This window comes from Lygodium microphyllum, chromosome 12, assembly GCF_053477565.2.
Source record: "Lygodium microphyllum isolate KBCC chromosome 12, Lygodium_microphyllum_v1.1.10, whole genome shotgun sequence".
Lineage (NCBI taxonomy): Eukaryota > Viridiplantae > Streptophyta > Polypodiopsida > Schizaeales > Lygodiaceae > Lygodium > Lygodium microphyllum.
This window is the reverse complement of record NC_141146.1, coordinates 141,805,643-141,877,731: the sequence shown is the minus strand read 5'-3', so window position 1 is coordinate 141,877,731 and position 72,089 is coordinate 141,805,643. Positions and strand designations below refer to the sequence as shown.

Genomic DNA, 72,089 nt, shown 5'->3' with positions numbered 1-72,089 from the left:
GCCTTGGATGAGAAATTCTAGAGTGATAGAGGACTAGGGTAATGGCCTAATATTCTTGGGAACTAGATTAGAAGCAGTCCGACTAGCAGTGGACACTTGGAAAACCTCACCAATGGACTTAGATTCCATCTCTACCCTACTAAAGGGTGACTCAAGTCCTAGAAGAGATTATGGTCCTCTAACGAGATACATTTCTTGCCCTAAAGATGAGCATGACTAGATGCATGTATTGGCAACCATTGATCTCCCATTCTCAGAGCATGAGGGTGAATACAATCAAGCTATAAACTCAACTAGCAATCTTGACATTGATGTCGGTTCTAACCTAGCCACATTGCCTTTGTGTATGATGGCCAGGAGTCTCATTAGCTAGCCAATGCCAATCACCTATCACGTCCCAATAAACAAATTGGAACTCCACAAAATCCTTGAATACTTGTCAAGTGAGCTCATGGGTAACCCAGCAACAATTTAAAGCCCCTCAAGGATCTTATGGAAAGAAAAGAGTGGCAATGAACTAAGATGCACAACCTAAACTTGATATAACTAGGCTCTCATGACCAGTGTGGCAAAGCTCAAAATTAGGGACCCGATAAAAGTGACAAATAGTTCCAATATGAGGATTATGACAATGAGTACAAAGATTGTTGTTCCATCAATGAGGAGAGCAAAGAGAAGTAGGGACCATAGAATATGACACATATGGAAGGGTGATTGAGCAAATCAAAGTAGACACTAAACCTTGAGAAGTTGCCAAGATAGATTACAACCGAGCTTGGCTAGAATGCCTCAAGGTGGTAGATTATGAGCGAGCGGGATTAGCTCAGCCTTGCACCACACCATTATTTGGGGTGGAGTCAACTTTAGAGTTGCGAGCACTAGGGGAGATGACCTTTTCTAGTGAGAATGACAAGTACAATTCTGAGTCAGAAGCGAGCTCTAATAGTGACCTCAAAATACATCGACCACCTAGGACCTCACGCACCAAGGGGGACCTTTCAATCCACCTAAGGCACAAGAGGCTAAAGGAGGAGAAAGAGAAATAGTTAAGGTCGTCAGAAGTTGAATGGCAAAAGAAATCCCAAGACCTACCCAAGCGCTTCACGAAGCACAAAAAGGGTGATCAAATAGCGGTGTTAGTAGGGAATGGCAAGCAAGTAAACCTATCGAAGGACCAACCAATCTTAAGGAGGTCAACTTGGTAAGGGAGGATGGTAAGGGAGAAGGACAAGCCTCGACCCATGTACATAGTGGAAAACCTAACCAAGGAGGAAGAGAATGCTCTCATGACTCTCTTAAGGGAGTTTATCGATGTGTTTGCATGGTCCTTAGATAAGCTGAAGGGAATAGATCTGAGCATAGTGACTCACAACATTCGTATGGTTCCCGATGTAGTACTAGTCAAGGAGCGACTATACACGATGAATCCTAAGCATGCTCATGAGTAAAGGAAGAGATTGATAAGCTATTGAGGAAAAGATTCATTTACGAGATAGACCACATGGACTAGGTATCACCCATAGTCATAGTCATGAAAAAGAATGGGAAGATTCAAGTATGCGTAAACTATAAGGTCAATGCAGCCACCAAGAGAGACAACTACCTGTTACCATACATGGAGCACATGCTAGAGAGAGTGGCAAAAAAGGAAGCCTACAGCTTTTTGGATGACTTCTCGAGCTATAACCAAGTGCAAATCCATTCGGATGATAGGCACAAGACAATATTTGCCACCAAATGGAAGGTGTTTACCTACATAGTCGTGCCATTTGGACTGCCAGTTACCTTCCAATGCCTCATGTGTGCCATCTTCAAGGACATGCTTAGGAAATGGTTGGAAGTCTTTTTCGATGATCTGTGCATCCACACCAACTAGGAAGAGCACTTGGAAAAGTTGTGAATAGTCTTTGAACGGTGTCGACAATATGATCTCTCACTGAACCCCTTAAAGTGCTAGTTTTAGGTAAAGCATGATTGTATTTTGGGGCACGTTGTGTCGAGGAATGGAATAGCCATAGACTTCTCTAAAGTCAAGATGATTATAGACCTTCCCCCTCCGACCAACTTCAAGGGAGTTCAATGTTTTTTAGGCCACACCAGATACTACCAAAAGTCAAAAGTTTGTACTAAACTATGTGTTGATTGCTAGACCTTTGTACAAGCTATTGATAGTATTCAAGTAGACCAAAGAGTGTCAACAAGCCTACAAAAGGCTTAAAGTGGCTCTAACTTTGGCTCCTATCTTAAGAGCCCCAAATTGGTCCATTACTTTCCACGTGCACATTGATGCATCAAAATTTGACATGGGGGAAGTGTTGTGCCAACTTGGCGAGTGACATAACCTACACTATCTAGTGAGCTTTACTAGCAGAAAACTCACTGAGACAGAAATGAACTCCTCCACAATATAGAGGGAAGGGTTAGCCATGGTGTTTGTCATAAAGAAGTTTAGATATTATCTTCTAGTAACACCCTTTACCTTCTTTGTGGATCATCAAGCATTGCTTTATCTTGTGAATAAACCCTATGCAACAGGATGCATTGCTTGATGGTTACTTTTGCTCTTGAAATTTGACTTTTATGTGGTCGTATGCAAGGGCAAACAGCATTATATGGTAGATCATGTGTGTCCCGCATAGCCACAGGAGAAGCCACTAGACAGGGAATCGATGATGACCTATCGGATGTGTATCTTTTTAGAATGTCTAGCGAATGAGATTTTTTTAGAGCAAACCTCACACCATATTGGGTGGGCAGATGACATAGTCCATATCCTCAAGAACAGACTGTTGGAAAGACCCATAGTAAAGGCTAGGTAAAAAATACTAATTTTAACCCTATCGCTTGATTGTAGGTCAACTGTATCAGCTAGGACAGGATGGACTCTTAAGGAGATGTGTCTACGAACACAAAATGTATGATGTGCTCAAGGAAGCACATGATAGGATTATTGGCAAACACTTCAGTGGAGATACTACAGCACGCAAGATACTACAGTCTCAATTGTGGTGGTCAACGCTATTCCGCGATGCAGCTAAGTTCGTAAAGCATTGTGATGAGTGCCAACGGACCAAAGTCTCTACTCATAAGGACAAAATGGAAATGATCTTGGTGATCACATGCCAACCATTCAAGAAGTGGAAATCTTGACTTCATTGGTCCAATCAGCTCTGCAGCAAAATACTCCCGAGCCAAGTAGATCATTATTGCCACAAATTACCTCACCAAGTGGGGGAAAGCTCGAGAAACTCGCAAAAATGATGGTAGGATGACAGCCAAGTTTCTATGGGAGTAAATAATTGCACAATTCAGTTGCCCCATAGAGCTAGTTAGTGACCAAGGCACACACTTCATCACAATGAAGTGATTGCTCACTCATTATCCACCTTCTTAATGATCCATGGAAAGTCCCCACTATAGAGTATTAATGGCCATCATTCAAGAAGCTCTGGGGGAGGCAAAAAGAGAAGTAGTGGAGGAGACCCCAAAGCTATTGCCTATCCAAGAGGAGCATCACTCCCCTACCCTAGCAAGCCTAACCATCTCACTTTTAGCAAGAGAACAGGGGGAGGAAAAATTTCACAAGGAACAACATGACAATATGATGAAAAGAGTTACTAATGAAAAGGAGATGCACCGACCCTCTAAACAAAAGGAACCTTGAATGAGAGGACAATCAATGAGCAATAAGGCTCAGAGTTTTCAAGCCAGGGGGGAGAAAAAATATCACTCTCAAAATCCCCATAAGAAGAACTTGGTCCACCTCTAAAGAAAACAAAGAGCTGCAAAGGTGGAGGATGAATAGAAATTTTTTGAAGAAGAATGCCAAAAGAAACAAGGAGGAGGAGGAGGAGGAGATAGCCCTGGCCATTTGGAGATTACTGGAGCAGCCCTCCCGATCTCAAGAATTGGCGATGGTGAGCCCAGCACGAGATGACATACCAAGCACAAGCATAGCAGCAAAAGAGGTAGGACCAAGACTGGTGGTGGAAGGCAAGGGTAAATCCCCTCTACACCCAACCTCACCAGTCATGGCCACCCCTCCAATCACCCCTACACAAGGAACTATTGAAGGGGCAGTCAATGAAAGCAACGTCATGGCTTGGGTGCAGTACTTAGTAAGAAAAGTGCAAGAAATTGCACTTGCACCTAGCTAAGGAGCCCCCCTTGCATCAATAAATAAGCAACCGATGCATAATCACGCCAAGGCCAAAGGTACCTCATTTAAAAGTATCAACTACTTCAGTGCCTTTAGCCATGCACAATACTAAAGATCATGATGAATTGGTAAAAGATCTTCAAAGCCAACTCGCCAAGATAATAGAGGAGAAAAAGGCCATCTTTTGTAGAGCTAGAAGAGGAGAAGATCACATTTGCAACCTACAGGGTGGAAAAAATGAGGGTGATGACCATCATCAATAGGAAAATGATTGCATTGAAAGAGGCCTTAAAGGCAAGAGAAAAAGAAGAGAGCCTAAAGGGATTGTATGATGATGAAAGAGAGAACGGCATTTCCCAAGAGAACATGTGCATCTTTAATTCCAAGGAAAACAGGTATCTAGAGCTAGAAATAAAGGAGTTGAAGAGGCAAAGATAGAGTTGCAGGCAAGGACCCAAAGAGATGAAGAGACCATGAAGAAGCTAGCAGCACTGCACGACCAATTTCAATTAGCTCTCCATGAGCAAGCCATACCGAGGAAACAAGTGGAACACAAAAATCAGGAGCAACAACAAATGCACACTTTGTGGTAGGAATAGGAGTAGGTGATTGCCACCCTAGCCTAGTACTAAAATCAAGGGCTAGAGCATATGAAAGAGAAAACAGAGGAGTGGGCAGCTAAGAACGAATACTGAGTCAAAGACTTAGCTTACAAGCTAGCCCATTCCAAAAGTGAATGCCTCCTATAGCGAAAAGCAAGGCTGCGACTATCAAGACAAGAATATTGGAACATAGTGTTGAAACTCACAGAATTAGGTGGAGAAGAGATACTAGAGGAAGTAAAAAGCAAGGCACCCAAGCCTAGCACCAACTTGGGATTAGAGGAGCAACTAGCCCATCTAATCTCAACTGGCTTAACCTCACAGGAACTCGCCTTGCTATTGCTTAGGGAGCCAGAGCAACAAGTGTAGCCACCTCAACAAGAGCCAACGAACCCGATTCAAGAAGAAGGGCCCGATCTTAAACAAGACCAATAAGAGGGAGAACAAGTGCAGAAACTAATCCCCCCTCTACAAGTACAGCTAGAAGAGCAAGGGAAGGAAGCTGTGCCACTTGAATGGATGGTGGAAATGAGGCACAAATGCAGAAACTAAGCCCCCCTCTACAACCACAAGTACAGCTAGAAGAGCAAGGGAAGGAAGCTGTGCCACTTGAATGGATGGTGGAAATGAGGCACAAATGCAGAGAACAAGTGAAACTCACCCGCAAGAAACTCCAAGCTAAGACACTGCAAGTTCCACAGATGGCAATCCCTCAAAGCGAGAAGTGTGACCCTGTCAACTAGGGCTAGGAACTTGCAATGTGGGAGTAATGGAAAAACCATGGCCATCCCTTTGAGTTCTCCTTCATCTTCCCTCATGCATTGGATAGAGAGCTATCTCCTAGGGTGGTGGAGGATGTCATTAAGATTTTAGCAAGGGTAGGAAGGAGATGGCTAAAGGAACGGATGAGACACCCCACGAGGTGGTAAGCAAGAACCTCTAAATTACTGAGAAGATAAGGCACTGGAGGTACCCTAGAGAATGGAGGGATATGAGGCTCAACCTAGGTGGTGCAAAAACATCTGGGACTCTAACTTAGAGGATTGGATGGCTTTCTGCAACACCCTACTATATGAATGGGATGATCCTACCTACATGCCCTACTCAAGAAGGATTGGAGTTGACTTCAACCGAGAGGTGCATGGTAGATACAACTTCTCTCTAATCTACAATGTAAATCCCATGACCCCTAAAGAAATCCTGATCTTCACCGAAAGGGACCTCTACTCATCCATAGCAGGTTTCCTCAAAGACCTCTCCTCATGCTCCAATCTCACCTTCATCACCACATGTATCTATCTCTATCTATTGTGAATATTATTAAAACAAAAACCTACTACAAAGAAGAGTAGTTGCCGCCCCTCTTTTTTTATATCGATGATGGGATAGATAGCTGTGCAATGGTGTGCCTCATGATGAGAGCCACCCTCTTACCAGCATTTTGTATGAGCCTCTTAGAAGACATGAGTGATAGTAGATTCACTAGATGTAACCACCCATTTTTGTCATATACTCCACTCAATGTAAGAGCTAACTTAAAGGGGTATCTACAGAGCATGGCCTTCCAAAGCAAAGCCCTCAAGTCGCCATGCAGCAGCCTAGCCCGTACTCATGAATGGGATGCTTCTTAGTGTGCTCCTTTATAATTTTAAAAAAATAGAAAAAAAGAAAAGGATAAGAAAAGAAAAGGAAAGGAAAAGGATAAGATGCAAAAGTTGGAAAGAAAAAAAAACACAACAATAAAATCAACCCATTTGTACTTGACGAGAGTCACAAGCATTGCACCTAGGGACCACTGTAGCCCCTCCCCTACATCACAACTTAGGGCACATTAAGGGCAGGACATGATTGATAGACCTATCTCCCTAAGTCACGCACAATACCTCCATTTACACAAACTAGTTCCTTAAGCGTGGGACAACACCTTAGGCTCGCCTCCCATCTCCCAGTTCCACCATCACTTGCACTTACAGTAAAGTAGACACAACCCCTTAGGAAGTGTACTCTTTTTCTTTTCAGAAACATTGTATGGCAATGCTACAAACCAATACCTACGAAGGCCTTCACTGACCAATCATCTATCTTCCCCATTGGCAACCTCCCAAACTCATTTCACAGAGCATGCCCAATGTGGCCCACCTCCTCGACAATCCATGCAGCATTCCTCGTCAACCATTTGCAAGTCAGCCCCCATACCATCAAGTACCATGGGAGTAGCGCCCAACTAGGAGGAGGCAATATTACACCCTCAGAAGTCCAAGATGGAAAAGCCAAAAAATCAAAAATGAAGAAAAGTGTTGGGCGCATTGTAATTCATTTTATTAAAGAGTGTCGGGCTCTCTCTCATGCAAATTGTAAAGAATGAGAGATGCAAGTTGAGGCCTACACTAATAGGAAGGAGAAGAAAAGAGCGTAGAGGAAGGGACAAAGGTCGGACCAAAAAGTGGAAGGCCACCTAAGGAAGGGATAAGGCCATGTGTGTGAGGGAGCTAGGGGCTGTGAAGAAGCTCTTCTTCTCCTCTCTTCATCTTCTTCTACTTATCTTTCCCTCTCCTTGCATGCATAGCTATGGAGGTTGAAGCTCGGAGCTTGGAGATGGAGTTTGCTTGAGCTTGCATCTTGAATCATGGAGCCATCAGCAAATTTGTGGGAGGAGGTACTCAATCAGATTCAAAGGTAAGCTCACTACATTAGTGTGTGGAAGAGTGTGCATGGCTATGTGAGAGGTGGCCATATCTCTCGGCTTGAAATGCTTGAAGTAATAAGTGGTCTGCGGGTCTTGAAGATTTGCATGCGGTGAGGGCAACAACATCTACTCTCCACATATGGCAATTGCATAGCTAACCTCCATGCTATCACCCATTTCCTTTAACATCTTCCTCTCAACTTCACCACCTCCATCTCTCCACTGTCCATAATAAAGACTTAAAATGGTGCTTAGCAGTGTGCATGCATGTAGGCAACAAGTTGCCACCTTGTGGTCGCCTGTGATTGCCTAATAAATGCAAGTAGTGACTAATAAAGAGCGAATAAACACCATGTTAGATCCACTCCTCCACTCTCCTCCATTCTTCTCTTCGTTGATAGCCAATCCCCTTCTAGGCACAAATTTCAAATTACAACATGTTGGTTCACCGAAAATTGCATCACATCTTTTGATAAATACAAAATATTGGGCTTAGCCAATATTTTTTGTTGGCCATCTTAACACTTTTTTGTCTCTTTTAAAAGATAGGACTTATAAACAAGCCAAATTCACTATTAGTAATAAATATTAGTTTTTGAACACTTAAATTGCAATATTTGTTTAGCTATAAAGTAAATATTAATAGTTTGAAATATTTTTGTCTTTTATATGACTTTTTGCTTGAGTTCTCAAATCTCTTACTTTAATATTTAATAGAATGGTAATGAATGCACTCATATGCAATACCTTATTATGGAATGCTCTCATAAGTAGAGGTCTTAAATTTTCTTATTATTTTCCTCTTTTCCATTCAATGTTTTTAAAACTAGTAATCTTCATTTGCTTATGGGTTTTTAGGTTATCTTATGGATATTTAATAGAACGATAATCAACCCTCTTCCACCTAAATCTTATAATTGAATGCTCTCACATATAGGGTAACAATTTGTCTTCCTTTTCTCCTTTTTCATTCGATAATTTTTACTTATATTTCTCATTTTCATGTTAATACAACTCACTTTTTATTTCTTGCTTTTTAAAGGTAATAATGTTTATTCTCATAATCTTCCTTGCCCTTTATTTATATGATAGGACCATTGTCAATCCTTCTTTTATATCCATCAACTTATTCCTAGTTAAGCAAGCTTGTTATTTACTCAACCATACAAAACTATCACTATGTTAAATTGTACTCTTGCAAATAAACTCATCAAAATAAACAAACAATAGCATATGTATATGTTTTGGTTAGTTTTAAAAGGAAAATATATGTGAAAATTGGTGTACATTGGTGTGCTTATCCTACTACACATGATACCCAAGAACATTGTTTAAACCGATATTCAATGAATCAAAGTATGGCAAGTTGAGAGCCTATAATGAAAAAAACATGAGTAGTGGCTAGAGTTTTCAATGAAAACAACATCAGCATAAATTTCTCACCATATTTTTGTTATGATGTCCTATGAGAGTGCCATATAAATGTATGATGGAGATGTCCCACACTCTCTAATTAGGAAAAAGAAAAAGGGGACAATGTCATTCCTATTTTACCAATGTGCTTGTTGATTCTAACATGAACCCACAATATTAAACAAACTTCACATATTATTGAAGGCATTGATATGTTGATCACTATTAAAAAAGAACAATGGTTATCATGGCAAATGCCTTCATTCTAGAATTTCAATCCTTCTTTACATTATTTTCTTAAAAATTCTACGAGTGCCTTGTGGATGTTTAACACATCTTCACATATCCCAACAACCTAGATAGTGTATTATTGAAGATCACATTTGTTGTGCTACTTGGCAAGACCCTTGGAGAGGTTGCATTGCAAAGGAGAAGACAAGGTGGCATAGCCCACTAGTGTAGGTGATGGGCAAGTTATCATCTTATCTTTGCACTCACAAACCTTCAAACAAAAAACCCTTCAAGTGGGCACTCCACCATCAATGGGTTCTTGGAAACCTATTACTCGATCAATTTTCTAAGTCATTACCTCTACTTAGGCACACTGATTAATTACACCCACACCCCAACCATGATTGTACGAACATAGCCATGAGAGTTCACAAATTTGCACTACACAAGTACATGTAGTAAGTGCTCCTCTTAGACATATGTACTCTACATGCATGCCATTGTGCAAGCATAGGTGACACACATGCATTTGGATTTAAGGCATAGTCATCTACATCTTTAGTGGTGTTCATAGATCACATTCAAAGGATAGGGTCCTATCCACAACCATAACTAGACACCCCTCTCATCTAGGACACCAAGTCTTGGTCCTTAGGTGTTCCCACTTCTAGACCTATCCAAGGCATTGTTAGAATCTCGATTCCCATGATGTGACCATGAGCCACATAAGAGGTAGAACTTCTTGAGAAATAGTTAGCTGCCAAGATGGCATGCGAGATGTACATTGGTGTGTGTATCCTAGTACACACACAATACCCAGAGAATGTTATTTAAACCAATATTCAATGAGGTCAAAGTATGGCAAGTTGGGAGCCTATAGTGAAAACATGAGTAGTGGTTACAACTTTCAATGAAAACAACATCAACAACTGCTTAGCATATTTCTGTTATGATGTCCTATAAGAGTGCCATACAAATGTACGGTGGAGATGTTTCGCTCTCTCTAATTGGGAAAAAGAAAAAGGTGACCATGTCATCCCTATTTGGCCAATGTTCTTGTTGATTCTAATGAGGATACATGAGTCCATAATAATATTAGATAAACTTTATATATTATTGAAGGCATTGATATGTTTATCAATATTTGAAAAGAATAATGACTTTCGTGCCAAATGCCTTTCTCCTAGAGCTTCAATCCTTCTTGACATTACTTTCTTATAGGTCTATGAGTGCCTCATGGATGGCTAGCACATCCTCCTATATCCCAAAAACCTAGATAATGCATTATTGAAGATCACCTTTGTTGTGCTACTTGGCAAGACCCTTGGAGAGGCTGCATTGCAAAGGAGAAGGCAAGGTGTGGCCACATGTGGTGAGGCTTCTAAAAGGCCTACCATAGCAAGCATACAAACAACATTAAGAGACAATGTCAATAAGATTAAAATTTTGTGTCGAAAGGAAAAAAGTCACGTGATAATTGTGGTATTATAGAGAGAAAACCTTGCAACAAGAACATCTATGCTATAGTCAATGACAATTCTTGAGCAATTTTCCTATAGACTGAGATTTAGCATGAAGATTCAATGAGCAAGCTACACTCCATCCCATATAACATGTGGCCTTTACCAATGGTGGCAACTATAGGTTGGCAATATGGACCCATATCTATTACCTTTTGACAAAGATAGCTCTCTCTCTCTCTCTCTCTCTCTCTCTCTCTCTCTCTCTCTCTCTCTCTCTCTCTCTCTCTCTCTCTCTCTCTCTCTCTCTCTCTCTCTCTCTCTCTCTCTCTCTCTCCATTGGGACCAGAACTTCAATCTCCAGGCTCCAAGGCTCGACTATTGTCCATTGATGAGTTGTGACTCATCCGATTGCATTGAGTACCCATTATGCTTAGTAATGTTAACTCTACCCATAGCCTTGAAGATTATCTCTTAACTACAAGCATACATGTATTCATAATAGCATGCCAAACTATTGCTTTAGTCAAGTTAACCATTACACATTATTGAACGGACTACCCCATGGCAATGATGTAGGAACTTTAAATCTCTCGTCCAAGACTCTAGACTCCAAAGGCCAACATCCACTCCACATGGGCTTAAGCCTTAGTATTTTGATGTGACATAATAGTGCCAAGAGGAACAAGTATTAATAACTCCACATAATGTGTTAAACTCCACAATGCACATAAGTCAAAACTCATGAATCCACTTGAAAGGAATCCTAAAGGTTAGACCTTTAATTTTTTTTGCTACTTGTAAATCTTTAATTGACTAGTTACAATAGTAAGTCATATTCTGTACATATAATTATTTACTACTTATAGTAATAAGCATTGTGATGTTTTACAATAAGGTCGTTATTGTTAAACTATAATATTAAAGCATTATATACAAAAGCATTACTATAAATAATACTACACTATTTTTATTCCAAATTTTTATGTTTACAAAACTAAGAATTTTTTTTGCCATTCTTTGTGAAGGGAAAATGTTAGAGTTCACCTTTCTACAACAATGTTGATTTTTTCTCCCTCTTTTGAAATAATAGGTTGAAAAACTAGGCAATTGCAAATATAAAGCAACTCTAGATTGAATGTTGACAATGAAAATTAGACAAACTAGTATGTTATGTGCTTTATCCAGATGGCAATTTAAATGATCTCTCATGATGTTATTTGGGATTAGAAGAAAGATGATAACTAGGTTGATGCATGCAACTAGCTTTAGGTAACAGGATTTTCTATTTTTTTCCACAATGACTTATTTTTTAATAGGTCAGAAGATTGTTGCTTGAAAATCACACTTCAACATAAAATACATTTTCTAAAAGTAAAATTTTTAACGTCTTGTTGAGCATCTATGCAAGTTGTTGTAGTTTTTAACAATTGAATTCTTTTTCAAGATCATGTCTTACTAAAAGCTCCTAGCCTTGTCTATATGATCAAATATTGCCTCTATTTTGGCCTCAAAATTATCCTCGAATAGTTTGTAGGTTTGGATCTCTTTCTTTTATTTTTGATTTTTTTTTTGTGTTACTGGACTCTTTTTTCTAAGTTCATTGTGTGGCCTACATATAACTTGCCACTTTGTTTGTGTTTTATACTATAGATCAAGTGCTTGGTCTTGTTCGCCTGCATTGTCACTTTTGCACTAGCTTGTGGGTGTTGCTTAGAACTAGCTTTGGATAATGTGGTTGCGCTTCAACTAGTGGCATCAATTGTAATGGTTGAGGTTGATACTTTGGCACCAATGGAAAATTGATTTATTGTTGATTTGCTCATCTTTGCACTTCTACAAGGAATGTTGCTCTTGTTAGAGGGTGTGCCTTTTTTGGTGGGGGCAGGGGCGGGGGGTGTCAAACATATTGAAGGTTAACAAAAAGGCATGTTTGAGCACTTGCCTATTACATATATCATGGCATTGAATGTACTAGTTTGACCACTATGAACTTGGTTGTAGACCTCTTTGTTAGGTAAGTATGTGACCTTTTTGATGGTGGTCATGGTAGGATTACCATGACCATGAGTGTAGTGGTTTGCTTTTGTGTATTTTCATAATGTAGTTTCAACTTTCCTATTGTTACTCCCATTAAGGCCTCGGGTGAGATGCTTAATCTTAATGTGGAATCTCAATTGTGTACATGGAGGTGCCATTTGTTTTGGTATCTAATAGCACTTGGGTAGTAATTGTAAGCGGATTAGCTCAAGCGTGTCTTTGTATTTGAGTTTGAGTCTATCGAGTACCTCTTTTAGGAGTCCTGCATATAAAATGAGTTTGTGATAATCATGTTGGATTATAAGTGAAGCAAGTGTTTGAAGGTTGTAGATAGGTTTGTACCATTTGCGATTTTGTTATGTTCTCTAAGTATATTCTTGTTGAGTATAGGCTTTGATGGATCCAATAAATATAGGCTTTCAATATATTCTTGTTGAGTATAGGCTTTGATGGAGATCATTATAGTTTGTAAAATCATCGATATAGATCAATAGTCCTTGAGTAGAAATGTTTGCCATTCTCATTTGGTTTCTTGTTAACTATCTGCAATGTTATGGGTTGTTGACAGGACATTGCTCGATCTAGTGATGGGTATTCTTATGGTTCAAATGTATATCTTGAACACCTATATGCATAGTTCAATGTGGTTACATGAATGCACATTGTTGCATATTTATAAAGATTAGGTATTGTTTATGTTGTAATAACCTTTTTTGGAGTCATATTTGCCTTTGAGAGTGTTGTTTATGTGTAAAAAGGAGGAAAAAGATCACATTAGTATGTTAATAAGAATTTTAATACAAGTGATAATCTTTAAAAGAGGAAGATGAAAACCCCCCCTCCCTTGGGGTTAGAAGGAGTGTAGATCCTTATGTGATGCACCATGCTACAGTTGGTTTGTGTTCCATCATGATGTAATGTGTTGTTTGTGTGTGTGAGTCATGGTGATTGAAGCAAAGATGGATGGCTCTAGAAGCCTGACTATACATAAGTTTCTTCTTTTGCTCACAAGAAAGAGCATCACATACATAAGGGTGGATGTGCTTCAAATGTGTAAAAGTGCTTTTTGGGAAATTGTAACTCCTTGAGCTTTGTGATTGATATTTCTATGTGCAAGTGTTAGTGAGAATGTGGATTTATGGTATCATTCGCTATTAAATACCTTGTGTTGGTGCTTGATGCATCACAATGTAAGTTACTAGTCAATAGATTGGATCATGGCTTGGATTCTAGAGATCATTTTGTCATTTGTTCTCTTGATACGGTCAATTTTACATATTGCGCCATTCATAGCACCTATGGTGAGATTGATACTCCTTATTATCATTGCAGTTGCTCCAATTGCTATTTCTTCTATCTCATGGAAGTTCTTGTCATATTGTGTGATGTTGGATCGTCGATTTCATTTGTTTGAAGTCCAATAGTGTGGATATATTTGGATATATTGTGTAGAAGGTGCTTGTTGTACTTGTGAATGTCCTCCTTGTGTGTGTGTATTCAAATATATAGTATTTGTGCAGAAGGTGCTTGTTGCACTTGTGAATGTCTTCCTTGTGTGTATATATTATTGTTATTTTCTAGTCTACAAAATCTAGAATATCGTTCTTGTCAATGATGTACTCATGTATATATGTGTTAGAGTGAAGTGTGGAGGGTGTGTGTTATCCATGTTTCCAATATGTTGACAATGTGATGTGATACTATTGGCACAACTTGGTTTAATGGTTGCAAAACAATAGAATTTGAACAAGGTTTCCAAAAAACATCACAAGCTTTTTGTTGAATGGATTGAGTAGAGAGCCTCAGTAGACGATGACTATTTGATGTACTATTATATGGAATGTTGTCCATGTCAACATGGATATCAATAATGATTGCATCTACTTCTCTTATTGGGATGAAGTGCTCATCTATCCCTTGTAATGGCATTGTATATTGTTGTGCTCACATTAGTATCTCGAACTAGTAGTGGACCATGATGGAGAGGCCACATAGTCTAGCTACAACCATTCATGTGCTTGTGTTGTCAGTAACACATTCTTATTCTTAGAAATGAAGTTGTAACTGTAGTAGCATATGCAAAATCTTTTTTCACTACTTGGTGTGCCACTAAAAATGTGCAATGGGATGTTGCATTGATGAGTTGGTTGTAGACCACTTATTGCTTTGTTTGTTAGAGCACTACTAGGTGCTCTGTATTATTCTAAACTCTTTTGTGAGTTGCAACATCTTGATTTGTATTTACACAAAAAAAATTTGTATTGTTCTAAACTCTTTTGTGAATGTTTGGATTGTCTTTAATGAATGGAACTTCTGTGGATCATTATATTCATCAACTAGTGGGTCCAGTTTGAGGCCAAAAAAAATTATTTGTGCATAGTTGATGATGTACATTTTTAGGTCTTCGTGATTCACCCTGAGACCACACAGTTGACACTCGACATAATGTAATTGTGAGTGGTTTCATTACTTTTTAGTTCATTCTCAGATTTGAATGTTACTTGTTGTAGTAACATGCTAAAGAAGCAACCTTTAATTTGGCAATCCAAATGGAAATTGTTGAACTATATTAATAGTTTGTATTGCTAGATTATGTTTTCATAAGCATATTGTAGAGTGGCTTTAACATTAGATCCAAACTTGGCTTTGGTGATGATGTAGTTTTTGGGGTAGCCATAGAATGTTGGTGGTTTAAGCTTGATTGAATAGTATAGATCCACAAGGTACATAATAATATTATCTATTCTTATGAGCTTTTGTTGTTATATGCCTATAAAAGAGATGTTTATGTATTCGATAGCCTTGCTTATTGTTGGTACTGGAATTTTGTATCAATTCAACGTCAGTTCCATGGGTGATATTGGCTTTTACAGTATTGTGGTGGAGATTAGTTTCTACTTGTTCAAGTTCAAGTCTTGAAAACCAAGTCTCTTAGAATCTTTTGTCTGATGATCTAATCTACCCATCATCTTGACCTTCATTTCGTGATAAGTAGAACGAGATGGATGAGTTCATTACTCATTGAATGTTTATGAGAGCTCCCATAAGAGTAGTAATATTGGGTGATATATCACAACATTGTAATGGTCATCTTCAAGATGGTAGTATTGTTGGGTTTTAGGTTCTATTGTTGGTTATGGATTGTTGCATGTGGTAAATGGAAACCTATACTTGCATTTTCCATGGTTGCTAGTATTGGTTATATAGCATGCACAATGACACCTGTGAAGTTGTTTTACCAAGATGAAGGCTCATACTTTCTATGTTCAGGTACATTGATCATCATTTGATCGAGCATGTGTAGAGATCTCTCTTGTTGTATTTTTAATGTATGCCTCATGCAACCATAGGATGGCATGTGCATGCAATGAGCCCCTATGTTGAATCACTTGATCACATGATATTGGATGCATCCCACACAAGTAGCTTTCCCAAGGGTGTATTGATTGAAGAAGAGGTGGAACTTGGTGTGAAAGAGAGTAGTGTACTCAACAATCTTTCCATGAGAATTCCAGATTGAACTCCTTTACAATGGCCTCCAATGTGTTTATCTCAGCCCACTGTGTACTAGCCACCTCATTTGTAGTGAATGTAAGGAAGAAGTGAGGTATGCCCTACATGCCCACCATTGTGATAAGGTCCTTTAAGCTATACTGGTGCCAAGATGGTGAGTCTGATATTGATACAAGTATGTTGTAGTAGAGTATGTGCCTAACCACCTCCTCATTGGAATTGTTCTTGTTTGGCCACTTGTAGGTATTGATGTCTCTTTGTAAGTAGAGTTGTGCTCATGTTGTTCATGATAAAAAAAACAACTTGTTTTAGTTAGTATAGAATTAGGCTGTAAGTCTTGTACATGGTGTAGATAGAGAATAAGGTTGATATGTGTATCTTGAAATATTCAGTGCAATACATGTTGCCATCATATGCATCGTGACCAAGTGAAAAGGGAAATGATAATAGTATATTCTCTAACGTGAAATCCATTTAGGATTAGCCTATTTTGTAGGCAAGCCATCTGTTGTAAATGTTTGTTGGCATGAAAAGACGAGGATTGTAATTGATAGAACTGTCAAAACTTGCATGTGTTCTATGCATTGATCACTTGTTTGTGAGATGGAAGTCTGATATTGCATCATGGTTACTCCACAAGATGTGCATATTTTTACTGTGCCAATTATGCATGCAAATTCGATTGCCTAAGATGATTTGAATTTGAATATATCATACCAAATCATGGCACATGGTTTTAGTGATGTTTTTTGAAAGTCCTTTTTCTAGAAGACCTTAATGAGGCCTTGTGATTTAGCATTTGCATGGAGTACATTACTATTGTGTATTCTATTACCATACAAATGCATAAATTTTCATGATAACAATATCATTCAATGATTAAATATGGTTTTACATCTTAATCTTTATGTTTGGAAAAACTACATGTGTTTTTAACCATATCTAAGGAAATGAAATCTCTTTTGAACTATGTATTAGATGAATAAGACTTCGAGTTTTTAGAGCTAATCGGATTTGGCTAGAAACTTGTCATATGGCTTAAGATGTTGTGTTGATGAAAAGCACCTTGCAAAACATAAAACCAAAAGCCAAAAAGCATAATCAAAGTCTAAAATGTGGTACCATGCTTTCACACGTTTTCGTGCCACTACGTTGACACATTGTGAAAAACCCTAGAGTGCATCATCATCCGACTTTCTTATTAATCTAGAGAGTCAATGTCATATTAGTCATTAGTGTTAGTACCCACAGTATGGATGGTTCCAAAATACAAGATTTTTGGATAAATTTAGCCTATTTTTTATATTTTGGATATTATTTCTTGTAAATATCCTAAAAAGCTATAGAAAACTTCTAGAATAGGGTGACATGCAAAAAGCAAGTTGCTTTTCAGCCAGTTTTGGGAGATCTCATGCAAAAAGAAGAGTTTTCGAAATTGTGCAATGTGCGATCGCAGTAGTTTATAGGCTTTATAGGCAACAAACAACACTCTGAACATGGAGAAGAAGAAGGAGTGATATAGAAGAATTCTAAGCATGTGCCTTGCGATTTTATCCCCCTTTCGGAGCCAAGGAACCATCAAATTTGCGGTTTGAGCAACAGAGAAGAAGTTAGAGTTTGATGCATGTTTTTGGTCTACAAGGGAGCTCCAGGAGATCTAATGCTTGGAGATTGCTTCTGAGTAGTGCCAAACAAGGAATTTGTTTATCTTCTCAGGTTCTATCAATACATAGTGCTTTGATTCATTATGCTTTGTCTTTATCTTGTGTACCTCTTATCTATTCTTTTTCTTCTCTTCTATCTCATATCTGCTTCCTTCTATCTCTAATCCCCGATGGATATGACCTTTCGACTAAAACCCCTCCGAAAGTGTTGCTTATTTTTTTGTTTAAGACTTAACTTTTAAGTTTGTAAAAGCATAGAAACAACACAAAGAAAATACATAAATATGCTATACAAGTAGCATAGGTCTCTTCCTTGTTTTATAAATGTAGGGGAAGATGATGCTCCCTCATCTTTCGAAATATACACACTTTTATTTGGATTTCTTTACTTTTCTCTATTGATCGTTATGATAAAATATTAAAAAATAGGTCTAATCTTGTCAAATATTATATGTATGAAGGTTATAGTTGCCTTTACTACAGTGAAGCCTGCAAATTGGACCAGAACCAAATGAGTAAACTACATTAATTATAAGTACAACAATTATTTATTTCATATTAAAAAATAACAACAACCAATAATGAATTATGTAATGATAAATAACTAAGTAATTCTCTCTTGCTCTCTCTCTCTCTCTCTCTCTCTCTCTCTCTCTCTCTCTCTCTCTCTCTCTCTCTCTCTCTCTCTCTCTCTCTCGTTTAGAATATGATAACTAATTAGTTAATTAATGAATTAACTTATTAGTTATCCACTATACATTAACAACATGCACTACACTATGCACTAACCACTATTCAATAATAACACATCCTACACTATATACTAACTATACACATTACACTATACACTAACTATCGACATTGTTTCTAAGTCATTAGTTAACTACAACAATGAATGTCACTAACTATTTAACTAAAACATCTATTGAATATTGTTGTATATGATTGATAACTATATATATATATATTCTAAGTATTGAAATCATTAGTTTCATGTTCAAATTAGTTTTTTGTTTTAGTTTTAAAGTAATTACCCATTCTAGTCCCGTATGCCTTAGCTCTCCTTGCTCTGGATGCATTACAAAACTAATTTTAGTGTTTAACGAATTCTTCTTCTTCTATAATACTAAGAGCTTCTTAATATTTAGTGCAAAAATGAAAGGTCAGTGTATAAGGTTGTAGAGCAAAGCCTACTTCAACAAATCTCTCTCTCTCTCTCTCTCTCTCTCTCTCTCTCTCTCTCTCTCTCTCTCTCTCTCTCTCTCTCTCTCTCTGTGTGTGTGTGTGTGTGTGTGTGTGTGTGCGTGTGCGTGCGTGCATGCGCGTGCACGTGTGCGCGTGCGTGTGCGAGTGCGCGTGCACGCGCGCTCGCACACACATTTATAATAAGACATGCATTATTGCATGTTTCTCTAAGAAAACATTGTTACTATTAGCAAGCCATGGCCTACAAGTTCACATCTTAACACGGTTATGTTGACCAAGTCAATTTGTCTATTTTTCTACAAATTTTTTACATATCTTAAGCTCGTAGTTTATTGTCTATTCTTAAGAAGTAGAAATAATACTAAACTAGTACAATGTATGTGAAGACAACAATCAACCACACCTTTGTTTTGGCCTCCATGGCCACTCATTAGACTCAAAAATGGATATGAAAAAAATTGTACATTAAAAATTTAAAATACAATTGAACTAAATTATGAATGATAATTGATGCATGTACTCACTTTACAAGCTAAAGTTGGAGCAAAAGTTAGCATTGACAATCGAAAGGAACTCTCAGGAAAAATTATGACTTGAAAGGAACTCTCAAGAGGATTTGAGAACTCTCAATTGTGTTGTCTTATCTCAAGAATTATGTTGATGGCCATTGCATTTGTTGATTATATTGATTATTTTAAAAAATCATATGCACTCTCAACAAATAAATTGTGTTTGTGTTTGTGTTCATGACTGAAAACATTGGTTGCTTTATTGAAATGTTTGTGGAAATTGTATTTACATTTGGGTTGACTATTTTGGCTTATTGATTTAAACGTTTACAGACAAAACAAAAAAGCATTACTGTACTGATGACTTGCTTTTCTTAAAATTACACTTGTTTGTGGAAAAACAAAAAACCAAAAATAAGATAAATCAAAACCCATGATTAGCTTCATGATTAAAAACTCACCATTATCATGTTTATCTTGATTGAGCAAGTCTTCTCTATGTGGCTTGTATGTATATTATATTGATAACTCATTATGTCTTTTGAGATTAGAAGAAAGATAAAAGGTAATCTTACCATTTTTCAAAATTTTGTATGGTGATTGCTTACAATATTGCTTCTATAGTGGCATTAGCACCATGATCTTCCCCAAACATCTTGCATAGCAAAAAATACATGAAAGTTAAATATTGAAGAGTACAATGACAAGACGATATCCCTGTAAGTAAGTTACACATGGGATTATGACATACATGAGCATTTGATATACACAAAACATATTAACCATTCTACTTGCATAGTTACATGGCATGGTAGAGAGTCAACACAAGTGCTCTCCAAGATTTCATAATCAATGGGGACAGTGTCATTTCCACATTATTGTACTTTATTGTATTGTGCTGTACTTTAAGATAAGTGAAGTCAAAACATGTTAGACTTACCCACTGCATAAGTTGCGTGCATTTGCTCCTTTCATTGAAAACTTGTCTGCAATAGAAAATGGTAATATAACAGTATGTATAAAACCATAATAAAACACTTAATACTCTATATTGTTCATCTAGAAACAATATGTATATCTCAAGTAAATACTTTAACATATTCATCTTAGTATAAGAAATCATACATTGGATATAATTGTATTATGGGTGAGTGCTCACCTTTGCATAGACTTAGAGACTCAAGATTAAACATGAGAGGTGAAAAGTACGTTTGCAAAAGCTACCTTTGTTGTGATGAGGTGGAGAGGGGATGATGTATACTAGATGCGAGACCTTGGAGGCCCTATTTTGGGAGAATGAGAGGAATAATTTGTTGCCATTGTGTAGAGGGGATGATGCATAACAAAGTCAAGATTCTATTTTGAGAGAGTGAGAGGAATAACATGCGACAACTAGAGCTACACCAAAGGAGCTACCTTACCATTGCCATTTTAAATGTCTGCCTTCAAAAGGCTATGCACATAATATAGCTCGGGTCATGTATATACGTTGAGGTAGTTTAGGACATGGATAACAAACTTGAGGTAACTTAGCTTAGGATAACACACAAGATGTAGATTGAGGTGGCTTGGGTCATGGATAATGGGCTAGAGCAAGTGTGCTTCAAAGTTGGCAACATTGTAAAGAATACATGAATCTTATACTCTAGCATGGGACAAGTGGTATTGCAGGATATGTCGTTGGCACATTGCACAAGCAAACATATTGGAATTTGGTATGGGCAAGTGTTGGCATTGGTGTCCGACCATGTTTGTGGTAGGTGCCATTATAAATCAAATTTGAGAGGAACATGTAACATGAACTGTCAGAAAAAGAAAGCTTTTAGTTTTCCACTTAGGAAAGGTTTTCTAAGCTTATGCTTCACATATTTTCAAATCATACCAAAAAAATAATTTTAAGTCATATCTATTGAAAAAATCACAAAACTTCTAGCAAAAAAGTGGTCTTAAGCTACATGCATAACATGTGATAAGCAAAAGACAATCATAAGCCCTGTCCATTCTCTAGAATATTCAAATAATAACGTAATGGTAAAGAAATGCAATTATCAATAAAAACATTTTGAAAATTTTTAATAGATGTGTAATAAATATAAATACATTTATTACTATGAGCTTGTTTGCAAAAACAAGACAAACCTTGCTAATGGGGTTGTGGTCTAGTGGTTTGGATGTGGGTTGAGTGATAAGGGGCATGAGTTCAAACCTTGTGCATTGGATCCCCAAAAGGCATAGTAAAATATCTATTCACTTCTAAATTTGAAGGAGATAAAAACAATGGCCAAATATTTTGCTTTCAACATGGGAGATTCTCAAATCAACTAATTAGACAACTAATCAAAATTCTCCCATTTCTTACATAATCTTCTTTGTGAAAGTTCTTTAACCTATAGTAATCAAATGGTGTAGCTTTCTCTTGGAGGGGAACAGGGCCGAGGTCCCCCCCCCCCCCCATTACAGACGTTCATGGACTTCAAGTCATAACTTGTCATGAGGCACAAAATGGCATAGCAGAAAGGCACACAAGATATATAAATAAGGAATCCTTTGTATTCATGATATAGAAAGATACAACATTGAGGCACATCTCAGGACTACACCCTCATGACACCACGCATGTGAGGGCTCACCAACTTTATGTGGCTTGGCACTTATGGCTTTATATGCCTTGCTTTGTAGGCGTGATCCCAAGCTGTCGTGCTGTTGGGATCAAGGTGTGGTGGCACAGTTGTAGCCATGTTGAGTCAAGAACTTGGGTCTCTTAATTCGTTTGCCAAGACCCAAGTTTAGCTTGACAAACTTGGGCTATTTTCCAAGTCAAACTTGGGCTATTTTCCTTGGCCTCTTTGTCGAGTTTTTCTTGTTTGCCTTAAACTTAGAAAAACTGGTTGGTTTAGCTTGTCGTTTCACATGAAATGTGTGGACTTAGTGCATGGCACATATTTGGCTCTTCTTAGCCTCGTTTGGAGGAATGGACTAAGTTGTCACACTTAGATTGGAATTTGGGTTGCAAAAGTAGAGGTATCATTGTAGTTCTTGGGTGACACCCATATTTGAAGTGTTTGGTGTGTTGCAGACCCATAGGATCAGAATGACAACTCCTTGCAATGCTCGTAGCATGAATGCCAAGATCTCAATCTTTACCAACACTGAGTACGGTTCCATAGTCCAAAGGCATTCACCTTAATACACTTTGCGCTCATCTCCAAGTCAAGAACTTGGGTTATTTTCCTTGGCCTCTTTGCCAGGTCTTTCTTGCTTGCCTTGAACTTAGAAAAACTGGCTGGTTCAGCTTGCCATTTCGCATGGAAGGTGCGATCTTAGTGCATGACACCTCTTTGGCTCTTCTTAGCCTCATTTGGAGTTGAAGTTATTAGGGGGGAATGGCAAGTTGCCACACTTAGATCGAAATTTGGGTTGCGGAAGTAGAGGCATCATTGAAGTTCTTGGGTGACGCCCATATTTGGAGTCCTTGGTGTGTCACAGATCCATAGGATCGGAATGAAACTCCTTGTACTGCTTGTAGCCTGAATGTCGAGATCTCAATCTTTACCAATATTGAGTATAGTCCCAATAGGTTCAATAGTCCAAAGGCATTCACCTTAAGAGTGAGTTGAAGAGTTCTCCAAGACTCAACTGGCAAGGTTCCCTTCCATTGCATTAAGTTACCTTGATCATTCCATATTGTGAGCATTCCCTCATGCTCTCCCTTCTTTGAGGCTTTATCCTTTGACTCATTCTATCCAAGCTCATAAGGGTTTGCCTTTTCAAGCTTAAAGGCATAGCCAATGATTCCATTGTTGAAGTGAACTTGGTTCCTACTTTCAAGTTGGCTGGGATGAGATGTGGCCTTCGATTGAAAACTTGATTTGCTTCATCCTTAGCCATGAGTTTAGCTTTGGGGACTTTGGAGGCATCATCAATCTCATCTCTCATCTTGGCTCTAGTAGCCTACCTCCATTTCTTAGCATTGGGTTTTGCCTTCTTCTTCTTCTTGTCATTCTCATTCTCCTCTTTCTCTATCTTTCCTTCCTCTTTTTGGCCTTCTTCACCTAGGTCTATCTTTTTCTCCTCTTCTTCCTTTTTATTCTTGCCTATATCTAAGTCCACTTCCATCTCTTCTTCATTGACCTTTATGCCTTGATCTATATTTTCTTGCTCTTCTTGTTCTAGCATATCTTCTTCCTTTGGCTTCCTAGTTTTCCACACTCGTTCTTCTAACTTGGCTCCTGTGCCTCTTTCTACTTGCTCAATCTTTTTCCAAACTTTCTTCCTCTTGTTCTCTTCTACTTGTTTCCACACATCTTGCTCTAGCTTCTTTTTCTCTTCTAACTTCTTCCTACCTAACTCTAGTTGCACTTTGATATCTTTTCTTGTCTCATCTTTTCCTTGATCTTCTCTATGTCTCCATCTAATAAATCTTTTTCTTCTTCTTTCCTATCATCATCTTCTATCTCATCCCATATTTGCATGATTGTTTCCTTCAACTCTCCTCCTAGCCTATCATCATTGAACGTTGTGGGTTTGGTTGGTGATTGGGGTTGTCGAGGTTGAGGTCGAGGTGTTCCAAGATTTAGGTTGAGCTTATCCTTGCCCTTCTCTTCTTCTTTGACTTGTTGGGGTAGAGGTGTTCCAAGATCTGGGTTGAGCTCATCCTCTCCCTTCTCTTCTTCTTTAGCTTCCAACTTTTCATTTTTCTCTTCTCCTTTATCTATCTCATCCTCTAAAGTAGAAGTGTTGGCTCCATGTAGTAGATAACATGCCCAAGGTGCTTCGCCCTTCCATTCTCATCTTCTAAGTCTATCTCCTCATCTACTTCTTTATCATCCTTTTCATCAAAGGCATCCCATGCCTCATAAGAGGGCACCAATCTGGCCTTGCTCTCACTCTCAATGGTTGGGTGGAGGTGTTTCAAGATTAGAATTGAGCTCATCCTCCCCCTTCTCATACTCCATTTCTTCTAACACTAGTTCTTTTTTCAATTGGGCTACAATTAGTGGGTGCAAGGGTTCATCCTTATGATGTGTCTATCTATCTTCATATTCTTTCTTGTGTCCTAACTCCATCATAATATTTTCTACCTTTGACTACACATCCATTCTCCATCATTCTTCCTTCACATAATACTCTATCATTTCTTCCTCTTCTTGACTTTCTTAGGGTTGGCATTCTTCAGGATAGGGGTAGTCAGTGTAGAGGTATTCTCATTTTGGGTGGTAGTTGATGGGAAAATATTCAGGGTAGTAGTATCCATCTCCTTTAGAGGAGGATATTCATATTGGTCTTCACGGTAGCCTATTTGGTAGTAGTCTTTAGGATAGCTATCGGGGTAGTAGCAATCGGCTCCGTCTTGTTGGGGATGAGGTGTTTCAAGATCTGGGTTGAGCTTATCCTCTCCCTTGTCTTTATCTTCATCTTCATCTGACCATAACTCTTCTTCTTCTTTCACTTGTTTCTTATTTTCTTGGCTCCTTGGTTATTCTTTGGTTGGATTCACTCCATTCTTTAGCTCTTGGATTCTTTCGGTTCTCATCTATTTTGAGTATGGTTCAGCTCACTCTTTGGCTTCTTCAAATCCAGAGACACTTTCCTAGTTCTAGCTTAGCATGATTTCTTTTTATAACTCCTTGTTGAGGTCTCGAGCCATCTTCACTTGCCACACCCTAGCTCTTTCTCACACGATGATCAACTAGTAGTAGTCAACCTTCTCCATGTCTTTATCTAGCTCTTTAGCCTTCTCTTCAAAATTATGTAGTACATATGTTCCTTTGTGGGTTTTCTCTAGTGCTTTGATGGTCATCTTTGTTTGCTCGACTAGTTTGAGCTGCAGCTCTTTCTTGTATGTGATTTTGAGTTAGTGACATAGCTCATCCTCCTCTTCAAAGAAAGCATCATTTCATAGCTTTAGCTCTCTCAAATGCATCTTTGATGCCATGCGTCCCTATCATGCCACGACTCTCTCTCAACTTTGTTTGCATGGCAGGTTCTCTCCCAATCGTCAACAGGTAACACGCATGGGGGGCGTCACGATGTGGGATATTGTGCTATGTCATGTCGCGTTGTGTTGTGTCAGGATCATCCCATCATGTTACACAACATGTTATGGTAGGATCTCCTCCGTGTTTGTGAGCCTGCTCTCTTCTCGAGCTAGTATGCTTCACACTAGAGTTGCTATGATACTAAGTGTTATGGACCTTCATGAGACTTCAAGTCATAACTTGTCATGAGGCACAAAATGGCATAGTGAAAAGACACACAAGATATATCAATGAGGAATCCTTTGTATTTACGATATATAAAGTTATAACATTGAGGCATGTCTTAGGACTACACCCTCGTGACATCGCACATGTGAGGGTTTACCATTGAGTAAAGGGAATCACATGTAGAGTGGAAATCAAGCAAGGCTCAGAGTCAGTACTACTCCCCATATAGGTGTTTCTAGGTCCAATGCCATGGTATATAGGTGACTCTGAGCTCTGCTAGATTTTCACTCTATATGTGATTCTCTAGTGTAAGGGTATATAGGTGACTTTGAGCCCTACTTGGTTTCCACTTTACACGTGATTCCCTAGTGTAAGGGTATGGGCTTTGTAGCTATACCATAGCGTTGGAGCAAAAAATACCTATAATAAGGAGTAGTAGTGACTCTGAGCCTTACTTGATTTTCACTCTACATGTGATTTCCCATACTCAATGGTGAACCCTCATATGTGCAACATTACGAGAATGTAGTCTTGAGATGTACCATATCATGAATACAAAAGATTCCTTATTAATATATATTATGTGTATTTTCACTATGCTATTTTGTACCTTATGATAAGTTATGACTTGAAATCCAGTGAAAATCCATAAGATCCCACCTTCCCTCCATCCTCCCCCTTTCCCCTTGGGCCCTCCCGTTCCCTAAAATAAGAAAAACCGCCGGAAAGGGAATGTGAAAGAGCCTTCGCCTGCAAGGCAACGTTACACCAATAGAATTGCAAGCCACGAAGGAAGGGAAAGAAGCATGCAAAATCAAAAGACGATTTGCGAGACCGAGAGTCTCTCATCTATCATCCAATAATAATGAGTTTCCTCGCGGGCCGCCTCGCAGCGACCGAGGGCGCCTTCTTCTCGCAGACCTCGAAGCAGGCCTTGGCTCGTCTCAGAGACAAGCTCAACAGCAGCAACAATCCCTCCGCTTCTTCTCGCGACTCTGCGCCTGCCCTTGCTCCTTCCCTTTCTCGCGATGAAGCGACTGCAGACGTGCTTCCTGAGATCCTTCAGCACTCCCCCGTCCTTTGCCGCGGCGCATCATCACCACCACCATCATCATCATCATCGCTGCCCTCCCCTTACTCCCCTCCTCCCTCCTCCCTGGCCGCATCTCTCATCTCCGCCGAATCTCAATCGTCCACGGCGCGGCCTAGGCCTCGTGTAGATTATGGCGGTCCTCTTACCTTTTTCGCAGGCGTGCCGCAAACATCATTCGGCCCCAGAAGGTATTCTTGTTTGACTCACACTCCAAGCACATTGAGAGAGAGAGAGAGAGAGAGAGAGAGAGAGAGAGAGAGCATCCTTGAATTCTGGACATGCTTTCAATGTGGTCGATCCTATTAAAAATTTACACCTGTAATTAGTCTTGTGCTGACTCAAGGCGCATTATCAATCTTCTGGCCTCTCAAAGACAAGCCTTTCTTTTTTCACGTAATGCAATCGATCCTACTAAACGTAGAATCTGGTAACTCTACAATCCGTACAGTTGCAGGACTCGAGATTGGGAGCCTTTGAAAAGAAGTCACTAGTCTTGGCCGATACAGTAGGCACACTGCAACCTTGTTCCTCTTCTTCCGAATAAGAAAAGTGCCTCCCGAAAGGGGGGGGGAGTGCCCATCCTAGTGTCTTGGTGTAAAACTTAGAGTCCTAAGGCGCAACTCAAATAGAAGATAAGAGAACTCAAGAAAGGTTGAGAAGAGATTCTCTAATCTTTACTACAGCAGCAAAATAGAGATTTGTACAAATATCTCCTCCGAGCACCAAAGCTTTCACCAGCACTTCCAAATCCATGAAGTCACCCAACTATCCTATCTAGGGAAACCCTTCACTCCATCTTGATCCGGCTTGGTAATTTTGAGTTTTGGGCTGTAATTAAGATGTAATTAAGGGGTAATTAAGTTTATAATGCATTCTTAGTTCAATGCCCCCTCATTGGCCCAAAATTGGAGCTAAGAAGGGACAGGTAAGATAACTTAGGTGCCAGGAGTAGACAGGAGCTCGAATTGAGATATCCTCCATAGACGGGGTGTAGACAACAAAGATGAGCGCCAACAATATGCAAAACAAGAGCGAGGCCGAGTGGTGAGACACGTTTGCACTCTTAAAAACATGGGTGGTAGTGGTGTTTTGGATGTGGAGACTCACATGGTTGCTTTTTGTTGGTCATTGTTTCAAGCCATGTGTGCTGGTCATCAACATTGGGTTTGTATTGCTTGCTATTTTCTCAAAAACCAGGTCTTCCTAGCACAAGTTTATCTCTTGTCCATTCGTGAGGAAGATCTAGTCTTTCTTGTCCAAGATTTGGAAACCTCTTATGTGTCCCTTTGATTGGGTGTTTTGCAAGGTGAAATTTTCTAGTCCTATGAATCCACACATGAAGATAATGTTCCATTTTCTTAGACTTTAGGGTTGTTGGCATACTTTATTTTTGATTTGAGTTATGGTGTTTAATGTCTTGTCCCCAGATTGAAAGGTCTTCTCCATTGGCAGTTGGATCTTACTTGGCATACAAGCCTTCTCCCTTGAGAGGATTTAGTCCCTTGGCATATGGAAGTTGTCTTAGCTATTTTGCCATCTCTTTAGTTTTTTGTGCCTCTTGTACTCCCGTATTGTCATCTATAAAATCGCTCTACGAGAGAGTCACACACACACACACACACACACACAGAGCAAATGGATGTAGCTCAGTTGGCTAAGTTGAATACATGGTGATCGGAAAGTCTTGGGTTCAACTCCTATATTCTGCACGGTCATTTAGTATAGGCATAGAAAATGGGGGATTTGAACCTGGGTTAGTGGGTAAATAAAATTAGTGGCTTACCACTAGAGTAGCCTCTTGATTATGAGAGAGAGAGAGAGAGAGAGAGAGAGAGAGAGAGAGAGAGAGAGGTTGAACATTGAATAAGGAACTAAATGTTGAACATAAGACTATATTGGTATAGAGAGTTGGAAGACCTCACTCTTTGCACACACAACAATAATCAAGAGAGGCAACTTGCGAGATGAGCCTAAACAAGTTGGGAAAAAGGGGCAAAAGCGTGTATTTATTTGCCCGGAAGTGACCTATTGGGGTAGGTCGACAGTGGTTGTGATGATGACACATTTTTAATGCTTCGCTTTGGCATTAAGTTGTGTACATGTGAGCTACACGTGAAATGGGAGTTTGTTAATTGGCAGTGAGACCTTAGTAACCAGGTTGATCAATGGGTGACATTGGTAAAAGTTGTAATAAGTTATGCTTGATAGGTATAGGTGGTACTAGGTGTCAAAACTTGGCCTAGAATAATTAATTAGCCATTAGTGTCAGTGATGACACTAGGGAATCGATATTAGTTAATTAATTAATGCTAGTTCCAACTTAATGAGTATTGAGCATCACTTGGGTGATAAATTGGCATAGCCAATTAAATTGTTGGTTAGTTAGATTATTTTTCTAAGCCATAAATATTTATGAAATTAATTAAAGTTGGATAATATTGGAAATTATTTTGGGTGCTACTAGAATGGTTGATAGCAGCTTGAGGGCTATTTCAGCCAAGCAACATCATATTTGGGGTGTCTATCAGTGGAGACAGCTTTCATGGCTATCTAGACAAGGTAATAGCTGATTTGGGTGTTAAGGAGCCAAATCAAATATCCAAATTCCAATCAGTTGTTGATAGTGGAAAGTGTCAAAAGCCGGTGAATTTGCATACACTGAAGCCTTTCAATTTGGTCCATAGGAGTAGAAATCGGTCAACAAGTGGACATCTCAAAGGTATGGTTAGAAGCTCCTCGACATATTGCTATTGGGAGGGAAATCCCTCTCTTTGTTTGTCGTATCTCATGATCCAAAAAGAAATGTAAAAGGCCTATGTTTTTTCCTTTTAGACTTCTCATGAAGGCCATCTTTGGTTTGTGGATTATCTAGGCATGGTCACTTGTCAATATGAGGTCATCCAGAGAGTGCGAACACCATGCACCCTTCACGTGAAGTGTGGACATTGGACATATAGATTGCAATCAGAGGCAACCATTTGATGTTGAGACTGTGTAGCAGTTGGAGTGAGCAGGTGAGTGTCACAGAGAGAGAGAGAGAGAGAGAGAGAGAGAGAGAGAGAGAGTACGATATGATTTGGGTGTACCAACAATGTGTTGGTATACAAATAATAAAATGTATTTATACTTAGGGTACGTAAGGGTGCATTCACATGTACAACTAAATAATACACGACGGAAGTGAATAAAAGGGCCTTTACACCCCAACAACCTCCCACTTAAAGGACCGAAGTGAACCTCTAACCAACTCCCACTAGTCGTATGCAATGTTTATGCTGAGCCTTGCTTAGACTTTTAGTGAGAACATCTGCAAGGTTGTCTTGTGTTTTGATCTTGATCAATGTGATTAGACCATCTTCCAGAACCTGTCGGATAAAGTGCCAACATCTATATGTTGTGTGCATGAATGATACATGGCATTCTTAGCCAGATACACAGCGCTTTGGCTATCACATCCCAACATTGGAGTACTGAAACCAGCCTTTCTTCTCGGATAGGGTGGTAAATCCCTGATTACAACTTAATTACAACAGCAAACAATAAATGCAAATCTGAAAATACAAATTTATCTACTGATCTTGGACAATGCACACCCGATTGGCCCCAAAATTGGTGCCCCTTTTGGTATTTCTTTAGCTTTATTGAAGAAAAAGTTGACTTACAATGAGATTCTCCCAATCCCTTTTGGTATTTTAGCTCCCCTTGCTGTCCAGAGTGACCAGCAAGTCTTCAATCTATTTTGCCCCTTGATTCAGGCAATCAATTGGCCTTCACCCGCTTTGATGGAAATGGAAAATGCCCCAAATTCAATTATTTACAAGTCCCTCCACTTGAATAGGCTAAAAACAGCTTCAGCCCTGGTCAATCCAAGTCTTGGAGCTTCCAATTTCTAGCACGATTCTCGAGGCTGCTGCTAAACTCTAATTTCCGCTGTATATTAGGGTTTACAGCAGAGAAATCTGAAATTTCTCAGCCTCCAAGTGTCCAAATGCTGAGATCTTTGGAGCAAGGCTGTGAAATGGTTGGGGGATGAGAGGGAAAGCTGTAGAGAGAGAAAATACCGAGTTTTGTCGCGAAGAATGACTGAAAATCAGTCAAATGCAGTTGCTGCCCTGCCACAATAGCTTATAGATGTAATGAACTGAAAAAAATCAGTCATTTACAGTTGCCGCCTTGTCTCAATAGCCTGTAGATGTGACCTCTTGCTGTTGATTGGTCTTTTCCTGCCCTTGGCAGCCTCAAAAGGTCCTCCAATGGTTGCAAATCAGACCAGCAAACTCTCCTCTCTCTCTCTTGCAAGCTGAATTTATAAAAATGCTTCTCTCTAGCCTCTAAAGACTTTTTTCAGTCTTGCATGGGCATTTTTTACAAGTGACAGCCTTCCCAAATGGTTTTTTCAGCATTTTTCATAATTAAAGATTAATTTTCAGTCTTTAAATACTGAAAATTAATCTAATGATTATTTTGGTGCCTTGAAAAATAATTTGATTGGCCAATAATTAAATTGGCTAGGCAACTTCCATTCCCGAGTGTCTTTGCGCCATCTTTGACCATCAGATTGGTGTTAGGTATCATTAAATGTCACTTCTCTAGTGTCACCAACTGACACTTATGGCCAAATGGATGACCTAGGCCAACAACTTGCACTATATACCACCAAGTACCTGTGCGACACAACTTATAGCAGCTTTTGCCTTTGACATCCCGTGATTTCTTCGGGTCCCGGGCTCATAAATTTACTTTAACCCCAATTGCACCTCACATGTGCAATATTTACTTAATCATGTGATTAGAAATTAATCCACATGTTAAGTGAGGTTTCAAAAATACATGTCCTCATGACAAGTCCTCATAGACATGCCGAGATTCTCTGCAAGTCTTTTAAACCATATAGCTTTCTTAGAAGCTTCAATAGCTGATATGTATTCAGCTTCAGTAGTACTTAGTGCTACGATGTTTTGCAACGTGGAGCACCAAGAAATGGTCCCACCAGCAACTGTGAAGACATACCCACTAGTGGACCTGCGAGTGTCCATGTCACCTGCCATATTTGCATCACAATAACCCTGCAAACTAAGTGCACCCTGCCCATAGCAAATACACTTTCTTTGTGTACCCTTTAGGTGTCGAAGAATACACTTGACAGTCTCCCAATGTGTTTTGCCAGGATTTGACATAAATCTGTTGACAACCCCCTCTGCATGAGCAATGTTTGGACAAGTAGCAACCATAGCATATATAAGAGAGCCACATGCTGATGCATAAGGGACTCCCTTCATAGCATTGGCTTCCATGTCATCTTTCGGGTTGTTGGCTTTAATAAGCTTAAGATATGGAGGTAAGGGCATCCCAAAAGGCTTAGCTTCAGCCATGTTAAATCTGTCCAGCACCTTTTCAATGTACTTTTCTTGAGATAAGAACAACAATTTTTGTGTTCTATCCGTGCGAATCCTTATGCCTAATATATGCTATGCATTTTCCAAATCTTTCATGGAGAAAGCTAATTTCAGCTGATCTTTGAGAGCATCCAAGCTAGTCTCTTTTCCTAGCTAGCAATATATCATCCACATACAAAACAAGTATGATGGGGCTGCCATCTGTATCCTTTTTCATGTACAAACAATGATTTGCATGGCTGCGTGTAAACCCATGAGAGAGTATAAAAGTGCCAAACTTTTTGTACCACTGCTGTGGTGCTTGCTTCAGCCCATACAAGCTTCTTTTAATTTACACACCAACTGCTCTTTTCCAGGAACTACAAAGCCCTCGGGCTGTTTCATGTAGATTTCCTCATCAATGTCACCATGCAGAAAAGTTGTTTTCACATCCATTTGGTACAGCTCTAAGTCCAATACAGCAGTAAGCAAAAAGCACATGTAGAGTGGTCATCTTCACAATAGGTGAGAAGACCTCTTGGAAGTCAATCCCTTTCTTCTGTGCATACCCTTTGGCAACCAGTCTTGCCTTGTACTTGGGTTTCCCATCAGTTGTCTTTACTTTGTAAACCCATTTGTTTGGAAGAGGCTTCCTTCCTTCGGGCAATGACACAAGATTCCAAGTATCATTAGCATACAGAGATTTAATCTCGTCCTGCATAGCTAGCTCCCACTTACTACTGAATTTGCATGACTTGGCCTCTTTATATGTAAGAGGCTCACCCTCATCTGTAAGCATCACATAATGCAAGGAGGGGTCATACCTATGTGGTTGCCTTCTTAAGCATGTAGACCCGTGTACCCAATGATCTACATTCTCAGGAATTGGGTCTACATTTGGAGGTATGTTATTTTCAGTATTTATTGGCTGGTGTAAGCCATTTTCAGCATGCTGTTCATGCGGTACAGCACCTTCATCTTCATTGCCAGCACCTGCATATTCATAATCAATAGGTCTAACTTATTGTCCATGACCTCCTTGTGCTTCTATTTGTTGTCCATCATCATCAAGCTCAAAAATAGCCGGCTGAGCTGATCATCAGTTTCAGCCTATGGTACAATATCATGAGGCTCATCATTTGAAGTAAGAGGTGGCTACAAATTCTGAAATTTGACCTTTTTCATGTCTTCATTAGAGACTAAGGTACTTTTCAGCAACTTTCCTCATTAAACACAACATTACGGTTGCGAATAATTTTCTTGGATTGTGGTAACCACACTCTATAGCCAAATTCACCCTCATCACCATAGCCCATGAAAATGCCTTTGGTGGATTTCGGGTCAAGTTTGTTTCTTAGCTCATCTCTAACATGCACAAAAGCATCACAACGAAATATCCGTAAATGGTCATATGAGGCCGATTTGCCACACCAAACCTCCTCAGGGATGCCATTATTTAAGGACCTGTTTGGATAGCGGTTGTAAATGTGAACCATGGTTTTAAGTGCCTCTCCCCAAAATTCATGAGGGAGATTAGCTGTGGACAACATGCACTGCACTTTTTTCCATCAACTTCTTCAAAGAGTTATGGACATCAGGTCCTTTCTGGCTCATATAGCCTAATCTCTTATGCCACAACTCCAAATGACATCCAATTTCAGCAACTGCAAGAAACTTGCCATTCAAAGCTTTATAGTGCAAACAATACAAAGTGCCCTTCTTGGTTGCTTTTGCAATCAGCATGGACCCCTTTTTCAATTTCCACAAACCACCACCAAACAATGTAGTGTAACCATGCAAGTCAAGCTGTCCAACAGATAGTAAACTCTTCTTGATGCTAGGCACATATCTGACATCTTTCAACACAAGCTCTTGTCCATTATCCAAAGACAAGTGTACAATGCCTATCCCATCAATGGTGCAAGCATGGTTATTTCCAAGATATACTTTTCCATAACTGTCTGCATTGAACATAGCAAAACACTCCAAGCAAGGAGTTATATGGAAAGAGGCACCAAAGTCTACAATCCAAGTCTAAGTGATACCATCATCAACTGACAAAAGTGCATCAATCACATTAGCCTTGGTAATTTGTATATCTTGCATGTGACATACAAGGGCATCATAATCTACTGCACATAATACATCAGCCTTTGCATCCGAGAGCTCCTCTATGACTACACTTGAGGCCACATTGGCCTTTTCCTTGCCTTTGGCTACCTCAAATGCATCTGTCTTATCCTCTTTCTTCTTTTTGTCTCCTGTATTCTTCTTTCTTTCTTATTCCTTCTTGTAGTACCTGCAATCAGCCTTCTTGTGGCCCTTCCGACCACATTGATAGCAAGTAATATCGCTCTTTTCCTTTCCTTTGCTCTTGCTTCTGCTTCTTTGTCCAACATTTGCATTTTTCTTTTCAGCCTTGCCTCTTAACATTATAAGCTGAGTTGCTGTCTTCTCCATTAGACTTATGTCTAATTTCTTCATTCAAGATTGAACCCCTTATACCATCATATGAGAGGTTGGGGTTATTATTGAGAGAAACCACCAAGGTCTCCCAAGAATCAGGTAGTGTCATGATCAGAAAGATCGCCCTCAACTTATCATCAAAATCCAAATTAGCATCCTTGAGCTGATTTAAAACGCTAGTAAATGTACTAGTGCTCAGCTGTAGGCTTGGACTCATCCAGTCGCATATTCACCAACTTGTGCATTAAATGCACATGATTAACAAGTGTGGTGATCTCATAGGTAGTTTTCAACTTCTCCCATATTGTGTAACCAATATCTAAGCCCTTAATGTCTGTCAAAATGTCATCAGTGACACCCATCTTTATATAAGCCACAGCCTTTTTGTTGACTTTGGCGCAATCTGCATCAAACATTTGTGCGGGTTTATCTTCCTGCAAAGCATCCTCACAATTCTTTAAGAACAGTATGCCTTGCATACATTCTTTTAAAAGGTCAAAGCCTTGACCATCAAAACGCTTGATTTCCATCAAACTCTTAATGTCAGAACTAGAAGAAGTTACAGCCATTTTTCATCACGAACACGAGTAAATGCACTGAATTGCAAGAGCACAAGTTGAACCAACAAGCAAATACACTGCTGTTCTTGCTCAAACAGAAATAAATTTCTACTGTTTTTCATAAACCAGCCACCGCACGGGAAATAGTGCAGAAATTTACCAAAATCAGCACAAAATCCCAAAATTCCAGGTCCAACAATGCATAAATGTCAGCCCATCTGACCTAGCTGAGCAAAATTTCATCAATACAGGAAAAGCCCCAATTTTTTCGGGTCCAATGTCAGGAAATTTCACTCGAATGAACAAAATTCCAACAAATTTGGCAAAATCCCCAATTTAATTGAGGTCAACACACACAATGTCTGCAATTTTTGACACAAATGTCACTACCAAGCACGAACAACTTCAAATTTGGAAAAAGCCCCAAATTTTTGGGCCAGACTTGCACAGATCTGTAACCCGTGCTTCCATGTGTGAACCCCCATTAAAGAAAAAAGGGGATGAGAGAAATTAAATAAATTTCTGTTTTAAAAAAAATGACCGCGGGGGGGGGGGGGGGGGTGGGGTTTTCCGTTGACCTTGCCCCGTTGCGTGACTGATGCTACTGATGCGATGCCTGTCATACCTGGTTGTCACCTGCTTGTCTCCAGCTTGCGAACACGTGCTGCCTGGTCCACGTTTGCTGGTTGCCCCGGCTCCTTGCAGGCGTCTAGTCCCCTATCGCCTATGTGTGCTTGCTAGGACTTGATGACGGTCGTCAGCTATGTACTGGTCATCTGCCACTCATGGTTTTCAACGTCTGTTCGTCGTCTGTTTGTGAGCTGCCTGCACGACCTGTCAGCTGCGCCTATCGCCTGTCAATCTTGCAACAGGCGACTGATGCCTGTGGTCTCGAGAAGCGCGCACTTGTGCTCTGATACTACTTGTTGAGAGTGTGCAGCAAAGAGAGAGAGAGAGAGAGAGAGAGAGAGAGAGAGAGAGGGAGGGGGGCTCCCTGTCCCCAAGTGCCCGAGTTGAGAGAGAGTGTGAGAGAGAGGCGACCAGTCATCCTGGTCTGAGAATCGACATGCGATAGAGAGAGAGAGACGCTTGACGACTGCCTGTCGCCTGACGCCTGATGCTTGCTGACGCCTGACGCCGCCTGCTGACGCCTGACGCCTGACCGCCGCCTGACTGACTCCTGTCTGTGCACCTGACGACTGCCTGCGCGGCTGAAGACCCACTCGCCTGACGACCGCCTGATGACTGCCTGCTCCTGCTTGCATCTTCGTGCGTTTTTAGGGTTTCGACTAGAGTTGCCTTTTGTCAAACGTGATGCTGTCCATGGCGCACTGTATACCTGCGGGCCTGTGAGGCGCCTTTCACATACAGCATAGAGAGGAGCTGCGCTCTGTCCTACCGCGAGCCTTGGAAGGAGACGGCGTAGTGCTGAGAGCACTGCGCCTTGCTGCTGTCCGTGGGTATCTGCCTCTGCAGTTTGTTGCGCCGAGTCAGAGTAAGAGAGCCATCACCTGGCAGCACGTGACTGAAACCCCGCACAGATCTGAGAGCTGATCTGTGCCTGTACACAGAGAGAGAGAGAAAGAGAGAGGGAGAGAGGGGGAGCGGCCTGCGTGTCTCTGCCTCCCGTGAGATCTTCACTTGGCCTCTGTTCGGTATACGCAGTGATACAATATGGCTGGTCTGGATCTGGATTTTATAGACCAAACGGTGGCAGCGCTTGGTTCGGACTCTGATACCGAGGAACCTGAGGATATGGTTCCGTGCACCAAAGAGATGCCCCCTGGTCCTGACATCCAGCCTGCAGGTAAACGCACCAAGCATACTTCGGAAGAGACAATGGATCATCCGGATCGTTCCTATGCTCAGGTTGCTTCGGATTCTGTGGACTCTCAGGATGTTGACTGGGAGCATTTGCTGGAATTTGCCAACACCCTGCTTGGCGATTATGTTCAACATAATCAGGAAGTCTTTTCTGACTCTGCACCTGACGATGTTCTGGAAGCCACTGTGGACCCGAAAACTGTCTTGTGCTCCTTTTCGGTGTTTTATGATCGCGCTGTGATACTCTTCTTCACTGGTAGAATCCCACTGCTTTCCCGTATTCGCCAGTGGCTGCACAGTCTGCTACAAGGGGAATGTGTTGAAGAGATTTTTGTTGGGCCGCGAGGTTTTTTTAAGGTGCTGTTGAAATCTGAGACGCACCGTGCTGCTCTCCTGTCTAAACTGCCTTTGTTTTTTGATCGCCGGTTGGTCCATGTTGTACCACGGCACCCAATGGCAGATTTTCAGCGTCTGCTGCAACGTGAATGCCCTGTGTGGGTTGAAGTGGAAAATTGTCCGGCTGTCTACTGGACATTGTTGAAGGACGCTATGGCCGCTGTGGGCACTGTTCTGGTCCCTCCAAGTCTAAGGGCTGTGAATCGTAACCGGTTATGTATGTTATGGGACACTGCAAGGAAAAGGCCTGCTTGGTTACGTCTCAATTGCTCTGGCATGCATCCGTTACACTTTCGTTTGAAATGGGGCAATTTTGCAGGACATTGCTTTTCTTGTTGACAATTGGGGCATTTTATGGCCGAATGCCTGGAGCAGCAACACACTTCAGATGCTGGCCATGTTGCGCTGCCCATGGAAGATATGGTGTGTGATGCTCCGTCGCTGGATGCTATCCACCCACCTAAAGCTCTGGACAAAGGTAAACAACAGGTTTCGGGTTTGGATTCCCGTGCCACTGACTGGGTTGAAGTACGCGCAAAAAAAGGCAACAGGGCTGTTGCTGGCATGGAGAATACTGTGCCTACTACCTCACAAGATTCCATGCGTACCTATATGCGCAGGAAAGAAATGTTGTCTTCAGAGCGCTCTGCTCCTGCTATGGTTTCCTCTGCCCCCCGTCCTCAGCCCACCAGAAGAATGTATTCGGATCATCCAAAGGGTCCACTTGCTAAGTTGGCTTTTGATACCAGAGGCAACGTCATTACCCCGTGGGATCGTCGTTATCCCCGTTCCATCCCCAAGCCAACAGATACGCCGTCTACCTCCAAATCTGGTCCTCAGAACTCTTTTGCTGTGTTGGCGGATTTCTTGGATGAGGGAGTCCTGGACATTCTCGCAGAAAAAGTCAAATCGAGGGAAGCTGTGCCTTGTACTTGATTTTGTTTTGAATACACATGAAAATAGCCACGTGGAATGTGCGAGGAATTTGTTCTCGCCACAAGCAACATGCCATGTGGACTGTATTGCATGAGAATCAGTGGGATGTTCTGTGTGCTGTTGAGCACAAGAGTTACGGAGAAGCCAGAAAAGTTGTGGATTGCCATGGCTTTCGTTTGTTCTATGCAGGGACCCAGGCCATGCATTATTCGGGTGTGCTCATGATTGTACATGAAAAATATCAGCCTGTTCTTATTAAAAATGATGTACATGGCCGCTTTCTGGTGATTGAAATTTTATTCGAAGGGGAGATCTTATGGTTACTTGGCCTCTATGCTCCGAATGATCCTTTACCTCGCCGGGAGCTTTGGCAGACTTTGCAGACTTCCTTGTCACTTGGCAGACGGGGCTTCTTGATGGGGGATTTCAATATGTGTGTTGATTCTTCCCAGTCCACATCGGAGCATTCGGTAATGGACGCGCTGGAAAGTCGTATGTGGCATGAGTTGGCTCTTGTTGTTCTTAAGCAAGATCTCTGGTCCTGGCTATACCCGTCTTCTACAGGGTTTACTTTCCATTCTGCCCAGTATGCAACCACATGGTCTCGATTGGACCGCATATACATCATGCAGAATGATGATTTTCTTCCTGAGATGCTCGAAATGAAAGTGTTGCAGCAATATGCCTTGCCGGACCATTTCCCTTTGCAGCTTGAGCTGCTTGCACAACCCATTGCACCTTTCAAGCAATTTCTGGAGAGACTCCCTTTGCGTTTCAACTCGTCTTACTTGAAGCATGCAATCTTTCAGGGCTATATGCAGCAATTGATTGATAGATTCCTATTGGACTTCTCCTCTCAGGGCACTGCTTCATTTGAAAGATTGCTCTCTAATGTGCAGCGGGTTGCTCGGCAGTATGGAATCCATCATGTCTCTCTTTGTCGGCGGTGTCGACAAGCAGGGGAGGACCTGCTGGCTTTGGTTCGTTCTCTGCTGGTGGACACTCCGGATGATGCATTTTTGCTAGCGCTGGCAATGCGGGTGGCTGATCTTATTAAAGAGTTTCAGTTGAAATCGTATCAGCAGGCCAAATTGCAACATCTGACGGAGACTTTGCAAGATAGTGCGTGTCAGACTCATAAGTTCTTTCGAGCTCTCCATGCCTCTCCTGCTCGAGAGAATATGACCAGACTCGAGGATGCAAAAGGCCACCTGGTCCTTGATCCGCAGACTATTGTGCATATGTGTAGGAATTATTTCCGCGACCTTCTTGGTTCCACTTCTCCACCTTCAGCCCAAACTACTCAGGCTCGTTCGGTTTTTTATGGCCTGGTCTGCAATCAGGTTCCGCAGGACATGCAAGCTACTATGGAGTCAGATATTTGTGAGGCAGAGGTTATGGACGTTTTGTTACACTTGCCCAAGGATAAAAGTCCGGGTTGGGATGGTCTCACCAATGAGTTCTTTGAGGCTTTTGCTTCCCAACTGGCGAAACCATTGAAGGCTTTGTTTCAGCAGGTGTGGGAAACGGGGATCATGCTCGCCTCATGGAAAGAAGGACTTATTAAATTGCTTCCTAAGGTTCCTTCGCCGTCCACGTTGAAACATTGGCGCCCAATTTCTTTGATGGGTTCTATGTATAAAATCTTTTCCAAAGTAATGGCGAATCAGCTCCATAAGCATCTCCCTGCCATTGTGCACCCTCTCCAATATGGTTTCATTAAGGGCCGAAACATTCTGCACAATGTATTAAATGCGCAACTGGCGATTGATTATGCAAGGCATTCTAATCAGGAGGTTGTACTGATTCAATTGGACCTGGAAAAGGCTTTTGACTATCTGGACTGGTCTTTCGTTTGCTGAACTTATGTCTGCTATGGGCTTTGGTGCTCGGATGTCTCGTCTAATCTACACCATCAGTGTTGCGGCGTCTTCGCGAGTCATGCTGAATGGAGGCATTACTGAGCCATTTGTCCTTGCCCGCTCTGTCAGACAGGGGTGCCCTTTGAGCCCTCTCTTCTTTGCCCTTGCGACTCATCCAATTCTTTCGATGTTATCTCATATGGCAGCTTCTACTCAGTTGTTTGGATTGTCGCTCCCTTCTGGTCAGCACTTCATTAGTCAATCCTTGGCGGATGACAGCTTTATGATTTTGCGTGCGGACAAGGATAACCTTCGAAAAGCATTGGATGTTTGGGCTCTCTTTGGTCAAGCGTCCAGCCTTCGCATCAATACGCTCAAATAAGCCATTCTCAGCTGCACGGAGTCGGATTTGTAGTCCTTGGACTGGCAGGGTATGGTTGTTCCGCGTGGCTCCATTGTCAGGCATCTTGGGTACCCTTTGGGTGTTGATGTTCCCCCAAAGCAGCTTCTGCAGTGGATTTCTCAGAAAATGGCGGCTAAGTTTTTGTATTGGAAGTCTCAGGCCTGGCCCTTCCATGTTCGCCTCAAAGTAGCCCAGACAATTATGTTGCCAATGCTCACATATTTCTTGCCATTGCTGCCCTGGACTACTACGACTCTGAATGCTCTTACTCAGTCTATTCGTTTCATGCTATGGAAGAAGGATTCCTTGCATGCAGGTATTTCCTGGATTTCTTGGTCGCATGCATGCAACCCCAAACGCATGGGTGGAGGGGCTATTTTAGATGCCCAAACTCATATGCTGGCACTCTGTTGGTCTCTTTTCCGCGCCATGTGCTCGGATCATCATCCGTGGGTCGTTATAGCCCGTTATTTCCTTGAGGACCATGGGCTTCTGCATGGCAATACCCAAATCCGGGGTTCTTGGTGGCATGTTCTTAATACTGATTCGCGGTTTTCCAGTTCTTCTTCATCGCTGCTTACTCATTTGGTATGTTCATGGAAACTGGTCCTCCAGAAGGCTCAGTGGCATCCAACGGAGGATCGCTTAGCTACTAATTCTTTTCAATTGGAATTGCTGGCAGTCTCGCGGTTACTTTCATGGGAAGGTAAACACGAGCTTAGACCACAATTCAACCAGATGGCACGTTTGGGCTTATCTTCAGTCGCGGATGCCACCCTTGCCAGTCGCAATGTGCTAATATCGTTTCGTACAACTAGGAGGCTTTTCCGGATCCCTCGTGGATATAGGCATTTATGGGAACAGCTTTTGATGGTGCTCCAGAGCAGACAACCCTTTCCTGCCCTTGCTTCGGATCATCCCTGGCAGGATTGGGACTTCGAAGGCCGGCTGAATTTAAGCAAAGCTTTTGCTAACCAGGTGTATCATCTTCTGATTAAAGATCATCAATGGCTGGTTACTAAAGCAAATACTCTATGGGGATTGCGTAAATCCCGGTCATGGTGGAGGGCAACTGTGATGGCGGGCTGGTTGAACAAGACACCCTTCAAATATAAGGTCTTTCTTTGGAAAGTGATGATTGGTGGTCTTCCGCTTGCTTCAGCTCTTTCCAAGCGACGAATCTCCAACGGCAATTGTTTCTTTTGCACCACAACTGTGGAATCCGCCCGGCACCGATTTATTTCTTGCCCCATCGCTAAGAAAGTCTGGTTATTCTTGTCAGCCGTTTGGCGAGCGGTGGTTGGTTTCTCACTACGCCCCTTTGATTGGGTTTTTAGGCAGCCCAAATACCCCACTCCGGCACAGCCACATATGAAGCTCGTGTATCACTTTTTTCGATATTGGGGTTGTTGGCATAACTGGACCATTCGGAATGCTTTTCTTTTTGATTCCGCATATAATGTTCAGCGGCATATTGCTAGGCTTAAGGGCCTCTTGTATTGGCAACTAGATCTTCTCCAGCATTCTGACATGCTCTCTAGGGAGGACTTACGTCCCTGGCATATGGCAATTTCCTCCGCGTCTTTGCCATGACTTTGTATCTAGTAATACTGGAACCTCTTCACATGATGGCTTAGTGTCATCATGTATCTTGTAATCAAGTAATCTTGTATTTTTTTTTTCGTAATTAATACAATTACCTTTTACGAGAGAGAGAGAGAGAGAGAGAGAGAGAGAGAGAGAGAGAGAGGATTTGGGTGTACCAACAATGTGTTGGTACAGAACGAATAAAATGTATTTATACTTAGGGCACGTAAGGGTGCATTCACATGTACAACTAAATAATACACGACGGAGGTGAATAAAAGGGCCTTTACACCCTAACATTCGATACCCGAACTTCTCCTTTAGGGAAGTATCAATCTTTTCATTCCACACATGAGAATCTTGTTTAAGGCCATAGAGAGCCATCTTCAACTTGTATACCTTACCATGTGGAGATGAGAACCTAGGAGGCTGTTCAACATAGATCTCCTTCTTTAAATATCCATTCAAAAAGGCCAATTTAACATCCAATTGGTAGACTGGCCATAAAAAATGGGTGGCAATGGCGAGTACAGTGTGAATGGTGGCCATTTGCTCAATAGGAGCAAAAGTGTCATCAAAATGTACACTTGGTCTTTGAGCAAAACCTTTGAGGTTTCTAATTCCAGTTCCATGGCCTTCTGCTAATGACCATGCCTTAACACCTTGCCAATTGATGTAGGTTTCTGATCCTACATGGCATGGGTCATCAGCTCGTAATTGGTGTGTAACGGCTCTCTTGTTAAAGCTTGGTTCCAATGAGACCACCATCGTCCATCCTACAGCTCCCGCTCCTCAGGAAGACCATCAATCGCAGCATCACAAAGTGTCTCTTGAACCTAGTGGGGAGGAGATCGATACTCCCCCACCTCTACCTTTGGTGAAGTCTTGGGAACATCCATTGGATGAGGATTCGGGAGTGAGACTATCTCCTCCTATCTTCAGAAGAGATCACCTTTCCAACATTCAAAATCTCCATTTGCAATTGCCAGAGTTGATTGATGCGATCTCGCATAGATGCAGCTTGTTTGGGTCCAAAGTTTGCATTTGCACTTCCAAGGAGACCCTCTTCATAGGCATCATCCATTTATATAGTTGATCAAGATGCAACCATATTTGTCTCGTGCCAGTCATATGCTTGATGTGCACAATGATGTGGTAGGTATACACGAGGAAGAGAGACAAAAAAATGTGAGCATTCAACTTGTCCTAGTGTATGTGTGCCTTCTTCATTCTTGATTGAGAAAGGGTTGAAGACTCCTTGACCACCGGATGGTCATTGGCTTCAGTCACAAGCTCCACCAGATCATAAGACTCCAAGATAGCTTCCACCATTGTCGCACACGATGCTGAAAATGCTTCCTTCATGTTGTGTGCTGAATCATCCTCTTCAAGTCTGTCCACACTTGATCAGCCCCTAACCTGCTTTGATACCATGCTAAGAGTGCTACTGCATAATGGAAGCATGTGCTTGGACTGAACGAATGTGCTGAACACGCGAGAGAGAGAGAGAGAGAGAGAGAGAGAGAGAGAGAGAGAGAGAGTGTGTGTGTGTGCGCGCTGCATTGTGGAAGCATGTGCTTGGACTGAATGAATGTGCTGAACATGAGAGAGAGAGAGAGAGAGAGAGAGAGAGAGAGAGAGAATACCACACTCTCTGCACACACAACAATGACCAGGAGGCAGCCTGCAATGGGCCTGAATAGGCCGGGGAAAAGGGGGCAGAAGCGTGCAACTGTCCAGTCCAGAAATGAGTGATTGGAACAGGTCGACAGTGGCAGGCCTGGCCAGCTGCCATGTGGCAGCCCTGTGACCTGTCTGACAGGCCAGCTTGACCTGATCTAGCCCATTCCGCTCTGCACGAAGGGCCCTGCCGGCTGCCCTGCCCAGCTCCAGCCCATGAGTCGTCTGCTGCCTGTGACTGCTCAGCTGCCTGCTCATGCTGGTGTCCTGCCTGTCTGTACCTGTCTGCCTAGCCCTCCTGCCCAGTCTAGGAGGTGCCCACGTCAACAGCAGCCACCTCCACAGAATTACTCTGGAAGTTTTGCCATTTGAATCAGGCTTCTTGGGGCGATTCTTGGCAAGATGCCCGTGTGCTTGCACATGAAACACTTGTTTTCTTCCTTTAGCTTCTTTTGCTCCTCCCTCCCAAGCAGTTGCCTTCTTGGAAGTATCTCCTCCACTAGTCATGGGCTTGCCCTTCGCTGTGGCTCTCTCTTTTGAGTCGAACTCTTTAAATCTGTACCTTATTTTAAAAAGTACATGTTAATAAGTCATTTTCAGTTCATATATTTTGGTACATGATTGACAATCATTGTCAAGCTGGTAGTAAAGGTTTGTAATGGCTCTATCTCTCTCTCTTTACACTTAGAACTTTATTGTGAACAGAGATACATGAAATGCATACAAAACTTGCCAAATGCCTATTTTACTTTTTTAGCAGGCCATTTTGAACTTTGAACTTGCTTTCACATCACAGTGAAATTGCAGGTGGAAGCCAGAATCAGAAGAACTCAAGGTTATGGCCTCTACTGCAAATGAGGCTAGAATGGAAGACGGTCCACAAATGGATGCTGCCAGAGCACAGGCTCTTATACAGGGATACTCTGTTGGTAAAAGTTCTAGCCTGCACCTTTGAACGATTCAAAAAATATACTCTGCTATTTTCTGCCTCATGTTTCCCAACATTGCCCTTATTAAGTGATTGCTGGTCATTCTAGTTTTCAAGGCCTTTCTTGTTGCAACAACTATTGTTGTGGGAGGTGCAGCTGGATTTGTAGCTTACACATTTTCCAGGCTGCAGATTCATTCTGTAAGTTTCATTGGCTTATTGTTTCAGAAACAAGGAACATAGTTTCATTTTCCAACTTAGGTTTTCAGTGTTAATGCTACTCTCTCATGAAGATGACGCAGTTTTAAAATTGGTTGTTTCACAGTTTGATGACATACGTGTCAAGGGTCACAGCCACATGCAATCTCAAGCTGAAGCCATTCAGCAGCGAGTTGAGCCATGGAAGCAATGGGTATGTAAACTTCCATTACATATGTTTATTAAAATGTAGATTCATAACTACTAGGTGTGGTTGGAAGAAACAAGATACAGTGTGAATTCAGTACAATCACACGGCCATAAGTAACAAGTCATTGGGGGGTAGTAGTCTATTTGCAAAGGAGTATGAGTTCACACAGCTATTAATAACAAGTTGGGGGTGGTAGTATTACATGCAAAGAAGCTACACTTGAAATGCTATGAGAATGTTAAAATTGTGGCACCAGGGAACACCAAACATAAAACTCATGATGCACAATATATTGAATGCAATGTTTCTAGAGGAGTATTTTCAAGAGCATTTTCAAACCTAGTGTTGCTGTTTTTAAATTTTGTGCACAGTGCAACTTGGTAGAGGTTGCACAACAAATAGACCTGGGGAAGGCATGTTATTCTCAATACTCTTCGTAAAAGGTTTTGGGAAGTTACTTGCTATAATTCTGAACTGTACAAGTGAAATCACTTGCTGGAAAAGAACCTCCTCCAAGTGAGTTCTACTTAAAAATACTTACCCTCAACCAAGCCATCTCCCATAGTAGGCAACCCAGATCTCAAAAACGTTGCTGCATCCAAGGAAACAATATATCAGTAAAAATGACACTCTAACTGCTCTATTTTGAGGAGTGTGGGAAGGTAAATGTAGACTGCAGAGAGTGAAAACTGAAAATGGGAGTGGAAGTGCTGATGTCTGGAAACTCTGACAAACTCTGACTATGTCTGGGACTGAAACATGCCCGAGTGTATGCTGCCTTGCAATGCTTACATTGCACAAATACTTGGGGATTGAAGTAATGCTTCATATTAATGTGAAATGAGTGTCTCTTTTATAGGCTTACAAGGGATAGTAGACTAATAGCTAGATGACACCATTGATGAGCATAGGAGAGGATAAGATATGGATAAGATGAGATTTCACCCTCCCATCCACTACGAGGGGTTCACACATTACAAGCCAAGGTAGTGGTGTGAAGAAATACCCTAATGTAGAAACATAAATGAAAGCTCAAACAAAGCATAAAGTCTAACAGAACACAGTTAGGATTAGGGTAACTTAGAGACCATGAACCTGGTGGAAATCTAAATAAATGACTAAATACTAAGTATACAATTCTCGTGCAACTAATAAACCGTGCAGGGAATGAAAATTGTGCCCCGAACTTTTGTCTCTAGAACTGAGGTAGAGGTGATGACCGGGAGTGTGTGTCATACTCTTGATGGATCCTGGAATGCAGCAAGGCGGCTTCTGAGTGTTGGACAGCAGCAGGCGCAGCAAATAGTGATACTATTGGATTAGTGTCAAGCAGGCAAAAGAGAGAGAAAACTGCAAACACATATTCAGTTGATGATGTGGCAGCAGTCTGCACAGTAAACACAGGCAGTGGATGATGTGGCAGCAGCCTACATAGTAAACGTAGGGAGTAGACTGATGGGGACAGGGAGGATGAGGTTGCTGATGGCTGGGCAGCAGCTGGGGCCTGCAAATGCACCAGTTTACTGATGTGAACAGGTTGTACGACGGTAGTGCAGCAATAAGTAGCAGTTGCTTGGCTAGAAATAGTGCGAATTGGCAAGGAGGTTGGAAATAGGTGCTAGATTGATGTAGACAGCAATGGACAGCTTTGGTTGAGATTAAATCGTATCCCAATTTTGAGTACCTTTGTGTAATGCAAACAAATACTGATAGGGGCTCCAAATGTTCTCACTCATCAAATTGCACTAAGCCTATTAAGTAACTTATTCAATGAATAAGTCCTTGCCCCCCCACACACTAGAAAATGTTGCACGCTAATTTTCATAATCTCCTCATTAAGTACGTTAGTAAGTCCCTGGGCTGTCCACACATTACATGATTCGTCACATAAGCCAGGATGGAAGGTGCAGCAGCCAATCTTGTGGTCTCATTTTTAAAATAAATGTGACAGCATCGTGAATTCTTCAAAAAAGTTCAATTGCCTCATGGTGAACTTGCATTATGTAGTTAGAAACTTGGTTGTCAGCTAATTAGTGGATGTATGGGTAAAGACAGAGAAAGACAATAGAAGTACCAATGTTGTGTTGGTTAATAGGTTCTACTTAAGGGACTCTGTTCAGTCATGAACTTATTGGATATTTCTTTCATTATTGCTGGTCTGGTTTGTCAAGTACCAATTTCAACTAACTGTTTAAAAAATTGTCAAGTTTATCGTCCTGCTGAGCAGGTAGAATTTCCATGTAGTTGTTTATTTTCTGATTTTTATACTGGTGATGTAGCAAATGAAGTTTTGTGGTTACTCTGACTGCATGAGACACTTTGTGCACCACTAATACTAATACAAACCGAGTTAAACTTGTGAACCACACAAATCATAGTTTTTGCATCTTTTTTGCCTTACAATAAAATTTGACTTGACAGTGTGTTCCACATTTTTCCTTGAAATTGTAGGAGCAAGGAACTTAAATATGTTGAACTTAGGTGCGTTTAAATTTTACAGGTGGAACAACTGAGGCAAAAATGGAAGATTGATGATGATAATCGATACAGAACTCTTGGTGGGGTACTTGCTAAGTCACTTGGGGTAAAAAAACACTCTGAGCAGCCAAAACTAGAGGTAGGTATGGCCTTTGGATTGGAAAAGCAAACCAGTAGTGTGAACTTGGTTGATAAGGTTGGCTTGCATCATCAAGGTTAACCATGCAGCATCCTGAAGAGTGCGTTGGGTAAACTCACCTTCATTAGTGAGGAGCTGTCTGATTTTGTGGCTATTCTTTGTACAGGTGGATGGAGGGAGATAGCACATATTTACCATGTGGTCTCTACCTCTTCACATTTGGCATGTAGGGTACTTTGAAAGCCTCTCTCTCTCTCTTCTTCATTGTATAGTTGGAAAACATATGGCTGTGCTAGAGGTACTTTGAAAACATTGCCTCCCTTGCAATGCCCACCTTGTGGCTACTGGCATAGCACCTGCTGCAAAGTGGAGAGTGTTCCTTGCAGTTGTATGCTTTTTTTTTTGCAGTATGAAAATTACAATCCCACTTTATGACAAGCTTGTTAGTTTTCTGCAATCCAATGTACTCAAGAAAACACTAGTAATAATATTAATTAAATTACCCATATTTTTAAACACATTGTTATTACTTTTGATAGTGCTTGTAATGTTAGCCCTTGCAACATGTATCACTCTTTTATAAGACAAACTAGTGCTCTGCACTAGGACCGGCACTTGTGGGTCATTAGGGCATGTGCAAAGTGATGGTGTTTAAACCCCCCTCTCTCCAAACACATTTCCTACTAACTTAGGCATGGGTGTCAGGCAAAATCCCCCCTCTTTAAACACATTTCCTATTGACTTTGTCTTACAGACTTGCGACTTGGTCCTCTTAATTTTCTCTCTCTCTCTCTCTCTCTCTCTCTCTCTCTCTCTCTCTCTCTCTCTCTCTCTCTCAACTTTGACTGTGCTCACGTGCTTGTGCGATAAACATTCACATAATCCTCTTAATATTAATTCCCTTACATATAAATTCATGCTTCATCTCAACTTTTTCGTAAGGTACCCTCAAAATTCATATATAAAATAAGCATGAAACGATTGATCCCAAATTTACTTCTTTGGTGGGCATACTAATGAGTTAGACGTAATTGAAGTAGTCCAACATCCCTTAGGGATGCTTGATTAGAAGAAAGGAGCCTTTACACTTGTTGTAGCCTCAAAAGGTGATGAGAAAAAGTGTGTGCATGGTGGCGAGCTTCAAAAGAGGGAAAGAATTTGGAGTAAGGGGGGAGAAGAGATGGTATGTGCAAAGGTTTCTATTTTGCGAAGTATATATCAATGATTGACAAAATGAGCAACAATACCCACCAAACAATTAGATGAATTTTTTTAAGAGTTATCATTTTAGATTTGTTGCACTTTTGTTGATCCAACTTTAGCAAGAGTTGGAGGCATTCTTACTAGCTCTTGGCTAGAGGTTCTTTAGAGCATATTTCCTTCACCACTTTAGAAGATATAATTTTGTTAGATTCCTTCTCATCCCACATGGCTCCAACAATGTCTCCTTTGCTTGGTGATGTAAGCAACCTTGAGAAAAATAATCATAGTGAATGGAAGTTCAACTGTGAACTCTAGTGGTCATTGGTCTACAAATGGAATATTATTTTCCTATGCCTAATGTCTTAGTCTAAAGGAATACTTTTACATTGCAACTTTGTGTCTTAGAACTTCCTCTAAAGCAATATGTTTTGACCATGTTCTAAGTTGATTAACTAGCCTTGATTTTACTAAGATGTTTTTTTTTGCTAATCTTCATTGCTATGAGATTGAGAATGAAGATCTCAGGAGGGGGAGGGTTTGAGAAGCCTCTAGGGATGTCACAACCTTGAGTGAAGGCATGTTTTTGTTGTAGAAGGATAATTTATATAAATTAGTTGTGGCAATCCCAAGGTGTAATAATTAATGTCAAAGTAGTAAAGTAAAATTAAGGTGCATATTAGCATAGAAGATTGTATATATAAATAAGGAAATGTGTTTAGAGTATAAAGCAATTGCTGCTCCACTTTACTCTCCAAAGTTACAAGTTAGAGAGTAGAATGGTAATTTATATTCCCATTATGATTGGAATAATGATCAAGAAAAAAGTGTAATCTACTCAACCCCCCTCTTCCAAGTGCATAACATCATACAATGAAGGCATCCATATTGTAGCCTTAATGGGCATCCCACCAAGATTATTGAATCCACAATGGAAACATTGAACTCTAGCTAGAAGATGAGAAGAGTAGATCTAAGACCAAAATGGATGGATGAATGTAGCAAAAGAGAGTTACATTCTACTTATTGTTAATGGCATGAAGGCACAAAGAAAAAGAAAGACATGAAAGGCCCACAATTTTTTGGAAATTACTATGTTCTAGAAAAAGAATTTATGTTATTGAATGTTGTGATGGGATCGAAGCTCTCTCCCATGAAAATTATATTGGCAATAAGTAGTACTTAGTATTAAATATATTTAGATCAATGGTTTTAGGTGCATGCAAGGAGGAAAGATTGGTCTTTGGCTCAAAAAGTGGGCTAGATGCCCCAAGGGGGATGGGAAAACCCTAACCCTAAAATTTTGTATAAAAAGGATGAAAAATAATGGAAAAGGCTATTCATGTGTGTGCAAACTTTGTGTGCCCACTTTACACACACACACACACACACACACACACACACACACACAAAGTGTGTGCGTGTGTGGAAAAGGATGAGTGATTTTTGAGAGCAAGAGAGTGAGGGTGAGGGACCAATAGGGTGAAGCTCTTCGTGTTCTTCTCTCCAAGCACTCTCTCTTGCCATATCCATACTCATTCCTTGCATGTGGAAGATGTAGAGGGTTGAGAGATGAAGGGCACTCACTTCGAACGTGGAGTTTTGCCATGCGCATCCATCATGCTTGGTGGAAAGCCTAGTAAGCTCACTATAAGTGAATGTCGTGTTTATCTTTCGTACGAGTGACTAGGTAAGAGTTAGCCGAAAGTACATTGTGATTCAAACCTCTTGAATGAATAAGAGGGTGTCCAACATCCCATAACGTTGAGCATATATCACCTAACATTTTGGTTTCGTTTGCTAAGGCCAAGGACACTTTGACTGTGAAGTTGCTTGCATGGTTCATTGTTGTGGAATAGGAAAGGACACTCTTGTTAACTCTGAAACACTTTCAATTAGCTAATTTTGTATTCTTGTGCTTGAATATGTATTTAGCTTTCACATTGAGATTTTTGTTTCATATGTTTATGATTTGGATTAATGGTAGGATTGTCAAGATGGTAGGTTAATAAAGTTTCTACCTCAAAATCGCAAGGGATCATTATAGATAATAAATGATCGCCTTGAAGTTGAGATGAATGTAGACATGCACCTCATGTGTGGAATATGACTTAGAAACCTTAGGTTTATGTTTTGAAATTTTTGTGAGAAATTTTATTAGTTTGAAAAAGAGAAAAAGAAAAAGGAAAAAACTCACCCTCACCCTTACCCTCACTCTCTTGCTCTCAATCTCTCAGTCTCTTTCACAATGGAAGCAAGCAAGTAGGCACACAAAGTTTGCACATGGATGAAAAGCCTTTTCCATTATCTTTCATCCTTTTTATACAAAATTTTAGGGTTAGGGTTTCCCCATCCATCTTGGGTGTCTAGCCCACTTTTTGGGCCAAAGATGGTCTTCGCTCCTTGCATGCACCTAGATCTATTGATTTGCATATTTCTAATCCTAAGTGCTACTTTTTCTAATGCAATTTGCATGGGAGGGATCTCCTCTCGTTACAAAATTTAATAAAACAATTTTTCCTTCTAAAACATAGAATTTTCCAAAAAATTGTGAGCCTTTCATGTCCTTTTTCTTCATGTCTTCATGCCATTAACACATACATGATTGCTAGGAGAGGAGCTCATGGTATTGCATTCCTACTTCTTAGATGGTTGCACCGTTGGTGTGCTTACCCTACATATTTTTCCTCTACTAGAACATGTGCTACTTGCAATGTAATCAAGGGAACTTTTATTTAATGTTGTGCCAAGTTGAATTCTCAATTTTCTCATCTTCTACTTCTTTTTAACTTCAATGATTAGGCAAGAATAATGCTTTCTTTCATGGAATTCAAGTACATTGTAGCACTTATGTGGATATGCATTGTGATTGTGGCTAATCTCCCAAGGTTCCTCCTCCATCGATGAAGTGATGGTTGCGGGCATCCTCCCCTCGCTGTAGGTCTCACATGCATCCTCCCCTCCCCTCCCCTCGTGGGCATCGATGAAGTGATGGTCTCATGAGGCAATGTTGCCCATCATGCATGGCCTCTAGCTTTTACGAGGTTGAAGGAGTGGAATGTTTCCATGTTCAAAGCCATAGGAGATTGGTCCTGGCTAGGCTTGGACTGGCTACTATATCAGAATGAAGTAGTAGCGACAGCTCAAGGAACAAGCTGAGTTAGAGGAGGGAATCGAAGAGAGGACTCATAGTAGCAAGTGTGGTCTTTGTTTTAGTAGGATCCCATGAGCTCACTCACGACACTAGCTGTGTTAGTCCGTGTGTTAGACTTGCACTTTGGTTGTTTCTTCTGGTTTATCTCTTGCACCATCTTTCTCTTTTGTTCCAAGTTTGCAAGATGTTAAGATCACGTTGCTTCCTTCGAGGCATGGCATGGGTATATAGTGCTAACTTGATTCTTTGTAGTCAGATTGCTTAAGGAAGACATAACCAAGGACATCCACAAATGAGATGTTAAAACCCCAAAATTTTTTCATTGTGGGATGCTCAATCAAGCATTCAACTACATAATATGGACATTTTTTATGAATCCATTATCTAAGAGTACATAATGAAAGCCAATACAACTCTTTTGATTAATCTGCCCATCTTTGGGTGGTTTCACCATAGGATATAGGAACTATGAGAAATCTAGGTTTGTTCACTCCATGCCCACACACAATGTTATAGATTATTTGTATTATATTTTTGCCACATAGCTTAAACTAATTGACCTTGGTCAGTCAGAACAATATCCTCCTTTTCTCATATATGGTGTGAGTTCAAGGCTTGCCATTGCACCTTTAAATTTGTTCACCAGTTGTTCGATGTGAGATTAATGAACATTTGATTTCCCTTCACTTTTTTCATGGCCATTTCCAACTAACATTTTTGTTAGTTGTGCTTGCTCAAAGTGGGACTTTGGTCATGTTTGGCTTCACACACACACACACACACACACACACACACACACACACACACACACACACACACACACACACACACACACACACACACACACACACACACACACACACACACACACACACACACACACACACACACACACACACACACACACACACACACACACACACACACACACACACACACACACACACACACACACACACACACACACACACACACACACACACACACACACACAGAGAGAGAGAGAGAGAGAGAGAGAGAGAGAGAGAGAGAGAGAGAGAGAGAGAGAGAGAGAGAGAGAGAGAGAGAGAATGTGTGTGTGTGTGTGTGTGTGTGTGTGTGTGTGTGTGTGTGTGTGTGTGTGTGTGTGTGTGTGTGTGTGTGTGTGTGAGTTTTGAACTAGTGTACTCAATGTAAAGAATTGCCATATGTTTTGGTTCCCACACACCACCGCTACTTGGTTCCATCTCTATTCTCTTATGCAAAGGGCATGAGTTTAAATTTAACTCTCATCCACATGATTGCCCCTTGCACAAGTTCTATGGTAGCTTGCAATGTGGTAGGTTTGCAATTTCTTATCAACGATAACATCAAGAGATGAGAGTAGTGTTGACCATAAGATGTGGAAAATGGGGGTGTTTTCATGACAATGGTGTGTGGACCAATGTGATGACATGCTCAACAATGACCTATTGAGAAAGATACTAAAAGAGAAACTTTAGACTTGATAATATGGTTATGAATGCCATTGGTCTACTTGCTATTGGATCATTGGTTAATTTGAACTATGTGCATTATGATGGCATGCACACACACAAGCATGATACATTACAAATACACAACATACTAAAATTCCTCACCACATACATGTGTAAATGTGCATGCACATGCACACATATGCACACATACACATGTATGCATGCGCTTACGTGCACACACATACATGCATGAGAGAGAGAGAGAGAGAGAGAGAGAGAGAGAGAGAGAGAGAGAGAGAGAGAGAGAGAGAGAGAGAGAGAGAGAGAGAGAGAGAGAGAGAGAGAGAGAGAGAGAGAGAGAGAGAGAGAGAGAGAGAGAGAGAGAGAGAGAGAGGCACACAAAAAGGCAAACTTCATCACACACTTTATACCCATCCATTTAGATATACTAAACAAGAGCACACTCTCATGCACCTACACACCCCTTGATACATATGGACCATAACAACTATACACCTATGTATAAAGTAGCTAGCACAAGGAAAGGAAAGTTGTGACACTAACACCCCATGATGCATATGAACAAACACCAATGCATGGAAAGTTTACTCCCCTTGCAATGCCTGTTTGTGGGAACTTTGCATGATAATGCGAAGCTACTCAAAGTGGCCTAGCGTTTCTTATGTGTGAAGCATGGAAGGAATGCTAGTACCATGAATGGCATGGTATTTCTCCAAAATTGATGGACTTCCAAAGATATACACATGAAGCATATCCTTTAACACTCAATTCACATTATATTTGCCCAAAAAACTATGATGATTAGAGGAACTTATGTTTAAAGTAGTTTCTAATCACTTGTTGGGAATTTCTTGCAAAAGAATGAGATGTGAACCTAGTTTTGGAAACAAAATCTTGCATAAATTCATTCCATCTTGGCTTTCTACCTCATAAGTTCTATCGATCATAAATGTATACCAAAGACTAGTGGCCTATAAAGACCAAAAAGAAAAATGCATATAGGGAGTGTCTCCAAGTTTTCAATCCATGAGTAATTTCAAACAACTCCTTTTTTGAAAGTAGTATCTAGTATGTCCATAATTAAGTTTTTAACCTCAACATTGCATGCCTACCCTCGTGTGACAAAGTTGCCCCTAGCATGCACCTCAAGAAGATGAGGCTTGTTATGATTGAGTAAGGCCAACATACAATGGATTCCGATCTTTCAATTTCAAAGTCTCAAAAATTTGTAGCTTCTAATTTATGTGGAGAGAACTAGAATTTTTGGACTTACATTTAAGGAGGTTGGTAAAAGGCAAACCCAACTTCAAATAATCTTGAATAGATTTTTAAAGAGGTATCACAAATCCTAAGAGAGATCTCAACTACTTAGCCTTCACGGAACTAACCATTCTAGAACCTTTTAGAGTTGTCTAAAACCTATCTATGTTGAAAAATATGTTGGCCTAGGTATAACAATTCTTTTTGAAGAGTTCACATGGGTAATATGTAGTTCATCACCACAATAATTGCACATTAGGACAAGAGGTACACTAATAATCCATAGTGGTTGTAATGGGTCTTGACATCAATGTTCAATCATTATCCCATTCTATAATGTGAGTCTAATGAGATAACAGGTATGCACAAAGCTTAGTAAATTACTTAGTTGAAGCTATCATAGATCATGTCCTAGCAAAGGGTGTTGTACTTGTTCAATTATGTAGGAGCATCTAAAGGAGATTTCCTTGGTCTACTTTTTGTCACACCATCACTTACTTGCCTTCTATGTCCTATTTTTCACTTTACTAAGTCTCTAAAGAGGAATACTGACACATATTGCACCAATTACTAACAATCATGTGGTTCATCCCTCATTGTAGGTCATCCATGATTCATGAATCACATCATGAAGTTCTTCTTAAGAGAATTTAACCCTTCACTTTCCTAAATATTTAGTAAAATAAACTTAACATCCAAAGAGAAAAACGGTGCATGATCCATTACCAACAAGAAAAGTCATATTGAAATCTTGCTTCTATTGTCTCGATATTTGGAATATAACTTTTCCTTGGGGAATTACATCTCCTTTTCAAAGCTAAAAGGCCTTTATTATGTCGAGGATATGTGATCATACCAAAGGAAGTCAAGATGCTCACTTGTAGGTCAAACAAAATGTGAACTTAATGTCCATTAATCCTTTATATAGTCAAAACAAATTATTTAGAAAAAATGCAATATTTGCAAAGTAAAATCAAGATAATGTTTTCCTTCTACATGCAAAGGATTGACTTTAGAAATCTTGTTGCCTTGAAGTTTTATCAAGTAAGCTAACTTTTTTGGATTCCCACCATCTGAGTAGGTACATAATATGTTGAAACTTAATACATTTTTTTGCGAATATCCCTTTTGTTTACAAGCAATACATATGAGAATTTCCTACATTTTTAACATATCGCTAAGGTTGATGTTGTTTACCCATACCCCCAAGAGGTATGACTCCATAGTAATAACACAAAGCTCTAAAAGGACCATTAGAAAAAAGACTCAAACTCAAGCTTGAAAAATGAAGTGTATCAAAGAAGAGAACCATATCCTACTTGCATATGAATGCCAAGACATGAACTCTTCTACTATACCTGTAATTGCACGAGTGCTTCCTCAATGATTTGATGCTTGGTATGCCTATCGAAAACCATATGGAGGTTTGGGTATCCCAAAAGTTATTTGAGCTATGGAGGGAAATGATGGTATTATTTAGGATATTGAAGAACTTCTCTAAAATTTTGAATATGGGTTAATGTTAGAGAGCTATAGAATGACAATGTCAATTGAGTTACTTCTAACCATTGGTATAGAGAATGAAAGCAAAGTAAGAGAATAATAATGATAATTCATTGATAAATTTGAGCTTCTTATATAGGCAAGTACAACATGTAAAGTGACCTAATAGAGAACTAAAATAACTACTTGCTAACCACCAAAAAACAAAATTAGTTTGCTGCCATACTAGTTCACCTAACTAGACTCCCCTCTTTGGCTATGTTAGAGAATATTTTCATACTATTAGTTGTTACTAGCTAGGACTATGATGATTTTGAAGATGTTAAAAATTTTGTATCTACAAAAATATAGTTGTCTATAGACTTGATTAAGAGGTTGTGTGCTACATTCCTTAAATCTATATTTTTAAATCAATTGTAAAGTATTCCTAAAATTATGGTATGTTTTTCTTACGACATACTATGAGTAAGTAAGAATTGTGAAACAACTGTCATGAAATGAAAAATTCCATTAAAAGTGTGCCTTGCTCCCTTATGATAATGTTGCATTTCCCTTACTTTCTTTATCTTACGTGTTTCTTGCTTTGTTCTCCCATGTTGTTTGTTTCACCTTGATATTTAGAGTTCCATTATGTTGTCTACTTTTAATTTACCAAACATTTTCTCTTAACAATGTATTATATAACAAATGGAAGAAAGCAATGAAGTGGGTAAGAAGATAGTTTTGACTTGCCATCTATAAGCACAAATGAAAATTAGAATTTCCTTGATCTTTTCCATGATATGATGCATGCATAATGTTAGGATTTCCAAATCACCCTTTTGATTTAGAGTCACGGTTGATCATTTCTAGCAAGAAACTGGGTAAGAAGATAGTTTTGACTTGCCATCTACAAACACAAATGAAAATTAGAATCTCCTTGTTTATCTTTTTCATGATATGATGCATGCATAACGTTAGGATTTCCAAATCACCCTTTTTATTTAGAGTCATGGTTGATCATTCTAGCTAGAGATCTCCAAAGTCTTCTTTGGCTTATCTATATAACTATGAGTTGGGAAGTTAAAATTTTCCTTGAATGGGCTAAATGAAGAGACATGCTAAAAGAAAGTAGAACATATACCCTAAGATGTTGTAGCATTTATGAAGACAGTGATGTGTGAACACACTTAGAACCAAATGATTTTTTACCTATTTTTAGTGGTGGTGACAAGAGGTTTAGTGCTTTGGTAGCTAGTGAAATCTAGAGAAGAGAAAGGCTTGTTACTTTAATATTATCATTAGGAATATTGGTTAATCCTCCAAATGCTATCATTAAACATTACGAATGGGGAAAAACGAATTTTCTAGTACTCGACAAACTTACTTTGACTGCATAGCTCTTGAAGGCTAAAGGTAGGGGTTTGCTCCACCACAAAGTAGTCTACGTGGCAAAAGTCAAGTGCATGCCAAAATTTCAGTCTAAGTTCTATACATTTTTTACTTCATTTTATTAATAGACACTAGGGAATTATGTCATGAAGGCTACAAAAGCCTTTGCTAGGGGCTTTTTGTTTGAGCATGTGAAGGGCTCAATGGACTAGGCATTGTTTGTAGAAAGTATTATTGCAACCATGGATTCTGTTAAGTTGCAGGCCAAGAAGCAGAGATGGAGCGTGTTCCATTCCTCCTCCACATAGCAAAATTCTTGATGATTGTTGAGGTTGGTTGATTTTGATGGAGGGCATGGCATTGCCATTGCTGATATGCATGAGGTCAACAAGGTGTTATTGTTTGGTCCATAGTCATTTGCAAACTTGGATAGAATAGAGAGTCTAGTGGCAAGCAAGCATACATTGACTCTGTCAAAACATGTTGAAACAGTCCACCAACTTGACTTGCATAAAGCTGATATGTACAAATATGAAGGGGCTGATGTGCTTGTTTAAGAGTCTATAGGGGGAAATTGTATGACATAGAGGCATCTTTTGGCTAGCATAGGACAAAGGAGATGCATAGTATGCATCAAAAGTGGAAACTCTAAAAAGTGCACTTCACAAGCTATCACTCACTATACACACATTGCAGGTAGTATTTGACGGAGAAGGGCAAGAAGTGAGTTTTTTGAGCGAGTTTTTTTTGGCTACCCCTCTATTCTTGTTCCACATAGTTCACTTATTCTAGCCTTAGATGTATCCACCTCCACCTCCACTTCCACTTCCACTTCCACCACCACCACCACCGTCGCGGCTGCACTAGCTCTACCACTATCACTACCTTTGCCACCACCTTCACACACACACATACACACACACACACTCGCTCTATATGTAAGTAGCTCATTCTCCCCCCCCCCCCCCCCTCTCTCTCTCATTTTTACAATATGGAAACGTTTGTGCAAGCACTCTAAATCGATAGAACTTTTATAACATTGGATTGTGACATGTGTTGCTACAAATAGTTCTCTCATTATTCATATATAGCTCTCTCTCTCTCTCTCTCTCTCTCTCTCTCTCTCTCTCTCTCTCTCTCTCTCTCTCTCTCTCTCTCTCTCTCTCTCTCTCTCTCTCGTTTGCAATACAAAAGTATTTGTGTGAGTACTCTAGGTTTGATAGAACTTGTTTTACATTGGATTATGACATGTCTCGCAACAAACTGTTCGCTCTTTACTTTGTAAATATCTCTCTCTCTCTCTCTCTCTCTCTCTCTCTCTCTCTCTCTCTCTCATTTACAAGAAAAAACGATTTCTGCAAGTAATCCGGATCTAGATTTGTATTACATTGACCTCTGGCAAGTATACTATTGTTTTACAAACTGATAGACAATGATAGTAACAGATTATCATAAATTTCATCATAGCTAACCAAAGTAAGGTATGCTTGTATTTTTTCAACAAAATGCATTTGCTCTAAAAATTAGCAGTCTTTGCTTTGCTGGTCACAATATGGGCGATGTTGGAAAAGTTCTTCTCTTTTGAAATATGAGATGTAAGTTCTCTTCGGTAAGCATTGGTTGGTATATAAACATGTCTACATTTGCATCCATTCCAAATACTCACTAAACATTTTTCTTTATACATGGCTCTAGCAACCTCATTAAATATTAGTTAAAAAATAAAAACTCATTATTAAAGCTTGCGTATTTGTGGATTATTTGTTGTGATGGCAAGAAGGGATATTGATTGGTGAAAACAAGTATAAATTCGATAAGCATTGGTTGGTATATAAACATGCCTATATTTGCATCCATTCCAAATACTCACTAAACATTTTTCTTTATACATGGCTCTAGAAACCTCATTAAATATTAGTTAAAAAATAAAAACTCATTATTAAAGCTTGCATATTTATGGATTATTTGTTGTGGTGGCAAGAAGGGATATTGATTGGTGAAAACAAGTATAAATTCGATGCTCAATATATATATATATATATATATATATATTGCGAATATTATGTTGGCACAGAGAGAGAATAGATGAGAGAAAAGAAAGATGTGGAGAGAGAGGTAGAGAAATTGGCAACACACTAGGGACTGGAGATGGGCCAGTCCCCCCCCTTGTGGAGTTATTGACAAGGAGCAAGATCCTCCATTACACATAAGCCAATTCTTACTTGTAGATCTTGGAAACAAGATCATGGTTCCTTGCACGGTGTCGTCGCGTTAAGGGTTGAAGGTTTGCACTATATATATATAGAGAGAGAGAGAGAGATCATTGTGCATGTCTTTGCTAACTTGACATCATGCTATTGTAATATTAATATTCATAGACTATAAAATATAGTTCTACTTCTTTGAACTAATCATATGTGTGTACATCTGTGTGAGCGCATGTTAAGTCTTCTAATATACACACATAAATACATGCACACATACATATTTATATATATTAATGAGAGAGAGGGAGAGAAAGAGAGATTTTTAGTGATAATAGTTTTTGAATAAGAGAGAGAGAGATAGAAATAAGTTCTTGATGAGACATACATATACGTGCATGCATGCACACACACATACATATAGAGAGAACAATCAAGGTAGGTTTGTCTAGTATATATTACAGAAGTAAAGACATAGCTTTAAAGATTATTGCTCATACAAACTCTAGACCAGCTTGACCAAGTAATTTATCAATGGTTTGCCTAGTCTTTAAAATTGAAAATGTATTCTAGATACTTTGAATGCAAGGAATTTTCATTGGAAGGGTTTTAACTCAATGGAGAGGAGAGGGAGGAGAGAGAGATATATATTAAAACAACTTTTGGATGAGAGAGAGAGAGAGAGAGAGAGAGAGAGAGAGAGAGAGAGAGAGAGAGAATTATTGATGAGAGACAAGAAAGAGGTATCTTTTTAAATATCATTGATAAGAGAGAAGAGAAAGAAAAGCGAAAAGGAGTTTGGATAGAGGTATCATTTTCAAAGTAATGTAGGAGAGGCCTAAAAGTAGTATTGTAGTATTATAGGAGGAAGTGTTAGAAATTTTTGAAGCCAAAGAAGGGGGTGCCAGCGCCCCCTTCTTTGGCTTCCAAAAAATCTAGTACTCTCTCATAGAATACTATCTTATACCCTCTCCTACATTAATTGCCTTGGATCTTTACACACACACACACTCTCTCTCTCTCTCTCTCTCTGTCTTTGTCTCTATCTCTCAATACTATAATATTGTCTTTGGGGCTTTTTAAAATATTAACAGCTTAGAATTTTTATCAAAGCGCGCTTGCACACACACATACACACACACACAATATATCTATCTATCTATCTATCTATCTCTCTCTCTCTCTCTCTCTCTCTCTCTCTCTCTCTCTCTCTCTCTCTCTCTCTCTCTCTCTCTCTCTCTCTCTCTCTCCATGTGGCTTTAAAAAATTCTAGTAACTCTCTTTTATAATCCCACAATACTACCTTTGGACTTCTCCTATATTAATAGCTTTGGACCTTTATCAAAACACACACACACATACATACTCTGTGCGTGTGTGTGTGTGTAGCTTTAAAAAAATCTTTTAACTTTCTCATACAATACTACATTTGGGTCTTTCCTATACATTAATAGCTTTGGATCTTTATCAACACACACACACACACACACACACACACACACACTCTCTCTCTCTCTCTCTCTCTCTATATATATATATATATATATATATATATATATATATATATATATATATATATATATATATATATATATATATATATATATATATATATATATATATATATATATATATATATGGCTTAAAATAATTATAGTAACTCTCTCCTATAATATTACAATACTACCTTTGGGCTTCTCTTACATTAATAACTTTGGACCTTTATCAAAATACAAGCACACATTCTCTCTCTCTCTCTCTCTCTCTCTCTCTCTCTCTCTCTCTCTCTCTCTCTCTCTCTCCCCAACTTGAGACCAAATTCCTCTATTTAAAAGTTTTTGGTCCAAGTACAATTAGACTAAAAAGTCATATTTTGATTATAATTTTAATAGTATAAAACTTTTTTAAATCTTTGTTAAGGTTTTTATTTTTACAAATACAACATGCAAAAGGCAATGGCCATTATACGTTAAGTTAATTACTAGTTTTCTTTGTTAGGAGATTTTTTTCCCAAAAGAGAGGATTGTTTTTTGTTCATAAGGTCTAAACATTTCAATATAGTTCATTAAAAAAGTCTCAATCTACTATGTCTCACATTAAAACATATCATAAATACATATATAATTTGATCTTCCTAGCTACTAGTAATTATTTTTAATATCTTCTCTCTCATCAAACATTATTTTAAAACTTTCCTTTCTTTTTCTCTCTTATTTTACACACACACACACACACACACACACACATATATATAAATATATATAAGAGAGAGAGAGAGAGAGAGAGAGAGAGAATGGCCATGTACAAACACATACACATAGAGAGAGGCATATACACACATGCACTACTTAATTTATTACTTAGTTAATAATTGAATTACTAGTCATTTTTAGTTTTATATATATATATATAGAGAGAGAGAGAGAGAGAGAGAGAGATTATGTGACTTGCTTTTACTTTTTTGGTCAATAAGGGGGTTGCTAACAACTCATCGAGAAGAGGGATGCTTGCAACCCTTCTTGAGATGATTTTTTTTTTCACAAGTTTGCTCTATCATTTCTTTGAGAGGACTTGAATTATTTTTTTTGCCGAACAGGAGGTTACCAGCAACCCCTTCTAGGCAAATTTTTCTTCCACTAACATGGAGATGTTAGCAACCCCTTCCCAGCCAATCAGAGAGATGGAGGCAACTTGTGAATTTTTTTCACCGAGGAGGCATTGTTGGCAACCCTTGTCTGGCGACAAAAAATTTCACCTCCCCTTAGAGAGATAATGAAGGGGAATTGTGCTTCAAAGCTCTCTCTGTCTCTGTCTCTGTCTCGCTCCGAGAAGGGGTTGCTGGCAACCCTTACTCGGTAAAAGAAAATTCAGGTCCCCTTAGAAAGCTGATAATAAAGTCACATAATCTCTCCCTCTCTCCCCCTCTCTCTCTCTCTCTCTCTCTCTCTCTCTCTCTCTCTCTCTCTCTCTCTCTCTCTCTCTCTCTCTCTCTCTCTCTCTCTCGTATTTTTAATGAGGAAACTACTACAACATTCAAATGGACAAAGATTTTTTCATCTAGTTCACATAGGAGATAAAGAGAATTTTAAACTAGATGATGATATTTAGTCTCAGAAGTCATGCCAATTAGCAGCATGGAGACTTCTCTACATGCATAACTTGGTATCCTTTTATAGAAATATGTTTATAATGGTATCTTGTCAATGTGTTCTCTAAACGTAATAGAAATATGAATGGTAGGTTTATGTATGAGCAATTAGAGAAGGGAATGTTGTAAGGAAAGTTTGATCACACATTGTGACTATAGGAGTTCCCATATCTTGTATGTCTCCCTCTCTCTTGCTCTCTTGCTCCATCCTCCATAACTTGCACCTCTCTTGACTCTACTTGTGCTTCTACTCGAGCTTCTCCCTTAAATTAATGTAACATGCCCACCTATCAATTGTCCAGACACGCTTTTAGCAGTCTATCGAGAAATGAATCTAAGCATTGTTGCCCGGCACTCCCATGGAATGTTCCGAGTTTTGTCACCTAGGGTTTCTCGAATCCGCTTCACAATGGAACGTTCATGGCCGAACCCACTAGGATCAACCTAAATTTTGGGCTCTTAGTGGCCAAGGTCTCCTAACAGCATTCTAGCATCGGATCTTGGACATTCTACTTTACGCAGAGATACCCAAGCCGAAGCAGACCCATGCCGCACACCCATGCCGCACTTGGTTCAAAAAGAATGGGAAACGAGAGGGATGCATTGCTCGACCTCTCTGCCCATAGGGCATAGTCCCATTTCGGCCCCCTAAAACAGCATGAATCGGGATTCTATCCTAATAATTTCTAAGGTCAAAGATGGTAAACCTTGTGAGAAGCCTCCTAGTTCTCTGGGACCACCCTGTCGTAAGACGGACCCGTCGGGGAGTTCCGCCCACCCGCTTTCCTTAACAGCTTTAGTTTTCTAATTAGGTCCTACCAGATTTATGTGTGACACTTAAAGTCAGCTTCATTAATTAAGCCTTTTAGGGAACAAGGTTCGTTCGATTAATTTATAGCATAGACACGAAAACAAAGCAAGAAATCCTTTGACAAACAAGTTCAAATAAGTTCCTTAACTTATTTCCAAGTTAATCTCTGTCTCCCACCCATATAGGAGAAATTATGTATCCCTTCTGTCCAACAGAAGTATCTCTTCTGCCCTGCAGAAGTAACTGGTCCAAATCACATGGCACCACAAATTCAATCCTTTATCTAGAATAGTTTCTCCCAACATGCCCAGACGTTGGGGGCCACGGAGGTCTTCAACTCGATTCTAGACCTAGCAAGGGATGTCTAGAGCTCCAACTGACCCGCAAGCTATCTAGGAGCGAAATATCATTCCAGTGGTTGGCCTTTTCACCACTCGACCTTTGGCCCATGAATCGAGCAGTGCCCTCTTTGGGTTAATCCGCGGTGCGATCATGGAGGTGATCCACCCGTGCAAAATATCCTTCCTTAATTAAATCCTTTAAGAATCAAGCACAAACAAGGCATTCAGCCCTAATATCATTTTCCAAGAAAACATTCCTTTATTCCCATAGGACAGACCCTTGCCATGCATTCACCATAAATCACAAGCACTTGGAATAATAATCCAAACAATAACTAACAACCAGTTGAATATAAAAGCATTTAGGATATTGTTAGATTAACCAACAAAAAAAACCAATTGTATTCTTGCCAAACAATGCAAAAATAGTCCGATAACATTACCATCACATATATGTTCTTCTCCTTGGGATCAAAGAGTGATTCTATGTAAAATTTACTTAACACTTATATGCATAATTTTTAATGTCATGATTCTGCCATTCATAACCCTTGACCAATTCCTCCTTGTAATTGCTCTATCAACGACTAAGTCATATGCAACTAGGTGCAATTAACTTTCCTTAATACATGCAATTTGCAAGCTCGATCTTTTGAATACGTGAGATGAAATGACCTATACTCGTGCATCATAGTATGGGCCTAACCTATCTCATACGAGAATAAAAACAAGCATCTATCAATTTGGAAATACATTACTTACGACCGGAATCGTAGTTGGATTGACAATGATGCATTTGCCCGAAGCTTCGTTGCTGGTTATGGGATTGTCATCCGCACGTGACATTCTTCTCTTGGGGGCCATCATCCGCAAGTAGACTCAAGAGATTAAGAAGGCGGAATAGATTCGAGATGGGAGAGCGTAAGAGAAGATGGGTGAGTTGAGGATCGAAATAGAGGGAACTGAGCTAACTCTCTTCCTTGTAGCCTCTCGGGGTGACTCTTCTCTCTCTCTCTCTCTCCCTCTCTTTCAAGCTCTCTCTCACAATCTCTTGGAGGGTTATCCAAGCCACAGAAATCCAATATCTTTAGGATTGAAAGAGGAGTTGTCAGGAAGGAATGCGACTGTACTTGGTTTGACCACCTAGGTGTAATGGACAATGAATAAGTTGGATTAGTTTAACCAAGTACCGTACTACTCTTTAGAACTAAATCGTCCTTAGAGCTATGACCACTAGGGAAAACTCCTTCTAGAGAGGGTTGTGAGTTAGAAGTGAACTCCAAGAGTGATCCAAAGATACCTCGACCACCTCTAGGACCAAACGCAACAAAGGGGACCTACCGGTCCATCTAAGGTGCATGCAGTTGAAGGAGGAAAATAGGAGGAAATCAAAGGGGTTAGAAGTCAAAAAGCAAAGGAAGCCCCAAGACCTATCAAAGAACTTCACGAAGTTCAAAAAGGGCGACAGGGTGGTGTCCTTTCTAGGAGCTAAGAGGCAAGGATAGGTAAGCAAACCGATAGAGGGGCCCACTAAGGTTAAGGAAGTCAACTTAGCATGGGAAGGAGAAAAGCCTCGACTCGTATTCATAGCCAAGGACCTAACTGAAAAAGAGGAGGTAGATCTTGCCACTCTTCTATGAGAGCATATAGATGTGTTTGCTTGGTCCTTAGTGAAACTAAAAGGAGTGGATCCGAGGGTCATGACTCATAATATCCCTATGACTCCTAATGCAACACCAATCAAGAAAGCAACGACCATACTCGATCAATCCAAAGGATGCACATGCCATTATTAAGGAGGAGATAGATAAGTTGTTGAAGGACAGATTCATCTACAAAATTGAGCATACAGATTGGGTGTTACCTATAGTGATTGTCTTGAAGAAGAATGAGAAGATTCGAGTGTATGTGAATTATAAAAAGTTCAGTGCTGCAACTAAGAGGGAGAACTATCCACTACCCTACACAGAGCACATGCTCCAAAGAGTAGCAGGAAAGGAAGCCTACAGTTTTCTAGATGGCTTCTCAGGTTGCAACCAGGTGCAGGTACATCTTGATGACAGACATAAGATAACATTTGCAACCAAATGGGGCATATTTGCCTACATAATCATGTCATTTGGGCTAATGACACACCAGCTACCTTTCAGCGCCTCATGTGTTCCATCTGCAAAGACATACTTAGATAGTATAATCTCTCCTTGAACCCCTTAAAGTGCTAGTTCTAGGTAAATCATGGATGTATCCTAGGGCACATGGTGTCTAAGAATGGCATTTCCACTGGCTTTTCCAAAGTCAATCATTGTTGATTTATCACCACCCACCATGAACTATAAGGGAGTTCATACTTCTTGGGACACATAGGGTACTATCAACAATTCTTTCTAAACTATGCATTAATTGCTAGAACCCTTTACACTGATCTTACAAGCCCTAGATTGAACATAACATTCCACGTGTACATTGATGCATCAAAGTTCACTGTGGGAGCTGTTTTGTGCCAGCTCGGTGAACATAAGCTTAATTATCATGTGAACTTGGCTAGTAGACAACTCATGGATACAGAGATGAATTACTCCATGATGAAGAGGGAAGACCTAGCTATGGTATTTGTTGTGAGAAGAAGTTCCATCATTATCTTTTAGCTACGCCCTCCTTCACCTTTTCCATTGACTGTCATGCTTTGCTTTATTTAGTAAAAAAACATCGCACTATAGGATGCATAGCTAGATGGTATGTCTACTTGTAGAGTTTGACTTTTCTATGGTTGTATGCAAGGGTAAGTAGCACTACATGGCAGACCATATGCCCTGCATACCCACACAAGAGAAGATGTTGACCAAGGTATCGTAAACGATCTACCAGATGTGCATCTTTTTAGCATGTCCAATGGGAGTGACTTGTTCAAGGCTGATCTAACACCGTATTATTGGGTAGATGGCATAGTCTAAATCTTAGAGCGTGGATTGCCTAAGAGACCTACAGAGAGTGGGCTAGACTAAAGCGTCTCATCCTCAAGGTTCAACCCTATTAGTTAATAGCTGACCAACTCTATAGATTAGAACAGGATGGGTTACTATGAAGATGCATGTGTGAGCACAAGATGCATGATGTACTTACTGAAGCACATGGTGGAATTGCTAGAGGACACTTCAGCAAATAGATACCATAGCACACAAGGTACTGCAATCTCAACTGTGGTGGTCCACCCTATTCTGCCATGTAGTTAGGTTTGTGAAGCATTGCGACGAGTGCTAGAGAACCAAAGTCCCTATCTATAAGGAAAGTACATAATTGTCCTAACTAAGGTAGTCTCCACTTTGTGCACTGACTGGGATAATAAACTCATGGCAACACTATGGGCCTATAATAGGACAGCTTACAAGATGCCCCTAGGGAAAACATTATTCAAGCTAACCTATGGGACCGAAGTTATCCTACCAGTGAAGTTCTTTGTTCCAAGCTTGAGAGTGGTAGTACAATAGAGATGGGATGGAAAGGAAGCATGGACGGAATGCCTCTCTAAAAACTGACTCCTAGCAACTCATGTACTAATTTGTGAAAAGACAAGATGCAAGAGCTGCTTTGACAAGCATGTCAAACAACATGACTTTGAGCAGGGCGACCTAGTGCTACTATACTTAGTGAAGGGCCATAAGCAAAAGATGAAGTTCTTCAAGGGATTGGGACCTTTCAAGGTTTGCAACATTAGTCAAACCGGCAATGTAGAGCTCAAAACTCTAGAGGGGGAGAGCATAGGCTTCTTTAATGGCAATCACTTGAAGAAGTAATACCCTCCAACACACCCACTATTACACAAGCCTCCAATGTTCGACAGGCATGTGAATGTGAGAGTAGCCACCATCACTGAGATAGAGGACGAGGATGAGGAAATAATGGCACTTGCATACTTGTGCATATCGGTCTCACTGGCCATAAGGCACATGCCTTTGATGCACTCATTGACGAGGGAGTTGACAGTAATATCCTTACACATGATCATTTGACCCTCATTGGTCAGCCCCAGTTGCAACCTACTAACGCTAAACTCAGCTTGTTTGGGGAGCAACCTTATTCACTATTAGGAAAGTGTAAGTTAACTGTCTCTATTGAGATTGAAAGCCTATCAGTGATCTTCTATGTGATGCCTAACATCAAGGCCGCTAGTAAGGAATTGTTGTTATGACATGCATTCAAGAAACAAGCACACTGCAATGTCGATTACGAATCATAGTGTATTCACCTTACCATTAGCAATGTTTAGATGTGACAGCTTTTAGTAGGGGCAGCATGGCTCCATCTAAGGCCTCAATGCCATCAGTAGAGCAACTTAGTGTCAAGCCTAAGGAGGGGTGTTATGACTTATCCCAACCCACCACAACAACCTGGCCACAACAACTAGTGAGCACACCTAAAACCACTAAGTAACAACTCAAATGGGTACCCAAATGACAATTGCAATTGCCCAGAAGCCAATCTGCATGAACTTATAATCCCAGAACCTGAATACCCTAGGCTTAGGAGACAAAGCTAGCACTATAGGAATCGACGAACGGTCAAGGTGTGATGGGTGCCCAAAGCCCTATTGCGTGCTCAAGGCTACTACAAAGGCAACACTTGGGATTTGGTTGGCTAAGACCACGAGTGGCACGCGTGTCTCTTAGCCACCACCATTGCCTTCCAACCCATCTCCACAAGATTGTAAACCAACTAGGTATGAGAACCAAACTTAACCAAACCCATCGGGCCTAAATAGGTCTATTGACCAAAATCATGGCATGCTACATCTGAACTGACTCAACCTAACAGTTCTATTGCTCCAACTACTCCACAAGAAGAAAGCAATATATCAACTAATCTGCAAGACCAACCCATAACACAAGTGGCCGCTAGACACCCCATTGACTAGCCCATGTAGTAGACATCAGTGGGGTTAAGTTATCCAGTCCAACCAATCCCCAACCTCTCGCAAGCCTTAGACCCTTTTATAAGTGGAGATCTATCCTTACTTTGGCCTTAGACCTAGTCACAAACACGGGGGACAACCTAGTCACCTGCTTTAGAGGCTTGGACACCACCTTCACCATGTTTGCTAAAAGCTACGAACGGTTGGATTTAGGCCTCCTCAATAAGCCATTATCAATAATGGAAGTATGTTCCCTGCTATGCACTTGGGAGGAATATGAACTCATGTGTTTGTCAAGATTCTTGAGGTGGCTGAGGACTTGATTGCCAACAAGATTCCTTAAGAGCAAGCTCTCAAACAATACTTGCTCACCTCCTATAGCAAGAGCAAAGTCTTTGCAACAACCTAGGAAGTAGAAGAGTTGAAACAATTAGCCGACTTTGACTCTTTCTTCCTACGAAAATGGTATACTCTCTGTCTCCAATAGGAGCAAGAGGGCTACCAAATTATGACCAATGCCAAGCAGAGACGCACAACAAAACCTTTGAGTATGATCTAACCTATGTGGCTCCTACCTCCTTTAGAGTATTGGTCATCACACACAATATCCCTTTAGAAGAGCATGTTATGGTCCGTCCCTATTTAGATCAACTTCTCACTGAAAAAGAACTACACATTGCTAGTAGGATGAACACCAATGACTTTCTAACCGATGTCCTGACTTACATTACACACATAGGCATTAGGTCTCAAAACATGGACTGTCACGCCCACTTAGAGTATAATCCATAGTTCTATGCTTGGATCATGAAGAAATAAAGCACAACAAGCAGGTGCTTATAATGACCTTAACCCTTCATCCTCCAATCCTAGGAAGGATCTTCATCATTCCTAGGGGGAGGGGTAAGGTGGAAAAGAAAACATGACAAACTTTAGAACTTCAATCCAAACTTCAAAAGGAAAAAAGGACGAATAAAGTAAACTTGTACTTGAGAAAATTTTTAATAAAATTCGTGCTTGGAATGTGTGGATCACTTGAAGTATAAAATATTTCCATTCCATACTAGAACATCGCACCATTCCATAGTGTTTGCTCGTAATCTTTTTCTTTTTATGCAAAAAGTATCCTCAAATGAGCTAATTGTAAGTTGTTGTGACATAACAGGAACTTGAGATGGCAGGACAACTTCCATTTTTAAAGGAAGAGCACAATAAGTACCAATTGGCCACCATTGAGACACAAGTCTACAACTAGCTAAACTACCCTAGCATTATAATTTGGAAGAGCTAGTAAACAATGAAGGTGCAATGAAGTAAATAGTTAATCACAATGCAATCTCCACAGACACATAGAGAAGGTTGGCTAGAAAATTGACCATGGTAGATGCATAGAGTTCTTGAGAACTTTTGACACAAGAAATAATAGTGATACGGTGATTGTCAAGCAAGGAGGCTCACCCAAAAGGATAGAAGTTGTACTTCACCCTGAAATAGTGAAGAAAGAATAAGGGTAGTAAACACACAGGGAAAGAGACCGAAGAGGGATTTTTATGGCATGATGAAGATGTTGAAGACAAAGATACACACAAATGATGGGATTAGTTTAGCAGACATCCCTGAACCCACCATCCAATTACAGGCAAAGATGGTGCATACCCTTTTCTCTAGTCACCAATACAACACCCTCATGGGCTGAATACCAGTGTTGATTCTTGAAAGCATTGCTACAAGGGCCCTAGATGAAGTAAATCTGAATGTCTACATCCGTAAAATAATTGAATCATTAGCTAAGGCAAATTCATCGAGCCAAAGACTTGTAGGAGGTGAGTCGTCGACCACCATGATTGAATTAAATAGGAAAACATGTGCATCGAAAGCATCCATGATAGGGTTTAGAGGGGTCCTAACGGCCATAATCCAAGAAACCGTGGGAGAGATGAAAAGGGAAGAAGAAGTAGGGGAGACTCCAGAGAGATCTCCTATTCAAAAGGAGCACCTCTCCTCGGTCACAAAAATCCTTTCAATATCTCAAAAGTAAGAAATATGGGAGACGAAGAAGCTAGCAAGCCACGGAAAGAAAAAGCAAAGCAAGCTGCAAGGAAGGAAGGAGCTCAACCCCAAGAAAAGCAGCAACATAAGGGTTCTAGTGAAAGGACCATTACTGAGTAAGGTGAGGAGAGTTTGATCCCATTGAGCCAAGGGGAGCAAGAAAAAATCATGCTGAAAATCTCGGGCAAGAAGAAGGAAACTACAACAAGAGAGAACAAAGCCCTAGCAGCCATGTAGTGGAAATCAAGGAAGCTAGAGGAAGAACTGGAAGAAGAAGCAAGAAGAAGAGGAGAAACAATTGCAAAATGTAGAAGAAGAGTCCAAAAGGTTGAAGGAAGAAGCAACAAGAGGAGGAGGAAAGACTAAGGAGAGAAGAGGATGAGCAAATGGCTCTTGCCATTAGACTATCAATCGAGCAATCCTTCCGAGTAGAAGAGTCGGCTAGGAGGAGCCTAGAAGACATGTATATTACCAGATGTTTGTCACCAACTCCGTAGGAGCAACTAAAGTGGCTTGAGGACCTATAGTGGAAGGCAAAGAGAAGGCCCCATTAGACCCGCACCCATCATGGTTGCCACCCCCACCGCCACACAAGAAACCATGGATACAACAGTGAACCAAAGCAACATGATGGCTTGGATATAGTACCTAGTCAATACAGTGTAGCAGGTTGGTCTAGCACCCAATGGAGGAGCCCCAGTGCCAGGAACAAAGAGTCTTGCCACACTATGGATGCAAAATCAAAAAAATACCCAAATAAGGCTAGGGTAGAATTCTAAACTATGTCCATACCCTCGGCTATGCCATGGTCAGCATAGTATGATGAGTATGTCCAAGAC

The 72,089-nt window shown here is 40.3% G+C and overlaps 1 protein-coding gene across 1 annotated transcript; it reads left to right on the top strand.

The window, feature by feature from the left end:
- Window positions 1-26,476: 26,476 nt before the first annotated feature.
- On the top strand, window positions 26,477-48,341 carry LOC148028369 (coiled-coil protein). Its single transcript, XM_087690191.1, has 6 exons — window positions 26,477-26,970; window positions 44,679-44,800; window positions 44,909-45,000; window positions 45,125-45,211; window positions 47,709-47,825; window positions 47,992-48,341. Exons 1-6 carry the CDS (start codon window positions 26,555-26,557, stop codon window positions 48,007-48,009), a joined length of 852 nt encoding a protein of 283 aa, XP_087546317.1. The 5' UTR covers window positions 26,477-26,554; the 3' UTR covers window positions 48,010-48,341.
- Window positions 48,342-72,089: the final 23,748 nt, after the last annotated feature.

Coding starts and splice junctions, on each gene's coding strand:
- LOC148028369 (XM_087690191.1), top strand. CDS start 26,555: ATGAGTTTCCTCGCGGGCCGCCTCGCAGCGACCGAGGGCGCCTTCTTC. Junction 44,801..44,908: donor TATACAGGGATACTCTGTTG/GTAAAAGTTCTA, acceptor TGGTCATTCTAG/TTTTCAAGGCCTTTCTTGTT. Junction 45,001..45,124: donor CCAGGCTGCAGATTCATTCT/GTAAGTTTCATT, acceptor GTTGTTTCACAG/TTTGATGACATACGTGTCAA.